This window comes from Lottia gigantea (assembly GCF_000327385.1).
Source record: "Lottia gigantea unplaced genomic scaffold LOTGIsca_137, whole genome shotgun sequence".
Taxonomy (NCBI): domain Eukaryota; kingdom Metazoa; phylum Mollusca; class Gastropoda; family Lottiidae; genus Lottia; species Lottia gigantea.
In genome coordinates this window covers 395,733-452,601 of record NW_008707563.1, presented here as the reverse complement: position 1 = coordinate 452,601, position 56,869 = coordinate 395,733, and the positions used below count along the sequence as shown (strand labels likewise).

At 32.6% G+C, this 56,869-nt stretch overlaps 1 protein-coding gene across 1 annotated transcript; it reads left to right on the top strand.

The window, feature by feature from the left end:
* Positions 1–18,793: 18,793 nt before the first annotated feature.
* On the top strand, positions 18,794–52,556 carry LOTGIDRAFT_91617 (hypothetical protein; the record flags this gene model as incomplete). The annotated part of the gene is made up of 8 exons (XM_009049501.1): positions 18,794–18,873; positions 28,503–28,663; positions 42,026–42,127; positions 49,918–50,027; positions 50,675–50,835; positions 51,193–51,310; positions 51,627–51,803; positions 52,410–52,556. Coding segments are annotated over 8 exons (1,056 nt in total), but the record flags the coding sequence as incomplete, so codon positions are not given.
* Positions 52,557–56,869: the final 4,313 nt, after the last annotated feature.

Genomic DNA, 56,869 nt, shown 5'->3' with positions numbered 1-56,869 from the left:
TAATAATTTAGAATCAGGAGGGCGCCTTGCCTCTTGAGACTGGGGTTAAAAATTGGCGGCAATGTGACTTGATGGCAGGACAACTTGCTGTCGAGGTTCAATTGGCGCCATTGGTGCAAACCTTCCATAGAGCGTTCGAGAGAGAAATTATTTTAAAAATTGAATTGATTTGGTGCATTCCGACACATATTTTGGGACAAAAGAGTCTCAAGAAATGGCGAGTCGTCATTTAAACTTTCAAACGCGGATAATTCTGGACACACATGGACAAAAAAATCCTGTTTCTGAGAATGTGGTACGATTGGTCAAACGAATAGCAAACTCGTCCCTTTAAAGACGTTAAAACATTACATTCTTTTACTGTGGATAAAATTCGTTTTAACTTTACTCTTTCAAAAAGTGAAACAGGCAATACTTAATCTACAGGTACAGCGAACTATTTTGACGACTATAGAGAACACTCATTTTGACGAGCATATCACTCAAAAATGTTTCAACATAGTTACCATAATAACTGAATTTGAATGGGATGTATAGAGCAGGAGGTCAATAGTGGGTCGATTTTCACATCAACTGATTCCATTGAAACTCTCCTTGCCCCCGGGCCTCCAATCTTAGCCGCCATTCATCCTACAATTTTCAACTTGGACGAAATTAAATAGAGTTTTCTATTATATCCTCAGGCGGTGAATAAAACTCCATTTATCTGAATATTGACACGGTAGTTCGTCTTCTATTCAGAAATTAAATGTAATAGAGTTTTACGTCGTTCCCTTTGAATGAAGAAACAGTGAATATGATTTTTAACAAGTCCGGAAAGAGATGTAGACACGAAAGTTCTTTTGGTTTTTTTTTTTAAAGTCAGAAATGAAATGTAGTTTTACTTCGCTTTATTTGAATGGGGGAATGATGAATATAATATTCTTGGAGTTTGAAATGTGAAGATGGGGGTATGTAATCGGCGCTAATATTCCGAGTTTTTGGGGGAGGGGGGGGGGGGGGGCAAATAGGGGGACAGACTGTCTTGATGGGAAGGGCGAGGAGCGAGGGCAGCTGTCAAGGTTAAAGTTTAAAATGCGACGCAGTTATGGAAGGGCCAAAGGGGAAGGATTCTCCTGAAACGTCAGAGAGGGTTCTTTCCCAAGAAAAGTTTTAAAAAATAGAATGGATGGTGCATTCTGACACTTTGCTTAGGCCAGAAATGATATTTCAAAATATGTTTGTAATGAATTTGGGGTACAATTGGGGATAAAAGCCATTTTTCTATTTAGATATGTTAACTCGTTCGTGGTATATATACTACTTTTTTAAACGACAAAGCAACGACACAAATATTCACGTTGGTTATGGATAAATGGCCAGCATAATAAATTGAATTATGGACCAATGAAAGAAAGAATCGGGAAAGAATACATGGTCCAAATGAAAAGAAAAACGAACGAACGAACGAATAAATGAATAAACGAACGAACGAACAGACGAACGAATGGATGGCTGTATTTTAAGTCACCGATCCAAGGGAAAAATGGACTCATGAAAGAATGAACCAAGAATAAATGCGCGAATAGATACATGGTTCTTAAATGAAAAGACAAACGAACGAAAGAACGAATGAATACACGAACGAACGAAAGAATGAATGAATGAATGGCTGCTTCAAGTAGTATTACCGATCTATAGAATACTTCAAAAGGAAAAAAGAAATGATTTTTCCGAGTTAACAAAGACTATAATGTTGAATAGTTAAAACGTGCTGATAAATAGATGGTATTGACTAATACCTCAATCAAAATGGAATACAAAAAATTCCCCTTAGAAGACTTTATACCATCGATCAACCAGTCTTTTATTGATAAATTGATTTTATATTAACCACTGAAGGCGCTTTTATCCAGTAAATCTGCTAAAAGTTCTGTTACATGAGTTAAGGTCCTTTCACATCGTTCAGGGTCGATATTAAAACCAAGCATTCGAGGATGTATAACCAAGGACGTACGATCCGACCACACCCCATTTTCCCCGATCTTCCAAATAAGTTTAAAAGCCGCTCCAAAATACTGCCGAGAGTCTTAGCTTGTCTCTGGGTTGTCGAAAATGTGTATTGATGAAGAAATTGTGAATTCACAAAAGAGAATTCTAAGACGAAATGTAGGTCCTTTTTACATTTATTTTTTGGAAAGAAACAGTGGCAGAAACGCTCCATGTGAAGCTAGGTTTTTGACTATGACACCTTCACAGAGTTGCAGCATTATGAATTCAACCTCGCAAGTTGTCCGCCTCCCCCCTATTGAGTCAGTCAGCCTCCTATTTGTACTCTTTTCTTGGGAAGATAGTGTCGCCACTAGAGGAAAGTGTGCTTATGTGAAGAGTTTTTATTTTTGTTAGTGATTTATACACTGGTGAAATTTAAAATTTTGGTGGTCTGTCTGTCCCTTGTAAGTGGCAGTGGAATAGCTTAGTCGGTAGTGAGTTGGATTGTCGTCTGTTGGGCTATTATGTGCCTTGGGTTCTAATCCTCCTCAAAGTAAGAAAAAATCTGATGCCTGTGTCAGTGCTTCCGAGAGTCTGCCTGTGTCGGCTCTCACCCCCTAATACCATATACTGAAGGTAACTGATTAGTCGGACCGTAGCTGTGTGAGAGGACCTTTAACTAAAAGTGTATTAAAGAATCTAACAGTAGTGGGCTATATTGACGGCCGTCACTAATAACGCACGGTCATTGCTGTTGTTTAACCGGTGTATCAGGAATATAGCCGATTGCAGGAATTTCTCTCCAAGACAGGTAGGGATTTTAACTTCTAGTTTATGTCTTGATTAGAGATAGTGATTTTTTGTGGAATAATTACTTCTATTACCCATTATTTTTGGTAAAGAGTTGAATGTTATATTGGACGAGCGTTCCATGATGACGAGAAGTGTCAACTATACCAGCATTTATAAGAATCGCTTCTGATGGACAAAACTATCGGCTCATAAACGGTGGCGGTACCAGTGGGAAAACCCTAGAAAAAGTGGTTTGTATCCACATTTTATTTCTAACCAAATCTGATTTTTATACGTTTCCTCCGAAATTGGGAGGCTGGTGCCACCACTACTAATAAAATATTTTAAAAGATAAATTGTGTATTCAAAAATTTTTATTCGGTGATTTTATGTCGAGTCAGAGATCCACTTAATAGAAGGCTTATACTGCTCTTTGATTATACATGTATACACAACGTTTCAACAATTTACAGTGTTATCAATATTTCATAGAATACTATACACTCTTGCGTTTTATTGCACCAAACCTTTCATTTACATACATTGTTGTAGGCTTCATAGGCCACAAAGTTTCTACAATTTACACCACTATTATAGTGTACTAATCTAGGGTTCTTTTTGTATGCAATGTTTCTACAATTTACATTGTTATCACAATTTCATTAAATACTGCTCCTGGGTTTTGTTGGGCAAAACCTTTTAATGATATACATTGTTGTAGGGTTAATAGGACAAAGTTTCTACAATTTACACCTTCACTCAGCCCTGCCGTAGGGTGGAGTCCGTGGGGGCTGGGCCCAGCAAGTAAGCCTCAGCTAAACCTTCTTCATATCAGCAGAGATTTATTCATTTACAGTGTTTTTGTACAAAATTAAAAAGATATAGATTTTGGTACTTTTGTAGCACCTCAAAATTGAAAGGAATGAGTTCTAGGGACCTTTAATTCTTTTGTTATTATTTTTTGTTATTATTTTTGTTATTATTTTTTGTTATTTATTTTTGTTATTGTAAATTATAACATCAGATTAAATCATATGAATCCAATGTTTATCATTGAAAACAGTTAATTTTTGGAAAATATTTCAAATTTTAGTGCCAAAGCTATGAAGAATTAGTGAGTGAGGGTACAATCTGATGATTTGTCAATCAAGCACGATTCTGTGCTACATCAGCTGACAGTGACAGTTGTCAGTCAGTCATGACATGTCATATCAGCTTAACCCTTTGATGTCGGAATAAACAGCATCATTAATGTTCTATAACTGTATTAATTAGTTAACTGACAACAGTTTCTAGTAGTTCTAGATAACTTTACACCATAAAAACATTGAACCTTTGTTTAAGGAGGGACGTACCTTTGGAAGCACTGTTTTTAAATCCTACTTTTCTGCACTATGTAGGCTAATGAAAGCGGGAAATGCCATGCAGGGCGCAATGAGGGAAATTTTGCCAGGACAGCAGCACTAGCCTGCTCTTTTTATATTTCCAACTGTCGAGGGATCCATATTACTTGGAAGCACTGGCCCAGGTCACAAAAAGAGAAAATCCATCACTTAAAGTATGAAAGATTGAATTGAATATATATATACAATATACATGTTAAAAAGAGAAATCATGATAATATTCTTATTAAATTGATGTATTCTAATGCTGTAATCCATAGTCTCTACTTGTGACCTTGGCCAGTGCTTTTATACGAGATTATAAAACCTTACACCAAATTATTTGATACAAATTTTTATCCATTTTCATTCAAATAAATTGATGTTGAAATGGTTATTTAAAAAACTGCACAAAAATGTAAATGAAAATGAAATGAATGGAGTTTTACGCCTTACTTTTCTGCACCATGTGGGCTCATGAAGACAGGCAACGCCATGTAGGGTGCAATGAGGGAAATTTTGCCAGGACAGCAGCATTAGCCTGCTCTTTTTCGATTTCCAACTGTCGAGGGATCTTTAACATGCACAGCCTGTAGCACATGGGGCCTCGGTTAATTGTCCCATCCGAACTAAGAGATGTTAATGCCCAGATGGTAAATATATATATCGGAGGTGAGGACAAGATTACAAAGGGCATTAAAAACTCATTTTGGACATGAATTTCATATTATAAATAATATAAACATTTTAAACAGTGAAAATATGTATATCTAAACAGTTTAAGGCACTGGTAATGTTTTTACAGCAAGTCATCAACATGAAAAATGAATTAAAATTTTTCTAGGATGGTTTAAAAATCATTTTTTGGTATATGATATACATTAGCTTTTGTGTTTGGAGTTTTTTTTTTTATTTTCATTGAAAGGAGCTCCTCTAATGCTGTCAACACAAGTTTTAATTCTCATCAGGATTACTAACTTCCAAAAAGGGAGTCAACTTTCAAAAATAAAACCCCTTTTAAATTACAAAATTTATTGGATGAATGTTATGTAATGTAAACAGTCAAGCATTCTGAGAACCATTCCAATTCTGGCCTACCTTGAGGTAGTGGCATCGGAATGGTTCTCAGAACGGAACAGATGAATGCTATGTAATGTAAACAGTCAAGCATTCTGAGAACCGTTCCAATTCTGGCCTACCTTGAGGTAGTGGCATCGGAACGGTTCTCAGAACGGAACAGATGAATGTTATGTAATGTACACGGTCAAGCATTCTGAGAACCGTTCCAATTCTGATCTACCTCGGGTTGTTGGTCTTGGAACGGTTCTCTGAACCAACTTGATAAATTAGTATAATGTTAACGGTAACTTATCGGAGAACGTTTGACTGCGCATCCCTTTTAAGCGACCTTCACCTTTACCCACACAATTTCATCATTATACAGTGCGCTTGTTGATTTGATCCACATGTCTTTGATTACATCAGAGTGACTACAAGGATTAATTTTAACTTCTTCAAGAAGAGTTTCACACCGTGCAGAAAACGCTTTGCATTTACACTACATCTGAAGATCACTTGAATTAACTGTAAATGGGCACATTTTAAGACAGTCTGGTCCAGACCAAGAACAAATTTTATCAAGGCCCAGTGTAAAACTGAGCTTAAAACTTCTGGCATGTACAAACTTACATAATAGATCAAGTTATGAACAATTTTCTAATTTTGAAAAGTTATTTGAAAGATAAAAAGTTTAAATTTGCAAGAAAAAAAGAATTTTTAAGTTTTAAGGGTTTGTAGAATCTAACAAATGCTGTTGGATGTATTTGGTACTAAAATAATTGTTTTCAAAACGTTGAAAAAAACCTATCAGAACAGGAGTGAGTATTCTAGCATATTGTCAGAATATTTAAAATCATTTTTTTTAGGAATCAAGGCATTTTATACCAAATCTTAAATAAAGTTCTTCGTCAAAGTATGTTTTAGAAATCAAAGCCAAAGTGTGTTCATTTCTTTATGTATTTAAACTAAACCAGATATTTGAAATTCTCTGATCAGGAGTGGGGAATCTAGCCAAGATCAAGATATTTTACACTCATTAGACCCATTTCTTTAATTCCCTGAGGCTTTGCATTTTTGAATAATTTGTTTATCTTATAAATCTCTCCAGAAATAGGTAACTTCTTATCAAATAGATGTATTCCAATGCTGAAATCCACAGTCCCTACTTGTGATCTTGGCCAGTGCTTCTATAAGAGAGTATCTCTTTTAACACCTTACATTAATTCTTTGTTAAGATTGATTTGTGTTTACTTGGAATCCAAAGACTCAGTGCAATGCTGAAATCCATAGTCTCTACTTGTAGCCAAGGCCAGTGCTTCTATAAGAGAGTATATCTTTTAACACCTTACATTAATTCTTGGTTAAGATTGATTTGTGTTTGTTTGGAAACCAAAACTCAGTGTGTTCTCAGTTCTCTCCTTTCATGAAGACCAAGAATTGAAAATCATTGGTGCGTAAATCTAAAGGTTAGTTTGTGAGTAAATAAAGAATTAGACTGAAGTTTTTCTTCTTTTCAGTGTGAGCAGACGACACCTGTTGGCTTTATGAGAATAAAGGGCAGGATTTGACAAGGTAACAATGGGTTGAAAACTATTCATTTCAGATAATAGGCCAACAATAATGTGAAAGTTATAAATATCAAAATTGAAGTTTTTCAAATTATATCAATTTATGCTTTTACTTTACTTTTTTATATGTATCAGGGACACTGATAGCATTAATTTGAACCATTCCAATTTTCAATCAGACGTCTGTGGTTCCTGTAATTCCACTAAAACTAAGTATTTGATGACTTGGTCACTAATAGCAAAGGGCCTTATGTGAAAAAGCATATTTTGTGATTAGTGACGTCATCCAACGTTTTAGTTAAATTAGCCACCACAGACTTCTGATTGAAAGTTAGAATGGTGCAAATTGATGCTATCCGTGTACCAGATACCCATAAAAAATTTCAGGAAACCTCTTTAAGTTCTAAATGAAATTTAAAAAACATTGATGTAGCAATGTAGAAAAAAATTCTGTTCATGAGGTTGTGAACTTTATTACACTTTATGAGAGTCCGCACACCTATTAGGCTTTCATTCTTGACCACTTTACACCAATTGAACCATAAAATGACAATAGCTGGTGTTCTTAAATAGCCATTAAATAGCTCATCAATTTGTCAGCAGACGACAGTCGGCTATTGGTCTAATGACAATACAATAGACACTTGAAGACTCGGTCAGAAATATACCTATTGTTAAGGTCAATTAGAGGATCATATAAGAGCCTAACAAAAATGAAGCCTTAAAGATGGGTTCCCTTATTTTCATTTATGAAAAGGAAAATGCTAATACTTATATGAATAGAAAGGAGAGGTGTTCTAATGACTAAATACAAGTTTGTCTCACATGTCAATAATTAATTCATAATGAGCAAAATAGGAAAAAAATTACCAGCAGAATTCTAATGAGTGACTGATCAAGAAATGTCAAAATGTCTTTTTCTGTTTATCCAGACTGTACATATATTGGCATTTATGATTGGTTAAAACTCTTAATTACATGCAATAATAACATAATGATATGATTAAGAATACATGATAATTCATTAGAAACACCAATAAATCAAATAGTTTGCTTCATTTGACTCTAAAAAATAAGGAAACCTATCTTTAACATGGTGAGCAATAACCACGCTTCAAATGAGAATTGTAAAGTAAAGCTTGCGCCAAACTGGAGCTGAAACTTATACATGCAGGTTTATAAATCTTAGCGTAAATTATTTCCGTTGATCGGCACATCTGGTACGGTTTAAATTTCACATGTTTTCTACATTCTGATTTTTCTTCTAATTAGAAATAAATAATTGGTGGAAAAACTCATGAAGGTCTTTCAGGTTAGCTTTTATTTGTTAGTTTTCTCTTCTGGCAGCATTTGGTCCTATTTATTTGCCGTTGATTTCTCATTCTTCCTTTTTTATCAAAGGCTAAAAATGTTGGAAACTGTAAGAAATAGTTAATTCAAAACATAACTAGAAATCTCATCTTTCAAAGTAACAGGAATTTTCAGACGAAATAACACAATTTTGATTTTTTATTCCTCGTTTGAAATAAAATTTATTTAAATTTGCTACAGTCTAGATCTGTAATAGTTTTAGGCAATTTTTTTTTGATGTTTGACAATTTTATCTTTTTTTCTGAAGAGTCAGTGGTTCTTTTTATCTTTGAAATAGAAGAGTTTTGAGTCATTGGTTTATATCTAACTCATTATTTCATGAAATGGATAAAATAAAAGGCAGACAAGAAACATGCAACCAATAGCTACTTGTTCTACTTTTTCAAGAATATCTGATGCCCTTCTGCAACTGGGCTTCTCAACTTTACATCCAATTTTGAGAGTTCACAAAGCTTATGATGTTTATTTGATAGTCAACTCAGCAAACAAGAGACCACATAGCTATTAAGGCAGTGGTTCCCAACCTATTTCAGCCTTCACACCCCTGGAGCAATAACATGGACATTTCACACCCCAAAAATTTGTTTCATCCACATTTTCAGCATGTGATGATGTGATGTGCTCTCTCAACTCAAAATAAATTCTTCTCCTACACCAGTTGGCCACACCCCTGACACCCTAGTCCCACACCCCCAGGGGTCGAAAACACCCCAGGTTGGGAACCAGGGTATTAAAGGAATTGTTTTTTTTAAATCATCACCCTTTCAGAGAGTCTACAAAGCTAATAATGTTAGTATCTTTCAACTCAGCACCTCTCCATGGTATTAAGATTTTAAACTCAGAAACTGAGTCTACAGTTTATTATGATGTTATGGAGTTTTTATCTTCAGAAATCTCAAATTTAATAGAAAAAGAAAATCTTATTTAAATAAACAAAAGTTTAGCTATAAGCAGGAAGTAAAAATATTGAAATCTGACCCCCTAGGGTTTCACTGAATACTGCTAATTTATATTAATTAGAAGCTTCCTTACGTTTCATACCATATGTTGATTTTTGGAGCAGGATTAGGGGCAACAAAACTTAATACATTAAGCTGAACAACTAAAATTAACTTAAATATTGTTAATTATCTTCATTAGGAAATTCGTTAATTTTTATACCATATGTTTTGTTAGTGTTCAGAGTTAGAGGCCACCACTGTTAAAAAAGCCCCCAATACATCAACTGTAGAGCGATATAGAAATACCACCGTTAAAATAGTACTCAATACACCAATTGTAGAGCGATATAGAAATACTACTGTTAAAATAGTGCTCAATACAACAATTGTAGAGCTATATATACCACTGTTCAAATAGCACCCAATACATCAATTGTAGAGCTATATAGAAATACCACCGTTAAAATAGTACTCAATACACCAATTGTAGAGCGATATAGAAATACTACTGTTAAAATAGTGCTCAATACAACAATTGTAGAGCTATATATACCACTGTTCAAATAGCACCCAATACATCAATTGTAGAGCTATATATACCACTGTTAAAATAGTGCTCAATACATCAATTGTAGAGCGATATAGAAATACTACTGTTAAAATAGTACTCAATACACCAATTGTAGAGCGATATAGAAATACTACTGTTAAAATAGTGTTCAATACATCAATTGTAGAGCTATATATACCACTGTTCAAATAGCACCCAATACATCAATTGTAGAGCTATATATACCACTGTTAAAATAGTGCTCAATACATCAAATGTAGAGCTGTATATATCACTGTTAAAATAGTGTTCAATACATCAATTGTAAAGCGATATAGAAATACCACTGTTAAAATAGTGCTCAATACATCAATTGTAGAGCTATATATATCACTGTTAAAATAGTGCTCAATACATCAATTGTAGAGCTATATACACCACTGTTAAAATATGCTCAATACATCAATTGTAGAGCGATATAGAAATACTACTGTTCAAATAGTGCTCAATACATCAATTGTAGAGAGATATAGAAATACCACTGTTAAAATAGCGCTCAATACATCAATTGTAGAGAGATATAGAATTACCACTGTTAAAATAGTGCTCAATACATCAATTGTAGAGCGATATAGAAATACTACTGTTCAAATAGTGCTCAATACATCAATTGTAGAGCGATATAGAAATACCACTGTTAAAATAGTGCTCAATACATCAATTGTAGAGAGATATAGATATACCACTGTTAAAATAGTTCTCAATGCATCAATTGTAGAGCGATATAGAAATACCACTGTTCAAATAGTGCTCAATACATCAATTGTAGAGCTATATAGAAATACTACTGTTAAAATAGTATTCAATACATCAATTGTAGAGAGATATAGAAATACTACTGTTAGAATAGTGCTCAATGCATCAATTGTAGAGAGATATAGATATACCACTGTTAAAATAGTGCTCAATGCATCAATTGTAGAGCGATATAGAAATACCACTGTTCAAATAGTGCTCAATACATCAATTGTAGAGCTATATAGAAATACCACTGTTCAAATAGTACTCAATACATCAATTGTAGAGCGATATAGAAATACCACTGTTAAAATATGCTCAATACATCAATTGTAGAGCTATATAGAAATACTACTGTTAAAATAGTGTTCAATACATCAATTGTAAAGCGATATAGAAATACCACTGTTAAAATAGTGCTCAATACATCAATTGTAGAGATATATATATCACTGTTAAAATAGTGCTCAATACAACAATTGTAGAGCTATATATACCACTGTTAAAATAGTGCTCAATACATCAATTGTAGAGCTATATATATTACTGTTAAAATAGTGCTCAATACAACAATTGTAGAGCTATATATACCACTGTTAAAATAGTGCTCAATACATCAATTGTAGAGCTATATAGAAATACTACTGTTAAAATAGGGCTCAATACATCAATTGTAGAGCGATATAGAAATACCACTGTTAAAATAGTGCTCAATACAGCAATTGTAAAGCAATATAGAAATACCACTGTTAAAATAGTGCTAAATACATCAATAGAGGGATATAGGAAATACCACTGTTAAAAAAGTGCTCAATACAACAATTGTAGAGTGATATAGAAATACCACTGTTAGAATAGTACTCAATACATCAATTGTAGAGCGATATAGAAATACCACTGTTAAAATAGTGTTCAATACATCAATTGTAGAGTGATATAGAAATACCACTGTTAAAATAGTGCTCAATACATCAATTGTAAAGCGATATAGAAATACCACTGTTAAAATAGTGCTCAATACATCAATAGAGGGATATATAGGAAATACCACTGTTAAAATAGTGCTCAATACAACAATTGTAGAGTGATATAGAATTATAGAATAGAACCATAGATTAACTTTCAATATAGCTAATTATTGTAATTACTCCCTTCGTTTAGTTTTATACCAGATTTGAGAAAAATGCTTAAATAAAGGAACTGTTATGGTTATGAATGTGATAAAACTTACAGTAAGATTATTTCATATCAGTCAATGATTAATTCTGTAGCCCACTCTATTGCTATGAATGGTTGTTGTATATTATATCATCAAAGCCTTCAAAATGTCCAAAAAAGTTCGGGATAATATTTGCATACAAAAAAGTCAAACAGTTAAAATTAGATTACAATTTCATTTTGTTTTTATTTTTTGTCCGTCTCCATTGTAATGTAACAAGATTTATACCAATGTTGTGTACTGTTTACGTTCATTTCGACCAATCACAACTTGTCATGCAGAATCTTGTCAAAATGTCGACTATGAATTGTGGGATAGCGAAACCCAGAGCATAGCGATATGACCAATGAGATTATGAGACTGCCGATACTCGTTGTAAAAGAAATTCTGATTGGCCGGAGAGTGGCGCATGATTGTCTGCTATAAATAGCTTGAAACGTCACTAGCACGTTACCTTTGGTATAAATCTTGTTAAAGTAAATAGAAACCGGACAAACAAAGTAATAACATAAAACAAGATTATAATCTAATCTTAAAGTTATATGGCTGTTGATATGAATGGTTGTCGGGTGTTAATTCATTTAGGTTTTCAGTCAAAACACTTATGAAGCTTTGCAAAATATTTTCATAGTACAGTCAGTGGTTAATGTTGTACTCTGTCATATAAATTAGTGTTCAGTGTTAATTCATTTAAGTGTTTCACACAGTCAAGGTGTTAGGGCATGAACATCTACAAGGCGTTAAATGAATCAAGGCTCTTAACACTCAGTTTACACAGACTTAAGATTAAAATTTTTGATAATCTGTTGCTTTCTTAAAGGGATTGTAAAAAGGTTATCTAAATTTTTATGTGTACTGGGGACACTGGAAGCATCAATTTACACCATTCCAATTTTCAATCAGAATATTTGCAATTAGTGACAACATCAAACACTTAGTTTTAGTGGAATTGCAGGAACCACAGACTGATAGAAAATTGGAATGGTGCAAATTTTTTTTCACAAAAAAGCTGATTTAATTTTATTTTTCCCTTTCAAATTTGCTGGTAATATTTTCGAAAAAGTGGGTCCCAGCCTTTGGTGAAGATTGATGCTATCTTGTAGCTGCCTGTAAGACCAGATGGAATGTTGGGTATCAATGTGATGTCAGTTGATGTTAATGGATGTAATCACTGTGTAATAGTTAGAAGAGTGTACCTTATCTCGTTAATGCCTAATTAATTAATTAATAATTAAGATATTAAGATACTAAGGATGCTATTATAACATGCCATGAATTAATTAGGGACCTAATTTGCCAATCAGAACCATCATTCCAAGTGTAGAAACATGAAAACAGTCTGCTAAAAATATGACTTTTCCAGTAGACTAAACCTTCATTATTAGGTATTATAATTAATTCAAATTAGATCAAATTTATGTTCTGTTTTTGAAGCTGTTATTTTTAATATGGCCACTTCAGTTAGGGTCTCAAGACGGGCCTCTTCAATAACCTTTTAACCTAACCTGATGACCTCTGCTTTAACCAATCAAATTCCTTCACCCTCTCACAAAATCCCAGCACTGGGGAGGGCAGAAATTTGATTGGCGCAGAGGTCATCAGGTTAGGTCAAAAGATTATTTTGATGAACGTTGAAAAGACCCGTCTTTAGACCCTAACTGAAGTGACTATATTAAAAATAAAAGCTAATAAAAAAAGGAATGAGCTTTTTTTGCAGGTGGAAAACATTTTTGTTAAATTTGGGAAAACTATACACCAAAATCTAGAGAAATGTGTCCCTTAAATTATCTGAAAGTTTTAACTAAAAAAATCCAAAAACTATTTAAAAACTTTATGTTTTAAGTTTGTTATAGAAGAGTTATTTTGAACCTAGGACATAAAAATAATAATTTTTGATTTTACTGTTTATTTTCTTTCAACAAGTAATTAAAAATCGGTCAAAATTTTCACCACTTGTAGATTGAAAATTTAAAACAGACAATATTTGCTTTATGTCTGTTAGTCTGGGTTTAATATTAATTTATAAAATAAACACCAGGCAGGGAAAACATATCATTATTAAACATAATATATAACATAAATTAAATAAATTCATTAAATTTTGACAATTTACATTAACATATTTTGTGAATTATGGTTTATTTCAAATTTTAATATATGAGATTGAAGTGAAGGACGGAGCTAGAAAAGGACAGGAATATCAGAGTTTAGGGGGAGATGATGATAGAGAGAGGTAGTATAGTTAGGTGATTTAATGCCTCAAAGGGATGGTGAAGAGGTTTTTTAAATTTTTATGTGTATCGGTGACACTGATAACAACAATTTGTACCATTTCAATTTTTAATCTAATACCGGTACTCAGTTTCAGTGGAATTTCAGGAACCACAGATGTCAGATTGAAAACTGGAATGGTGTAAATTGATGCTATCAGTGTCTCCTATACACATAAAAACTTAAGAAGAACTCTTTACAATCTGTTTAAGACCACAATCATAGGGTGTCACTTAAAATTAATCAAACATGACTGGCAAAAACATTAATATCAATACTCCTGACCTCTGAAAACTATTTAACTATTTTCCTTGGTTGTTTCAATATCTGAAATTTAGAAATGATATGAAATGAACTTTCATGTCCTACTTTTCTGCTTCAGTAAACGGTAAAGATGACAGGCAATTCCTTGCTGTGTGCAATGAGTAAATTTCACTATAAAAGTAGAAGTATCTGTAAAATAAAAGAACAAACTTCCCAAGGAAAGTTTTTAAGTAAGTGTTTATTGTGCCCATAAATTTTAGACTCGTACTCAGAGGTCAGATGAGAAAAAAGATGAAGAAAAGAGATGGAGATGGGATGTCAGATATCAATTAACACCTTTAATTAGTAATTACACCTGGCTGAAATATTGCGAAATTTGAACCCATCCTTATCATATCATCTGTAATTCTTCAATTACGTTCAACGACTTGGGTTTTATTTTCTTTAACACAACATTCATTAGAAACTCATTTAGATTAAATAAACAATTGAAGTTACAGGTAAAAAAATACCTGAACATTGTAAAAACAACATATTCACAGAGAATTTAGTTAAAATTTTACACCTCAGTGATGAAACATTCTGAACTATCAGCTACGTGGACTAGTTGACAAACCCAGTAGTAAAGTGGCATCAGGTGTTCTGAATTGTGGGAAAATATAAATACTGATTGATATATCATAGCAAGAACTGTTCATTATATTGGAATCAATATGGTTGAAGTCAACTAAAGCGGTCTTGGTGGGCGATTTTTGTTGCTGATTAGAGTCTTGTCAAAAGTTTCACCGACCAACTGTCAGCGCACAAGGACACAAAAAATCTCCAGTCAGTGCCGATCATGCGATTGAAAGGAAAATGAATCTGATTGGATGATGACGCTCCGTCTTGCAGCCAAAAAAACAATCAGCGATAAATCCTATCGTCAACGATTGTGATAATCTTGTCATGGGATTTTACCTAGGATTTGCGTCTGCACCAAAAATCGGCGTCAAAGGCAGCATTAGAAATCTCAGAGACCATTAAAGCACTTAAAAGTTAACTTGTCTTTGGCTTCAAGTAGATTCCAAGCTGTTTTAAACCAGGTTCTAAGCCACATTAAGGTGCCATTGCTATATACAGTATATTATATAACATGCAGTGTATATTTGTGTGTGTGTCTTTTCAACTAAAATCATACTAATGACTAACTAATTTTCACATATTTAATAAGCTTATCTATTGCTCTGTGACCTAGGCCAGTGCTTTCATTGAGACTCGTGTCAATACACCTTAACACTGAAGTATACTACAATACAGCATGTTTTGAGCTGTACCTCTTCATCATCTATTCATATAAATCAAACGTTCTAGCCAAATATTGTGTTTGTTTGGGTTCCAAAGATTAATATAAAAACAGATGTTTATGAACCCAAGCTTTTTTAACCAAGTCCAAAGTTACTGGGGTGAAAACAAACAAGTTTTGAAGACTAATTACAGAGCAAGGGAAAAATAAACAGAGATATCAAATTTCTATCTTAGAAACCTGAAAATTACAGATGATACAGTACATTCAATCAGGGTTGTTGATTTGAATGTATTTACCAGTCATGTCTGATTACAGGGTTAAAAATGACTGCAGACCAAAACAAAGGTTTTGTTGTTTAATTAAAGGGAAAGATTAGTGATTTTCCTTGGATGATATGAGTCTTGAATATATATATAAATAGTCTTCAGAAGTACTAGAAATGTATGAAAATCACATAATTCCTTCAAACATATCTCAAACTAGGAATTTCACTCTCTAGTTCTATATATTTTTCCTATATATCTCAGAGTCTCAAAAAAAAAAAGTAATCATTTTAACTTTCAAATGCAGATAATTCTGGACACACATGGATTTGGAGGCTCAAATTTCGACAGTGAGCTGTGAACACTATTACTGATTGGCTTAGCTAAAAAATTCCCATTTTTGAGACTATAGTTCGATTGGTCAAACAGTCAAACAGATGGCGAACCTGTCCCTTTAAGTAAATCAGTAATATAATCACATGAAACAACTTACAATATCTTTGATTTTTTTACAAAATCTTTGTATATAAGTAAGAAAAAAACCTAAAAATTTAATGAAAAAATTGAATTCGACTTCCGGCACTATAAATATTTCATGGTATTCTGCAATTCCATGGAGTTTAAATATCAGTTTCCGAACGGAATATAATATTTTTTTTCCCGAACTAACAAATTACTTGTCAGAAATGATCGATTATTTCATTGCATTTTTGTTTTTGTCAATAATTTTACTTTCAATTTCCTATTCTATGAAGTTAAATTTTTCCAATCCATTTAATTTACTTATATATAAGATGAATTGGTGGTTTACATCTGAACTTTTTGCTCTTTATAGTAATGAAATGAAAAGAGGCATGTCATTCAGTGTGCAATGAGGGAAATTTGTCAGTGCTACAGCATTAGGTCATTGCTTATTGCAGCATGAAGATGGGTAATACCATGAAGTGTGCAATGAGGGAAATTTTGTCAGAATTGCGGCATTAGACTACACTTTTTATGTTTCAAACTGTCAAGGGATCTTTTACATTCACAGTCTGTTGTGGGCTATGAGGGAAATTTTGCCAGAATTGGACATTAAACTACACTTTTTCGATTTCAAACTGTCAAGGGATCTTTTACATTCACAGTCTGTTGTGTGCAATGAGGGAAATTGTTTGCCAGGATTGCAGCATTGTCTATTCTCTTCAGATTTTAATTGCTAAGTTGTTGTCTGGTCGTTAATAAATAACTATGTGAGATTATTGCCCCTGTCTTATCACTGGGTAAATTGCTGAACAGTTGCAGTTCAGGAACCAAAAACCTCTCTTTTTGCGTTCAGCAATTTATTGAGAGCCAAATACATGCTATCTTAAAGCCGGCTTTCACTTTACACAGTATAAATTCACAATCCAACTTTCGGCAATATTAAACGGTAGTCTTGTACATCACAAGTTGTTAAAAATGTGCGACTTTATGATCAAGGCTTGTCATTCAGGAACCAGTAGGACTCAGTGTAAATACAACACGTTTCACAAAGAAGCTGGCTTTAAGCTAGCTTTACTTTACAATTCTTAGTGGAAACATGGTTCATATCTGTGATGTAGTGAAAAAAATTTTCCCAAGATAATATTTTATCAATGTAGGAATGTTGTATAGGGACTTGATAAGTGAGAAAACTAACAGGAAAAGGGATTAGTGAAGGATTAAGGTGTATTATCTAGCTAGATTTGAAAACATGCCAAATATTATAATACTTATCATATAATCATAAATATTCCACCATGAAAAGTGCAGCTAGCGCTCTGCAGCATATATTAAGGTATATAAAGAGACAAGTTTGCATTTTTGGGAGGTTAATTTTCTGAATATACTTATACTAATATAGTCTTCAGAAGTACTAGAAATTAACAAAAATTGTATTTTTTTCCTTCAAATATATCTCAAACTAGGAATTTCACTATATATATTAGTAATATGTCTTTTCTATTTCTATATATATGTCTTTTCTATTTCTATATATGTCTTTTCTATTTCTATATATGACTTTTCTATTTCTATATATGTCTTTTCTATATATGGCAGAGTCTCAAGAAACGAGTTGTCTATTTAACTTTCTAACGCACATAATTCTGGACACACATGGATTTGAAGGCTCAAATTTCCACAGTGGGCTGTTAACACTATTAGCTTAACTAAAATATTCCAGTTTCTGAGACTATGGCATGATTGGTGAAATCATAATTTGTTGTCCATTCTAGTATCTTTGCCAGTGGCAGTCGACAATTTGACTCTGATTTTGGTTAATGGTGAGAACTTGGTTTAATAATTTCAACCAAAATACCTTTTCTATTTCAGGAATTGAAGAGTTGAAAAGTGTTCAATGAGTGTGAAAACGAGTAAAAAATGTGAAACATGTGAAGCCTTTATATTTGGATTCTGATAATTTTTTAATTTGGCGTTAATGAATATAGGATTTGATGCCTAGACATTTTGTACAATGGAGTTGTGGTGTTTTACGAACAGTTCGCAAACAAAAATGTCTGCTCGGACTCTTTGGTCTTTTTCTGTTAGCGATGCAATTACTTGATGTGGTGCCCCCTATAGGTCGCGATTCTCCTTTCATGCCAAAATATATCTACCAACGAGACACAAGTGCCAATGACTTAAATGCATTCCCGTCCTTATTGGATACGGACACGTCACATGACTTAAACTCAGCCAATCATCATAGTCGACACATTCAAGGATTTTATCGAGGAATCTTGGAAAAGTTTGAATCGTATCTTCCAGAAAAACTTGAATCTTCCAAGGTGGACCCTGAAGTTATCCATCATGAATCATCCAATCAAAATCCAGACAATTCAGAAGTGACCAATCAAATTGTAAAGATTGGTACAGATTTGACCAATCAGATCAAACGAATTGAGAAAGTGACGTTACCTTCTGTGTTCATTCCGTCAAGTTTACGAGGTTTGCCTCATCGCGATAAAAATAATCCTGCTCAATTGGAGTTATTTGAACGATATTACGAAAAACATTTTAAATCCAAATCAGAACTTCTGGATTTAGAAAGACATGGATTTCTCCATTTTTCCTACAATGTAACAGCTAGTGACAAGATTCCTATCAATCGAGAGATTCCAGACACCAGGCCTGTTAGGTAAGTTCAGTTTTTTATGATTTTCAGGCAAGACCTATTTATTTTCTTGTTTTACTGATTTTTTGTGACCGAAATTTGTATGAATTTTTGACGACATCACAAATTGAAAAATATGCGTTATCACATAAGACGCTTCGCGATTAGTGACGTGATTAAACTCTTAGTTTTAGTGGAATTGCAGGAACCACAGATGTCTGATTAAAATTGGAATGGTGCAAATCGACGCAATGTCCCTGATACACATAAAAAATTAGAAAACATCTTTACAAACCCTTTAAGCATTAACTATATGAATGGTATAAGGCAATGGTAAATTTACATCTGAATTTCAATATAACGAAAATTTGACAATATTTTAGGAAATGAAATAAAACTCCATTTATCAAAACCCCATTAATATTAGTCATGAACAACTTTAAATTGTACAGGATTACAGAGCTTTATAATGTGTGTTTTGTGTAATCTTTGGCAGATGTTTTGGTTGCTACAGACGATTAAAAAACCAAACAGACTTAATTCTTTGTTTGTGATGGCGCTTTATTGACGTATTGATATTCAAATAGAAATATAATCTGAATTTTCTCTGAGTTAACTCTAGATGTATTTTATTCAGTCTAATTACAATTTGCTAAACTGTTCTTCCGTTTTTTCTTTAACTTTTATTTTTAATACAGCTGCTTCACTTAAGGTCTAAAGACAGCCCTCTTGATCGTTACTCAAATTGACCTAACTAACTGAATTATTTGTTTATCTTGTCAATCTCTCCAGAAGTAGATAATTTTCTATCAACTTGATGTATGCCAATGTTGAAATCCAGTCCCTACTTGTGACCTAGGCCAGTGCTTCCATCTCTTATAAAACATTATACCTTACCTGATTAACACCACATCATAAAATGTCAGCGCTGGAGAAGGTCGAAATTTGATTGGTTAAAGCAGATGTCAAAACTTGGGTCAAAAGGTTAATTTGACAAACATTTACAAGGGCTGTCGTTAGACCCTAACTGTAGTAGCTATATTTGAAATAAAAGCTAATAATAAAAAGGAACGAATTAAATTAAATTGAATGAAAATAAAACTTTTTTATTTATATTAAAATTTTTGGGCAATGATCCCTCAAGAAAATGATACATGAGCAAGTATTTTGAAAGAAAGCTGGCAACAGATTTTCCGGTTCTGTCAAAGATATTGCAAACTAATTCCTTTTTCTTGTGATTTCGCATAAATTTGTCAAAACATTGAAACACATGTGTTAAGTGTTACAATTAAGATAATGGTATTTGTGTATGTGGGCTGACTTAAAGGGACAGTTGCACCATTTTTGGGGAAATGATTTTAGTCTTGAATATATGTAGATAGTCTTCAGAAGTACTAGAAATGTAATTAATCCATTCAAAAATATCTCAAACTAGGTATTTTTTTTTTCCTATTTCTTTAGATGTTTTTCTATATGGCAGTGTCTCCAGGAAAAGATCACATGGATTTGAAGGCTCAAATTTTGACTGTGAACTGTGAACAATATTACTGACAACCTCAGCTAAAAAAAATTCCTGTTTCTGAGACTGGTCAGACGATTGGTCAAAAAATGGTGCATCTGTCCCTTTAATTGCATTACTTTTGTGTTTTGCATATGAATTGGTTGTTAAACTGCAGGTGAACCATGTTGCACAGTCAATTCAACGCTTGTTCACTAACTAGAAATAAGCCAAGATTATACCTTCAGATTTTTCACAAAAAAAAACTAAGCAAATGCAATGGCTCAAGGTCTCTAATTGCACACTGTAGGGGGTGTCTGTCTACATCAGATGTTTTCAACCTGGATGTAATTTTGGAATTTTTTTGATTTAATGAGGTGCTTTGTAACTGTAGTCTAGCATAAATGTTAGAGATTGCAGGGAAAAGAGGAAATTATGAAATAGTAGGGATTTGTGGGGGAAGGGGGTTGGGGTGAAAGGGGTAATACAAAGAAAACTACATAAAACCAAAAAGCGCTGGAGAAGTCCGTAAGACTCATTTAATTTCACATTATGACAATTCCATCTTAGAAAGTCATTTCTGAACAACAACAAAAAAAAACCTGACAGAAATATCGATCACGTCTGCTTATGAAATTCATTCCAAAATTATTTTTGTCAATTCGACCATTCGTATTCAAGGAGTGATTCATCAGGCCTCTTTCACGTGCATATCATTACACCACTCTAACTCTTTTTTACTGCCGTGTTATTACGCCATGCACGTCAAGTTATTATTATCACGTTATGCATGCTTCACGGAACTGTATTATCCCATTGTAGCCATTAGAGCCAATCAAATCAACTGGAATCTTGTAAAGACTTTTGCTTCAATAACTCACCTAGTCATCAAATTTGACATGAATGACGTGATCTCGGTATTTTATTTGATGAATGTGACGGTACTATTTAGTACAATCTCTCTATTGATGTCTTCAGTTCTTTTACTCTTTTGTTGTGAATAATCTAGTTTATTATTGACTAGGGACAAGAAGAAGAAAGGGGGTGGGGGGAGGGTGCTGGTGTGTGAGGCAGGCCATTAGCTACAGGGGGGGAGGAGAGGTGAAAAATGGATTGTCCCCCCATTGATGTCTTCAGTTCTTTTACTCTTTTGTTGCGAATAATCTAGTTTATTATTGACTAGGGACAAGAAGTAGAAAGGGGGGTGTGTGCTGGTGTGTGAGGCAGGCCATTAGCTACAGGGGGGAAGGGGAGGTGAAAAATGGATTGTCCCCCCATTGATGTCTTCAGTTCATTTATTCTTTTGTTGTGAATAATCTAGTTTATTATTGACTAGGGACAAGAAGAAGAAAGGGGGGTGTGTGCTGGTGTGTGAGGCAGGCCATTAGCTACAGGGGGGAAGGGGAGGTGAAAAATGGATTGTCCCCCCATTGATGTCTTCAGTTCATTTATTCTTTTGTTGTGAATAATCTAGTTTATTATTGACTAGGGACAAGAAGAAGAAAGGGGGTGGGGGGAGGGTGCTGGTGTGTGAGGCAGGCCATTAGCTACAGGGGGGAAGGAGAGGTGAAAAATGGATTGTCCCCCCATTGATGTCTTCAGTTCATTTTCTCTTTTGTTGTGAATAACCTAGTTTATTATTGACTAGGGACAAGAAGTAGAAAGGGGGGTAGGGGAGTTTGATGCTGGTGTGTGAGGTAGGCCATTAGCTAAAAGGGGGGAAGGGGAGGGGGAAAAATAGATTGCCCCAATGAAAAAATTCTGACAACCACCCAATTCCATTACTGCAACTAAACACCATACACCATCGCCCCTCCAGATATATTACTTGTATTCCCAAACTATCAAGTCTGGTCAAGGGCCTGGGGAGCGGGGTTTTGGGGTTAAGTATGAAAATTATCCATATAGGAACAATGGCTGAGGTAGAATTCACTGCACCATAAAGCACTTGAAATCAAAATGACCATCCTACTTTTCTGCAACTGAATAAGCACATTTGATTATGCCAAGAAAAATTTCTGAGTTTGAAAGAAAAATTCCAAAATTCTAGGGTGTTTTTTTTTTTGTTATTTGCAGATTTATTGTCAAAAACTCAGTTGGGCATTGTGAAATTTGAAAGCATCAATCTGAAAAACTCATCTCCCATCATGCATCTTGTGTTTCTGCTGTCTCTCAGCGGGAATAATTTATGGTAAAGAGATTAACTTGTGGGATGCCATTGTTTGCAATTTTAATCAAATTAGCGCGCAATAAAACTTGTACTAATGTCTCTACTCATTACATGATAATCAAATCTTTAGTCGCTAATGATCTAGTCTCTTAGGAATATGAATCATTTGCAATAAAACTTGTAATAATTACATATCTGTGATGATCTATTCTTGAGTCTTGAATGGTCCAGTCTCTCAGTCAAATATGATTTGGAATAAAACTTGTTCTTATTAAGTTCTACTCATTATGATAATCTAATCTATAGCCCCTTCTGATCCAGTCTCTTACAAAAATGATTTGGAATAAAACTTGTACTTATTACTCCACGCATTATATGATAATCTAATCTATAGCCCCTTCTGATCCAGTCTCTTACAAAATTATGATTTGGAATAAAACTTGTACTTATTACTCCACTCATAATGATAATCTAATCTATAGCCCCTTCTGATCCAGTCTCTTACAAAAATATGAGTCATTAGTGAGTGTTTTTAATTGCATTCATTGATCAGAAGACTAAAGTTTTAATTACATTATGAGGTCGTTAGGGGTCAAGATGAAAAGCCTGTTTTTAGCGAAAACTGTAAATTTTACACTAATTCAATAAACATGTTGCTTTTTGCCGCATTATTTAATTAAATTTTTCGGAAACTAAATCTGTAGTGTCAGAAAACATCCAGATTTTTACCATCAAAAATTATTTATGCTCTTTATTATAAAAGAGCTCGAACTTTTATTACGATGATCTTGATGGTGCCCACAGTGCGTGAACTGAACCGCAAATATTTTGATTTGAAACATTGTGAAAAGCTTTTTCAATTTGGAGCAAATTGCCAACAAGAACATTGCAATTCTGATATCAGATGATATTTCATCAAATTTTGATTACAAAAAAACACAACAAATTACAGTTACCAAGTTAAACAATGAATTTTTATTCGTCGTATTTCTTAAAGTTATGGATCTATTGGTAAAAGGTTTAAAATATTTTGGTCTTGGGTGTTATTATAAGTACTCTCCTATAGAAGCACTGGCCAAGGTCCCTAGGAGAGAACATACATCTTTTTTATCAATTATAAATTCCGGATAGACTGAAATTATACGATGCTTACAAATAATACCAAAAAATTCAAAAACACATAAAGCAAATGTTTCAGAGAGTTAAAGATGTGTTTCCTTATTTCCTTATGTCAAATTAAGCAAACTATTTGATTAATTGGTGTTTCTAATGAATTATCATGTATTCTTAATCATATCATTATGTTCTTATTGCATTTATTAAGAGTTTCAACCAATCATTAATGTCCATGTATGTACAGTCTGGATAAACCAAAAAAAGACTTTTTGACCTTTTTGATCGGTCACTCATTGAAATTCTGCTGGTAATTCTCTTCTAATTTAGCTAATTATGAATTAATTATGTTCATGTGAGACAAACTGGTATTTTTCCAAGTCATTAGAACACCTCTACTTTCTATTCATATAAGTATTAGCATTTTCATTTTCATAAATGAAAATAAGGGAACCCATCTTTAAAGAGATGGGGTCCAATTTACCATGGACAAACAAATTGTTTAGATTTTTATTTCTTTTAAAAGCAGTAACTAAATGAGTAGTGTAAATATTCAGAAATTGATTTTAAATCTTTTGTAATATCATTTGCTCAAATTTGTGAAAACTATACACCAAAATCTAGAGAAATGTGTCCCTTAAGGCATCTGAAAGTTAATTTTTTTAACGAGGAAACTATTTAAAAAGTTAACATATGTTTAATTAAGGGCTTAATTAACTATAAGTACGCTCCGTTTTCAAATTCAGTACATACACAGATTAAAATAGGATACTTTCAGATTTTCAGGTATAATTTACAACTTTTTGAAATTGCATACTGCCCCTTTAATTGTGGCAACATGTTATGAACATTACTATTTTATCTTCAAATCTTATTCCAGGGTGTATTGAAAAATCTGTATATTATCAAATTTCTATAAGTTTAGCAATTGAATAGATTTTACACCAGATAGCACAGTTTATTGAGTACAGCTTCAGTACGTTTTTATACAATTTTTTTCAGTTGAATATGTAAAATGAATACCCATGGTAGAAATTAGAAATTTGTTCAATAAAATAATTATCTAATCAAATTTTTAATGTGTTTAATAGTGTTCACAGTTTACATCAATTTTTCATCAGCTATTTATCAGAATTCAACAAATTTTCACATTGTTAACAGGTTTTCTAAATTTGTTAAGTATCGGGGACACTGATAACATCAATTTGCACCATTCCAATTTTCAATCAGACATCCGTGGTTCTGCAATTTGTCTAAAACTAAGCTTATTATAATATAATATCACTAATCGCAAAGGGTCTTATCTGATACAAACATATTTCAGTGACGTCACGAAACACTTAGTTTTAGTGGAATTGCAAGAACCACAGACGTCTGATTGAAAATGGAATGGTGCTTATTTATGATATCAATATCCCCGATACACATAAATATTCAGAAAACCTCTTTACAATCACTTTAAAGATGAGGTTTTATTTAAAGTTTTTAGACAGATATTTCCATCCCCTCCCCACTAAAAATTTTGCCTTCTTGAACAACTTTGTGTGAATTGTATGTTGTTATATATTGACTCTGTATTGAGTTCTGCTCTGTTTCCAATTCCTTAATTTTATCCTCTTAATAGTTTAATGAAAATAATGTACCATTTTATCTCATGAATTGCACAGGCCAATAAAAAACAAATTTAGAAGAAAAAAAAGTGTTGCCAGACCTGTGATAGCGTTCTAACAGTGTTGCCAGATCACCAGGCTTCCCGAGGTAATGGTGCATACAATCTGCATGGTCTGGTTCCATCTGCTTTTGTAATCAGCTGACCTTGATGTCAGTTTGACGTCTGCTAGAAATGATGAAGGGAAACAGAAGTTGAATTCCTCTCTGAAATTGAAAATACAGATATCATGATCAATATCTGATGGCAAATGAATTTAAATAGCATAAGTTTTTCTTTATTATCCAGGGATGTTTGTCTGCTGTATTTGCCAGTCATCTCGAAATGTCCAGAATAGATCTACCCCAATTTTAACTAAAATGAGAGGATATTTGATACCGTTGTGTAAATGAGTTTCTTGGGTCCATGTTTAGTTTAAAAGTTGGCGAACTGGTTAGCTTTAGAAATGTAAACTATGCTTGAAACCAAATTTGCAGCCAGGCATTCTTTTGTTTCAACCAGACTTGACTGGTTGACTTCCCATGTGGAAGCAGTAGGAGAAATGAAATGAATCAAAGTTTATCTTCAAACTTTTCTACACAACTCTGCTAAGACTGATAACCCCTTGCAGCTTGCAGTGAGGGAAATTCAGTCAAGATAACAACAATAACTTCTTTTTAATATCCAACCGTTGGATCATTAATGTGCACAGCTCGTAGTAAAAGAGGGTTCACACAGTTTTTTGTCCCATCCAAATGAAGGTATTATTTACCCTGCAACTTTCAGGTTAAACTGCAAGAATCTGAACTCACTGAGATACCTAGTTCCTAACAGATAAAGAAAAAACGATCAGGCTAGTCTTTGACTTGTCCATGAAGCGTAAAATGACCATAACAAGAAAGACAAATTATCTTAGATTATAAGTAACTGACCATTGGGATATGCTATGTTAATTAGGAAGAGTCACAACTTAAAGGGACATTCCACTTTTTTTGTTTGCTCTAATTTGTAACTATATACCAAAATCTAGAGAAATGAGCCCTTTAACGTAACTGAAAGTTTTAACTAAAAAATCCAGCCGTTAATTTTTAAATGCCAAAAAATATTTAAAAAACTTTACGTAAGATTTGTAAGTTCGTTATTTTTTTGGAAGCTGTTAGAAAACTAGTGTATGGATTTGAGTAAAATAAACGACTAATTGTAGAGAAATATGTCTCCTACGTATTCTAAAGATTTCAACTAAATATAACGAGGTATTATAAAGCCAAACACCAAAGTGGGTCAAACTATGTAATTAACAATTAGTACTTTTTGGGGAATACAGATTTTAAAAGGCAGTTGAAATCCAATTCGTAAATTCTGCAGTTTACAGAACTTTAAGAAATTGGAATCAGGCTTGGTAGGCAACTCGTAAAGTACATAATGTCTCGAAAAAAAAATGGCAATGATTTAATTTCAAAATATTTTCCTTCTCACCTGCTTAACTAATTATCAAGTTAAAACAGATGTACAAACTGATCCCAGATTTTTTTACCTGAATATTTCAAGATGTAGGATTAAAAAAAAGGTGTATGAACTCTAAACGACTCAGCAGTGATCTGTAAATTACATTTAAAATGATAAAAACGGAGGTAAAAAAGGGGAGATTGCCTGCTGGGTCAGACAGTAAGTATAAAAGTGAGTAGATATACAGAACCTCACACATGTTTACCTTTAATCAAATTTCAACACCTTCACTTTTTTTTGTTTTTCATTGCAGAAGTGAAATTCTCATTGAAGTTGTACTTGGTTTGATGTTATGTTCAGCTCTGTAATTTTTAGGGTCGTAGGCATAGGTCGTAGGACACCGGGGAGCAAATATTATCTTTTTGGGCAGTAACTGACAAAACCTCGGTCAGACGAATAGTGTTTTCACCTTCGATGCTCAGAGTCATCCTTCGCCCAACATCTCAACCCTTCAATATTTTCAGGAAAACCAGTCTGGACCCCCAACAATTTACAATCCTAGGGCCCTATTCTCGAAAACTTTACGAAGATAAAATCAATCTGATTGGATAATAAAACTAAACTTAAAATCAATTTTAGTGATTGGCCAATCAGATGACTAGAATCCTAAAATCATCTTAAGTTTTTGAGAATAAGGCCCAAGAGAAGGTTTTTTTTTAAAGGGAAAGGCTTGATGTCAAATTGAGTATGACTCGGTTAGTGCTTCTATGACGAATATGTTCTCAACAGTTTAATTAAAAGTAGACCAAATTATCATTCAATTTTTTTTAATTTTACCACTTCAGTTGGGGTCCAAAGACGGCCCTCTTGAACATTATTCCTCAGTTTAAGGATGCTACCAACCAATCAAATTTCTGCCCTAGCTATTGGAAGATAAGGATCTAGGTACACGATTTAAAACTCATGAAGATATGATTATTTATAAATGTGTAAAAGGAATGTCTGTCGGGTTCTTTATTTCTACTTAACTTCTTAAACATCAACACAGAAACCAGAAAACTTTCTCCCTTATTATTGAAAAACGCCAGCATATATGTGATTTTAGCAGAAGACGCCACTAAAACTGTGATTTTAGCATAAAAACTGATGTTTTCATAAGATATTTGGGTGCAAACAGCTGCACACATTTGGTTAATTGATCTCATAGCTGGGAGAATTGGCTATGAATATCAAGCATATTTTCATAAAAGTTGATTTTTTTTTTTGCACTACGAATTATTATCAGCTCTATTTGGTTGCATTTGACTGAATTTTGTTTTGATTTGACATAACAAATATATTTGTGTTTTTTGTGACATTTTTCATTCAGACTTTTCAGGAACACTGATAACATCAATTTGCACTATTCTAATTTTCAATCAGACATCTGTGGTTCCTGCAATTCCACTAAAAGTAAGTGTTTGATGTCACTAATTGCGAAATATGCTTGTATCACATAAGACCATTCGCCATTAGTGACAACATCAAATACTTAGTTTTAGTGAACTTGCAGGAACCACAGACATCTGAAAATTGGAATGGTGCAAATTGATGCTATCAGTGTTCCTGATACACATAAAATTTTTTAGAAAACATCTTTACAATTCCTTTAAGTATAGTTATAATTCTCTATCTGAAAATGTTTCAAGTGCTCATCTGGCCAATAGTTACTGTTATATGGAGGTTAATCATCCAAAAATTACTTCCCCAGTGCCCTTATATATTATTATTTTTTTCAGTTGCCCTGTGATAGATCCATCAGAAGTATTCAATGATACTGTTTCCATAGTGATAGCTGTTCACAATGAGGCTCGCTCCGTCCTAATTCGAACTTTAACCTCAATCCTGGTGAACACCAACGCTCAGTTACTAAGAGAGATCATCGTAGTTTTTGATAATGGTGAGTATCAATTCTTTTATGATTGATGGAAAAATAAATGAATGAATGAATTAAGTGAGTGAATGAATGAAAGAACATATATGTCATATCACAAGTTAATAATTCATTGACGTATTCTAACAACCCTTCCAAACAATTCCAATTAAAGGGATTGTAAAGAGGTTTTTTTATTTTGTCATATGTATAGGGGACACTGATAGCATCAATTTGCACCATTCCAATTTTCAATCAGACGTCTGTGGATCCTGCAATTCCACTTAAACTAAGTGATGATGTCACTATTTTGCAATTGGTGACGTTGTCAAACACTTAGTTTTTGTGGAATTGTAGGAACCACAGACATCCTATTGAAAATTGGAATGATGCAAATTGATGATATCAGTGTCCCAGATACACAAAAATAATTTAGAAAAACCACTTTACAATTCTATTTATGAGATAAAGATTGGCTGTGTGACCAGTTATCCCTAACTATCAGAGACTAGTTTCGTTCGTGTTTGAACTATTCAGTCGTGATCCCCTTTTAAAACTCGGAATTTAAAACCGCTGTGATAGAAGAAAATCCATCAGCTAAAAGAGTCTACCTTTCCACCAACCAAGTCTGCCAAAGCTAATGCTAAAGAAGTGAACCTTCCCAAGAGAGACACATCTGTCGCCTCTCACTTCCATTTACTGAGACACTCTGACAAATCTAAACTTTGTTTTACAATTCCTTTAATGTCAAATATCAAGCACTGCAAACACCTATTACTAAGTTTTGTCAGATGATTTTAAATTAAATTAAAGAGGTGTGTTTAAACTTAAACTTTTTGATTCAATGAATTCTATTACAACATTTTATCTTCAACAATCAATTTGTTGATCAATCCAGACTCTTTTGAACTTCGTCAATTTTCATCGACCTCTATCATGAATAATTAACCAGCCAATCAAAACTATTGCCGAGCAGAAATGAAAAACGTGATGTTTTTAAATCCCCTGTAAAATATTCATGTTTATTTCCTCCTTTGACGATTTTCATTTTGTTGAACACGAAGTAAGGTTGGTTCATCATGCTGCCTCTTCTTTAACAGTTTTTCATCAAAGGTTAAAGGGACATTAAAGGGGTTTTCTAAAATTTGTATGTGTATCGGGGACACTGATAGTATCAAATTGCATCATTTCAATTTTCAATCAGACATCTGTGGTTCCTGAAATTACACTAAAACTAATTGTTTGATGACGTCACTCATCGCAAAGGGCCTTCTGTGATAAAGCATATTTTTGCAATTAGTGACACTTAGTTTTAGTGGAATTACAGGAACGACAGACGTCTGATTGAAAATTTGAATGATGCAAACTGATGATATCAGTATCCCGATACACTTAGCAGATATAGAAAACCTCTTTACAATCCCTTTAGAGGGACGACTAAAAATTTGTTTTTTTAATGTTGAGTTGAATGATAGGTCATCGGTTGTTAATTTTTTTATTTTTGTGGCCTGGAAAAATAATAGCTGATCCAAAGAATTGTTACATTAATCACGTAAAATATGAAAGATCTAAAAAGATTGCTACTAGGTATTAAGACCCACTATCAGGTGGTATACACGATCCTGAGATCCAAAGTGATAGAAAGGATATTTCATTTACGAAACTATGTATGGTTCTACACAGATATAACATACACAGCTTTTTCTCTACCGCGACTTAAGACAAATTTATTAAAAAGGTTATAATATTTCAACAAAGTCTTCAAATCACATTTCAGGTTTAGAAATAGTTTTAAATGTGTTTTTAGGGCTTTATTGAAACAATGTAGCCTTCATAAAAATTAGAAGAAGTGATTCAAAATGGTTGTAAACTACATTTGTGTGTGTTATTTCTATATAAGAACCATACGTATTTTTGTATGGATATATCACAGTGACAATAAAATAGATATTGCTATTTCTCAATAAGAGAGCAAGCACCTAATCAAATAGTCCTGGGAATTAAAGGGAGTTAACTGTTAATTATTGCTCGTTAGTTGCCAAAGGGGACATTACTGCTAATTACTTTACTTACTAATTATTCACCAGGGAATAAGAACTTGATATATTCATATAAATAGTCAGTGCTGTTGTTGTGTCTGTTTTTACCAGTCATGTTTGACTAGAGGTTTGACTAGACCACTAGATTGTTGATTTGATTTACTTGCCAGTCATGTTTGACTATAACTTTGAACTGCTATTTTGACTTTATTTACCAGGGCTGATTAGTATTTGCCAGTCATGTTTGACTACAGTTTTAAGCTGCTAATTTGACTTTATTTACCAGTGCTGATTAGATTGTATTTGCCAGTCGTGTTTGACTACAGCTTTAAGCAGCTAATTTGACTTTATATACCAGGGTTGTTGATTAGATTGTATTTGCCAGTCATGTTAATTTGGTTCTAAAAACTGTAGAATATTCCCCTGTCATGAATGACCGGAACTCAAATTGACAGTAATATTGTATTTAACGAGTTATATTACCAAAGAATTAGTCAACAATCTCCCTTTAATAACCAAATATTTGAAGTTCATTGGGTAAAAGATAAAGTGAAAGTTTGAGATCATGTTAATAATGCTATCATCACTAGAAGAGAATCTGACATCTTTAGTTGATATCTATAATAAACACATCAGGTTTTATATAAACTCTCAAGTGTTCATTATATTGGTCTGGAAACTTGGTCTAATGTCTGAAAGTAGTACACTTTGATAAAGCTTATAACAGAGCGTTCAGATGACTAATATTGGGGCAGCTTAACTATTCTTCCAGCCAGTTTTTTGGAAATGTGGACGTATATTTGCTGTCGCTCCGTTGATCTGTCAACATTTCTTTTGAACACAATATAGACTACAGTTTTTATATCATTTAAATGAAATTTGGTGTGATCATTTATATTGATGAGATCTTGGACTTAGACGCTTGAAGGTCTTGGGTTCAATCCTATCATAGGTCGAGATAATACCTTCAGATTTTTCAACCTGGTTTCCCCCTGTCAGTGATGTAGGTACTTAAGAGAGGCTGACATGGAAAAGGTCTAGTTGTTCGGATGGGACAGTAAACCGAGGCCCCATGTGCTACAGGCTGTGCACGTTAAAGATCCCTCGACAGTTGAAATCGAAAAAGAACAGGCTAATGCCGCTGTCCTGGCAAAATTTCTCTAATTGCACCCTGCATGGCATTGCGCGTCTTCATTTGCCCATCTGGTGCAGAAAAGTAGGACGTAAAACTCCATTCATTTCATTTAACTTTAGTCGTCTGAACGCACTATTAGTGATTAAAAAGATCTCTGCATGGTATCACATCTTCATTTCCCCAATATACTTCTTCAGTTCATTAGACCAATAAGATACATAACAGTAGGATGTAAAACCCTATTTCATTAACCAAATAAGGTGTTAGTAAGAAATTAAGATATAAAACTCCATTTCAGGGAATGTTATAAATATATCATTTCAAACTAGGACATCAAGAATCTTTTTCAGAAATTGAAGCCAAATTAAAATCAGAAATGAAAGATGTCTTCAATCAAATGTTTCAAGTATTAATTTCCGTTTGAATGCGAGCAGACGGTAGAATGTTAACAAGTGGCAATTATTACACACCTTTAGGTGGTTTACAATTCTTAATTGGGTTTTAAAGAAGCAATGTGCAAAACTTTCATTATCAAAAACGTCGTAAATTATACCTGAAAATATTTCTTAAGTATGGTATTTATATCTATGTATTTTCTTGATCAAACTGCTTTTTTTTTAAAACGTTGTTAAAGGGGCATTCTGCTTTATTTGTAAAACATTTGCATTATCAAAAAAGTCGTAAATTACACCTGAAAGTATTTCTAAAGTATGCTATTTACATCAATGTGCCTACTTGATCAAACTGGGTTTTTTTAAACGTTGTTATAGGGGCATTCTGCTTTATTTGTAAAACATTTGCATTATCAAAAAAGTCGTAAATTACACCTGAAAATATTTCTAAAGTATGCTATTTACATCAATGTGCCTACTTGATCAAACTAGGTTTTTTTAAACGTTGTTAAAGGGGCATTCTGCTTTTTTTGTAAATAATTTTCATTATGAAAAACATCGTAAATTATACCTGAAAATATTTCTATAATATGCTATATATATCGATATATCTACTTGATCAAACTGAATTCATTGTAAAAGGGTTAATTGAAAACGGAGGATACTAATTGTTAATTAAGCAGTTTGATCTAGTTTGGCTTTATAATAGCTCAATATTATTAATTGAAACCTTCAGAATATGTAGGAGACATATTTCTCTATTACTAGAATCATTTTGCTCAAATCAGTACAGTAGTTTTCTTACAGCTTCCAAAAAACCATAAAGATCTTAAAAAGTTTATGTGATTATCAAGTTCAGTCAAAAGGTTAATTTGATGAATGTTCAAGAAGGCTGTCGTAAGATCCTAACTGAAGTGGCTATATTAAAAATAAAAGTTTATAAAATAACAGGTAGACTGCCCTTTTTCTATGCTGCTCTAATATTCTCTACAGTAAAGCAAGGAGCTGTATTAAGAGAGGAAAGTAATATTATGTAAACAAATCATTAGGACATTGTTGTAATGAGAATGTTAACAACATAATTAGGTTGTTTATATTAGTTATATATCTCACTATAACTCTCTTTTAATGATTGACAACCCTGTCTGTAACTCTAGTAATGATAAATTAATGCCACACACAACATTGTCAAAATATCTTTAGAAAAATAACTGATCTAGTAGCTTGCTAGACATGATAACACAAGCACACATTGTCAAAATATCTTTAGAAAAATAACTGATCTAGTAGCTTGCTAGACATGATAACACAAGCACACATTGTCAAAATATCTTTAGAAAAATAACTGTTCTAGTAGCTTGCTAGACATGATAACACAAGCACACATTGTCAAAATATCTTTAGAAAAATAACTGATCTAGTAGCTTGCTAGACAAGATAACACAAGCACACATTGTCAAAATATCTTTAGAAAAATAACTGTTCTAGTAGCTTGCTAGACATGATAACACAAGCACACATTGTCAAAATATCTTTAGAAAAATAACTGTTCTAGTAGCTTGCTAGACATGATAACACAAGCTCACATTGTCAAAATATCTTTAGAAAAATAACTTTTCCTGGTAGCTAGACAAGATAACACAAGCACAAATTGTCAAAATATCTTTAGAAAAATAACTTTTCCTGGTAGCTAGACAAGGTAACACAAGCTAACATTGTCAAAATATCTTTAGAAAAATAACTTTTCCTGGTAGCTAGACAAGGTAACACAAGCTAACATTGTCAAAATATCTTTAGAAAAATAACTTTTCCTGGTAGCTAGACAAGATAACACAAGCTAACATTGTCAAAATATCTTCAGAAAAATATTGTTCGTGATAGTTTGCAGTACAAAACAAAATAAACATTTTTTGTAAAAAATGGCATCCCTGATCACATGCTAGACATGGTAACACAAGCTAACACAACACTGTCAAAATATCTTCAGAAAAATAACTTTTCTGATAGCTTGCTGAACATGGTTACACAAGCTAACACAACATTGTCAAAATATCTTTAGAAAAATAACTTTTCCTGGTAGCTAGACAAGGTAACACAAGCTAACATTGTCAAAATATCTTTAGAAAAATAATTTTTCCTGGTAGCTAGACGAGGTAACACAAGCTAACATTGTCAAAATATCTTTAGAAAAATAACTTTTCATGGTAGCTAGACAAGATAACACAAGCTCACATTGTCAAAATATCTTTAGAAAAATAACTTTTCATGGTAGCGAGACAAGATAACACAAGCACACATTGTCAAAATATCTTTAGAAAAAAAACTTTTCCTGGTAGCTAGACAAGATAACACAAGCACACATTGTCAAAATATCTTTAGAAAAATAACTTTTCCTGGTAGCTAGACAAGATAACACAAGCTAACATTGTCAAAATATCTTCAGAAAAATATTGTTCGTGATAGCTAGACAAGATAACACAAGCACAAATTGTCAAAATATCTTTAGAAAAATAACTTTTCCTGGTAGCTAGACAAGATAACACAAGCTAACATTGTCAAAATATCTTCAGAAAAATATTGTTCGTGATAACTTGCAGTACAAAACAAAATAAACATTTTTTTGTAAAAAATGGCATCCCTGATCACTTGCTAGACATGGTAACACAAGCTAACACAACACTGTCAAAATATCTTCAGAAAAATAACTTTTCTGATAGCTTGCTGAACATGGTTACACAAGCTAACACAACATTGTCAAAATATCTTCAGAAAAATAACTTTTCTGATAGCTTGCTTGACATGGTAACACAAGCTCACACAACATTGTCAAAATATCTTCAGAAAAAAAGCTTTCCTGATAGCTTGCTGGACAAGCTAAAAATAGAAATAGAAAGTGATATTCCTAGTTTGCAGTATTTGTGAAGGATATGCAATTGCGTAGATATTTAGTACTTCTTAAGACTATTTAGGTATGTTGAAGACACAAACCCTGAAGATGGCAAACCTGTCCCTTTAAAGTCAATGAGGCCAAATAGTCTGTTAGGCTGAAAGTTATGGTACATTCAAGGCATCAAGCTAGTTGAGGGAAACCCATTCACAAATCTAAATCAGCAATAGAAATGTTTACTCTCATTAAAAGCTTCTTACAATGAGATATGACTTTGGAAAGATGAAGAATTTCTGTGAAGAAAGGCTAAATGATTCAACAGGCTATGAAAACATGTAGAATTCCATGATGGAATCTGTAATTCCATACAGCAATCACCCATGTATTTTTACAGGTGGCGCTGTTAATAATTGATGACAGCGCCATCTGTCATTCTGTCTGTTGCTGAGGTGTTATGTATGGTGTATGGCTTCTTGTCTATCAATGTGAAACCTTTACAATCCAGACAGCCCCAATGTTAGAATAGGATCCCTGGGGGCTGGGTGCCAGCAAGTGAAAATTCCGCCCCAGCAGTTCAGCAGAGATTAATTAATTTGTAGTGTCTTTGTACAAAATCAAAGAGACTTGGGGTACATATAGGAGGTAGACTGACTCATTGGAGGTACTGGAGTCATGATTGAATAAAAAATGCAGCAACTCTGTGCAGGCTTCAAATGATATTTTTGAATTTGTTAAAATGAAAGTGGAGGTACAATTAGGGGGATTACAATTTTTCTAGTGGAGCATTGCCCCCCTGTACCCCTACTTGCACTAGCCCCTGAGGCTTAATGCCATCAAAAAAATGTGCAAGCTATGGTAAATGTTATTTACTTTTAAACGATGAACAGAAAGAGCAAGCCTTTACAAATATTTCTAGAAAAATCATCAGCCATATATATTTTTGGATGATCAAAAGAATGAGCAAGCCATAGTAAATATTTGCGAAGTTGTAAGAGATTAAAAATGGTCTGTTTACATTGAAATCAATCTGATTAAAACTATGTTTGTAAACCCAGGAATAATTCCAGTAGAGTTCCAACAATAACAATCCCAGAATTAAATTGGTTTCGTATTTTTCACACAGAATTCCGCAACTCTTCAGTTGTTGAAGGTAAATATAATCTGATATGTTTGATCTGTAGATACTATGGAGGTGATGGTCCCATATACTGTACTTAATCACAAGAACTAGTGTACTAATTAGTGTAAAAGACCAGGGCCAATGCTTTTGGAGACATTTGTTTTGTCTATTTTGTCATTGATATCGTCATCTTGAATGAACCAGGATGGCTAATGTATCACACTTTTAATGTGAATGTTGGTTTGCCCATCTTCACATGTCAAAATTCTTCTTATACCTTGACTATAATAGCCACCTTTCTTGTGTCACAGAAATTTGTACAAGCAGCAATTTCATTGGATTGTACACTAAATACAATGAAATAAATGGAGTTTTATGTCCTACTTTTCTGCACCATGTGGGAGATTTTGCCAGGACAGCAGCATTAGCCTGATCTTTTTAGATTTCTAACTGTCGAGGGATTCTTTACTTACACAGAGCCTCAGTTTATTGTCGGTTTATTGTCCCATCTGATCAGTCCCTCTTACCTACAACACTGACAGGGGGAAACTGGGAGTGATACAAGACAGGAAACTATTGCAGTCAAGTTAGCTTGACATTATGAAGATATGCCTAATGATGATATAGCTTGAACAGACCTCCACAACATTAATAGGTAGTTTTTAAGCATGAAATCAGAACCACAAAGAAGAGCAACTATCTCACTTTACACACAAAAAAATGAATGATGGATTGAGCTCCATGTTTAGTTCGGTGCATGGTAAGAATTTTGAACCACTGCCAATGATATGGAAAAATCCAAAATTATGCAACGCTTACTCAGAAGTGGTACTGAGTCGAACTTTGAAGAAGAACACGCCTGTTGTTTGATGGGAATTTAATGATAGTACAAAGCGCCCCCTAGAGTACCGATATTGTTACAGCGTAATATTTAATCTGTTGATACAGGTGGGAATGATGGGATAGGTCACATGGTTATGGTTGTTTAATGTAACGTGATATTGCTGATTTTTGTCAGTCTCAAGAAACCTGCTAACGTTTTAGAAGACAGATGTAAAGGGGAAGTGTTAAAAATATTAGAACGTTTTTGCCTTTAATATTATATGAATCATCAGATTTTCTGCAGTCCAGATGACAAATTAGTTTTAAAGGTACACTTCCTCTTAGAATGGATATACAATTTAAAGTCTCAAACTTGGTCAATAAGTGTATATATTCATCAGTTGGACTTACCAGGTGTCATGACTAAAGAATAGAATTTCAAAATAACACAATATATCCATAAATCTAATTTAGGCGCCCCTTCAGAAATTTTTGGACCCCCCTCCCCTTTGAAAAATTGAGATGATTTGAATGTGTTGTTGGGTCACATAGTTGAGGGGCCCCTTGAAAGATTTTGGCCCCCCTGAAAACCCTTATCTAGCTTAGGCCTGGTCATTGCGGGTTTTTTTTTTATCCTAGAGTTATTTTGATAAAATGAAAGTTTGGATACATTTTGTTGATGTTATTTATATATTATTGACAGAAGACATGGATATCAAGACTTATCATTAAATCAGATAATGTAATAGTTTGTTTAGATAGATCACTGGATGATAAAGACTACAACCACAACATCCAGTAACACCCAATTGTTCTGTATCTGCTTGGGCTAATGATGACAGGCAACACCATGCAGTGTGCAATTAAAAATAGTTTGCAGTTTTGTGATTTCTAACTGACAAGGGACCTGATAAGGAGAAAAACAAGAGTTTAGTTTGTTCAAGAGATTTGGGCAAGTTTTCGTGTTTGATGAACTCAAGCTAATTTTAAACAGATTTTAGTGTTTAACAGATGGTCAGGCAAATAAACATCATTGGTGTCAATTTTCATTTCATTATCCAAGCTGTTGGCTATAAGATGAGAGAGACTGACTGAATGAATACATAAATGATTGAATGAATTAATATGAAAACGATTGAATGAATGAATTATAGAGACAAATAAATTAATTATTAAATAAAAGAATTAATTACTAAATAAATGAATTATATACTAAATAAACGTAAAGAAAAATAAATGATTAATTAGTAAATAAAAGTAAAGAAAAATAAATTTATTAATTACTAAATAAATATAAAGAAAAATAAATGAATTAATTACTCAATAAAAGTAAGAAAAATAAATTTATTAATTACTAAATAAAAGTTAAGAAAAATAAATGAATTAATTAATAAATAAAAGTTAAGAAAAATATATGAATTAATTACTAAATAAAAGCAAAGAAAAATAAAGAAAAATAAATTTATTAATTACTAAAGAAAAGTAAAGAAAAATAAATGAATTAATTACTCAATAAACCTAGAGAAAAATAAATTAATTAATTACTAAATGAACGTAAAGACAAATAAATTTATTAATTTCTAAATAAACATAAAGAAAAATAAATTAATCAATTAATAAATAAACGTAAAGAAAAATAAATGAATTAATTACTAAATAAACGTAAAGAAAAATAAATGAATTAATTCCCAAATAAAAGTATAGAAAAATAAATGAATTAATTAATAAATAAAAGTAAAGAAAAATAAATGAATTAATTACTAAATAAACGTAAAGAAAAATAAATGAATTAATTACCAAATAAAAGTTGAGAAAAATAAATGAATTAATTCCTAGATAAAAGTTAAGAAAAATAAATGAATTAATTCCTAAATAAAAGTTAAGAAAAATAAATGAATTAATTCCTAAATAAAAGTTAAGAAAAATAAATGAATTAATTACTAAGTAAAAGTATAGAATGAAAATTAAAAAATTACTAAATAAACATACAGAAAAATAAATGGATTAATTACTAAATAAAAGTATAGAAAAATAAATGAAGTAATTGATAAATAAAAGTAAAGAAAATAAATGAATTAATTACTGAATAAACCTAAAGAAAAATAAATGAATTAATTACTCAATAAACATAAGAAAAATAAATGAATTAATTATTAAATAAACGTAAAGAAAAATAAATGAATTAATTACTAAATAAACGTAAAGAAAAATAAATGAATTAATTCCTAAATAAAAGTTAAGAAAAATAAATGAATTAATTTCTAAATAAAAGTTCAGAAAAATAAATTTATTACTTACTAAATAAACATAAAGAAAAATAAATTTATTAATTACTAAATAAAATTTAAGAAAAATATATGAATTAATTACTCAATAAATATAAAGAAAAATATATGAATTAATTACTAAATAAATATAAAGAAAAATTAATGAATTAATTATTAAATAAACGTAAAGAAAAATAAATGAATTAATTACTACATAAACTTAAAGAAAAATAAATGAATTAATGACTAAATGAATATAAAAAAAAATGAATTAATGACTAAATGAATATAAAGATAAATAAATGAATTAATTATTAAATAAACATGAAGAAAAATAAATGAATATATTACTAAATAAACGTAAAGAAAAATAAATGAATTAATTACTAAATAAACGTAAAGAAAAATAAATTAATTATTTACTTAAGAAAAATAAATGAATTATATACTAAATAAACGTAAAGAAAAATAAATGAATTAATTACTAAATAAACGTAAAGAAAAATGAATGAATTATTTACTAAATAAACGTAAAGAAAAATAAATGAATAAATTACTAAATGAATGAATGAATTACTAAATGAATAAATTAATTACTAAATAAATGAATTAATTACTAAATGAATGAAAAGAAAAATAAATGAATGAAAGATTGATCAAATGAGTGAATAAATGAACCAATGAATGAATGAATGAATGAATATGTTTAAACCGGTATCTCTCAAAACATTTCTCTAAGAAACAATGAACAATATAAAAATGTTATGAATGAATGTGAGTTGTTGTGGCACGTATCCCTTGAGATTTCTGATCTGAATTAACTTTTTCTTGAAAATATTTATTTTTGATTGACTTCAGTGGAATCCCTTCCTGTGGGATTACCAACTCTGTCAATTGGGAATTATATTAGTTGTTTTCTTTAATTGGATTATTTTCCTTCCTAACAAGGCATCTGGTCACTTTTTTCTGATCATTTATTTGATGTTGTTTGCTTGTTTTTGCAAGAAGTGAGTTTGGTGATTTTGTTCATTTGACTAAAGTTCATTATTGGAAGATAACAATTTATTCACATAATGGCTGTCCTGATGAGGATGTGTATATCCAGAGCACAAAACAAAAATCAAATATATCTTTCTTGACTAAAACAAATTTCAGTTTTTACCAAAAAAAATTTAAAGATGAGATCCCTTATTTTCATTTATGAAAATGAAAATGCTAATACTTATATGAATAGAAAGTAGAGGTGTTCTAATGACTTGGAAAAATACCAGTTTGTCTCACATGTTCATGATTAATTCATAATTAGCTAAATTTGAAGAGAATTACCAGCAGAATTCCAATGAGTGACTGATCAAGAAAGGACAAAAAGTCATTTTTTTTTAATTTATCCAGACTGTACATTTATGATTGGTAAAACTATTAATTATATGCAACAAGAACATAATGATATGATTAAGAATACATGATAATTCATTAGAAACACCAATAAATCAAATAGTTTGCTTAATTTGACATTAAAAATAAGGAAACCCATCTTTAACTCTCTGAAACATTTATGATTGGTTAAAACTCTTATTTATATGCAATAAGAAAATAATGATATCATTAAGAATACATGATAATTCATTAGTAACACCAATTAATGAAATAGTTTGCTTAATTTGACACTAAAAAACAAGGAAACCCATCTTTAAAATAGTCATGACAAAAAAAAAAAAGAGTTATTTTTGCTGAAAACTAAAACAAATCTGATGACAAAAATCAGACTTTTATTGACAAAAAATATATCCAGCCATCAAAGACACTTCAAGTAATTATTCCATGGTATTTAATAACCCAGCATTGTCTGATACACATGTAACATTTCATGATGTCATCACTCAGTAGGGGGCGCCATTATTTCATGAAACTTGACCTTGTCAATGCAATTACTCTATAATTTGACCTTGACGAAGTCTTTTTATTTCTCCGCGGGATACAAAGCCTCCATTTGGCATCTGCTTGATGACATTGTTCGAGCGTCTCTCACCCTGAGGCTTTCTTCCCATTGCATTGTGGGAATCTAATTATGACCAATTTGTCGAAATTTGATGAAATTTTATAAAATGTTTGCCTGGGAGGCAGAATTCAATCAAGCCTGTCTGTCTGATTTTGTCATTTTACTTCAAATTTTGTCTCATTTCAACCATTGTTAAAATATTTAGGAATATTTCAGGCCCAAGATTTTTAATAAATTAATGGTCTTGATTGAAATATTAAAATTTCAATTTTCTAGATTTCTATTTTAGATAATTAATGTTTCTGATTTTAATCCTGAAATATTTTCATTAAAAATATCATGGTAGAGCTTTTAAAGGGACAGGTTCACTCTTTGGGAGTTGATTTGGGTCTTGAATATATGTAAATAGTCTTCAGAAGTACTAGAAATGTACAAAAAAAAAAAATCGCAAAATTCCTTCAAAAATACCTCAAACTATGAATTTCACTTTCTATTTCTATTTGCTATGTCTCAAAAAAAGACAAGTCGTTATTTTAACTTTCAAACACGAATAATTCTGGACACACATGGATTTGAAGGCTAAACTGTCAACGGTGAGCTGTGAACACTATTACTAATTGGCTTAATTAAAAAATTTCTCGTTTCTGAAACTAAAGTAGAATTGTCCCTTTAAAGAAAAGGATGCAAAATTGTCTTGATTGTATGTTTTTTTTTTTTTTAAATTTCAGAATCAGACACTCAGTATGTTGAAGATTATTTCAAATCAGACGACAAATTTGTCTTTCTTCATACTAAACAACGAGAGGGTCTGGTACGATCAAGACTACAGGGTAAGTGTTTTTTCCATATTTGTCTTTCTGGTCCATGGGGGGGATGGTGCATTCACAACCCTAGAAAAATGGTAAATTGCCCCAAAGCGGGTATAATGAATGATTTGATTGGCTGAAACTTTACCAGAAAAATTTCAGGGCTAATTTTGATTGGGCAATATTTATCAATGAATACGTAATTTCCCTGACTTGTTTTACCACAACCTATGAGGAAGTATGACAAATAGGGTTGTGGTTTTGACACAATGCAAATCCCCTAATGCCACAAATAGTTGCAGAAAAGTAGCACACAAAACTCCATTTCATTTCAACGAAAAACTCAGCTCAGTATGAAAGTCTATTTTTAACAATTTTCTGAAGATTCCATGAAAGAAAAACCAATCATCCGGATTCCATAGAAAAACTCCGAAGAGATGATGGCATTATTGACTCTGTTTAAAAACTACTAACATCTCTAATATTTACTGAAGTGACTAAAAGTGTCTTTTCTATTGAAAACCTCACATCAATATTTCGTTCAATCAATGATTGAGTAGTTGTAATAGAAACGGTTCAACGTGGGTCAAGTGATAAATTCTGGTTGTTCAGTCGGTTGACGAGATCAAGGCTGATCAAGGCTGTATTATCGTGTATTTTTCTTGTAATCTCTTGGAAATTTCTATGGGAGCCACAGTGGTTCAGTTAAGACACTTGCTCGCTAACATAAAGGTCCTGGCCCAGTATTCTCGAAATGATCTTAGCGCTAGGATGTCCTAGAATCAACGTTAGAAGATAAGAACCTATCCTAGCACTAAGTTCGTTTCGAGAATACAGGGCCAAGGTTCAATCCTAGGATAGGTCGAGATAATACCTTCAGATTTTTCAACCTGGTTTCCCCTGTCAGTGATGCAGGTTGGAAGAGCTGATAGGAAAAAAGTGTCTAGTTGATCGAATGGAGCAATAGGTCTCTCGTGCTACTGGCTGTGCACATTAAAAGATCCCTCGACAGTATTAGTCAAAGAGTAGGATAATGCAGCTGTTTGTGCAAAAATTTTCCTCACTGCACACTGCAAGCTATGAATAACTATTTTTTTGACGATTTCAATAGGTTTGTGTGTTATCATATTAGAAGCCATCTTCATCTTCAAATAATCTCCTCCAACACTAACCCCCCCCTCCCCCCATCATCATTTTGTTTCATTTCTCAAGAGCTTCAACATGTTTCATGGTCCATTAAAATGATGATATGAATAACAGTAACGTATTTATTGCTAGTAATATTGATAGTTTTAGATAGTAGAGTAGTTATCATGATCAATAACAAGAATTCAGCTGATATAAATCATAGCTACCATGTATCATTGGTGGATCAAACATTACCATCTACGACAGAGAGAATACCACAAACTTTGACACTAAGACTGTCAAACTGTCAATCATTGTTGGCGTAGGAATAACTGAACTCATATCTTTACAAACAATAATCGATTATTGTTTAAAGATGGGTTCCCTCATTTTCATTTATGAAAATGCTAATACTTATATGAATAGAAAGTAGAGGTATTCTAATGACTTGAAAAAATACCAGTTTGTCTCAAATGTCCATAATTAATTCATAATTAGCTAAATTGGAAGAGAATTACCCGCAGAATTCCAATGAGTGTCCAATCAAGAATGGTCAAAAGTCTTTTTTTGTTTATCCAGACTGTACATACATGGACATTTATGATTGGTTTAAACTCTTTACTATATGCAATAAGAACATAATGATATGATTAAGAATGCATGTTAATTCATTAGAAACACCAGTTAATCGAATAGTTTGCTTAATTTGACACTAAAAAAATAAGGAAACCCATCTTTAAGTACTAACTGGTATCTAGTAACAATCTTGTATCATTCTTTGTGGCCCTGTTACACCAGAAAGGCGTTCTTACTGCACTGCTACGTCGAAGGAAAATTGGCCCAGAGCATGTTAAGGTTGTCATAAGCATGGTAAAAGCGTGTAGGACATCATGCAATTGTCGCCATAGTTACCACTATTCACCGAGTCACGTTAATTTTGGACATTTTTTGAGCGGTATAATTGCAGTATAGACACAAGAAAGAAAAAGAAAGAAACAACTATATTTTACAAGGATAACTTAGGTTCACAGTTAAGGATCCTGGCTACCAGCTGGTTCTTGGCCAAACCTCCTGGCATTGATCTTTCTCGGATTATCCGTACCCATTTACAGCATTGCGACTGGATTTATGAGTGAAGATGACTTATTCAAGGTCATTGGAGTATCACACGCTGAATGAGATCGGAAACCCACAGCTGCCATTAGCTCGATGTAACCAAGCAAATGACATCATGTTAAGAACCTCACTAAACCATGTGGAAAAGACGCTGCAAAAACACAATATATTCGTATCACTCAGGGTTAGAGGTCAATTATTTTTAAGTTTGTATTTTTGTAGGGACTATTTCTCTAGTTTCCTTCATTTTTGACAGTAACTAGTACATTTCACATCGCTGAAGACTAAAACGTAGTATTTTCAGATTTTATCATATTTATACTAATTGTTCACTAATATAGAGACATATAGAAACATTCTAATATTCAAAAATCAGATGACTGAAAACCAGGGTTCAATTTAGATTGAAAACTTTGATGAGTATCAAATTGTAGATTTGGCTAATCAAGTTAAATTTTCATCTCTAAGTGACATTTAGAAGTAGATAAAACTTTAAATAAATAAGAACGTTTCAATTCACACCTACTTGTTGTTCTGTTGTGTATCATTGTTATTTTGTGCTTGATAAAGATTCCTGTATGTGAATTGAAACGTTGCAAAAATTAAAGGAAGTAGTAGTACATCCATAATAGTGATCTTATTTATTAAAAGTTAAATATAAATTCACATTTCTTAGAAATTCGGTAGCAATTTAAAATATTTCAGTAGTAAACCTTCAAAAAGATTTTTCCAATGGCATTGGTTCCTTGAGGTTATAGAGTTGCTGTATATTTCTAGATTTGGCAAAAAAATGAATGAAGACACTATTTTTTTAATGGGTATCGCATTTAGAGAGTCCACATAGCTATGGTAATACATTGAAGAAATCACAAGCCATTAATTGACAATGAAATCAAGACATAACATTCATTAAGACGCCAAAATCTAAGACAAAAGATTTGTGGATAACGTCTTGAGGGCTAAATGTGTCAGAAAGTTAACATTCAGATCGGAAACCCAATAAAACGCTTGTCAATCAACTTGTCCAGTTTATCTCAAAACTCTATCTTAGCTTGTCAAACTCTGATCTGTGTTTGTCAAAATTTAAACTTTGCTTGTCAAACTCGTGATTTCGTTGTGTCCAAAGCTGATATCGTGCGAGCATAAGCCATAATTATTAAGATGAAGAAAGACAACCATTTTATTACACGTATTACAAACTTGGGATCACAAGATCCTCTCTAACATAAAAATCCCCACTTTTTATGGATTCAAGTATCGAAATATGATACATCTATTCACTGATAAGGTGCCAGTACTAGAAGCAATTTTGCAAAATGAAAGATGTGGGCAGGGCAGTGGTGGTGCCAGCCTCCTGAGATTGGGGGTACAAATAAGGGGCAGACTGACTCAATGGGGGAACAACCGTCAAGACTGAATTCAAAATGAGGCAACTCTGTGGAGATGTCATAAACGCAAACCTCTCAAGGATAATAACTTGAGTTCACAAGGATCTTATCTAACAGCTGGTACTTTGCAAAATATTTGAATTATCTGTCATAATTGATGATATCACTAAAAGCAAAATATGCTTGTATCACATTCGGCCCTTTACGCTAAGTGACATCAACAAAAACACTAGGGGCCGTATGCAGCGCTCTTACCTTGACTAAAGTTGAACTTTGGCTAAAGTCGAACTTTACAAAGTTAGAATTAAGGCTTTCATTTTCTACATTTGATAATCAAATTTAAGCACGACTTTCGTAAAGATCGACCGGTGCATACCTAAAGTCTAACTTTAGTCAAAGTTTAGGTAAAGTACGAGCGCTGTATATGGCCCTTAGTTGCACTTGATGTCTGATTGAAAATTAAAAGGTGCACATTGATGCTATAAGTGTCCCCCATACACATTCAATTTTTTGAAAACCTCCTTAGAATCCCTTTAAGATGGATATCAGTTCCCCTAAAAGTCAGAAAATAGGGGGCCATGGTCAGAGATTTCTCGAATTAGATCAATTGCATCTTTCATACCATTAAGCAAAATTAAACTAAAGGAATGCATAATTAATTTGACGTCTGCTGAAAGAACAATAATTCAAAATGGCTGCCACTGAATAATTATAAATGATAATTAAAGATGAATCAATAAAATAAACATTCCAATCTGATTGAATCATTCTAATCCTTCATTATTCCCAACTCGGCCATTAAAATTACATGCACTGGTACAATCAATATGAAGTTGCAGAGTATTAGAAATGGGAGGAAACAAGGGTTGTTGAATTATCTGCATTTGATAGTCATGTCTGATAAGAGCTCCAAAATGTCTGGCTGTAATTATGATCAATAGGACATTTTCTATGCACATAATTTTCAAGATTTTTCTTGAATTAGCTATGAAAATTGGTACAAATATTTAAATTTATAATAAATTGTTAAAATATCCGGTTGTAATTTCTAAAATCAACAGCCCTGTAGGAAACTTTAAATAAGTGAAAAAAAATGAGGGCCATTCACTTTTTTTTTTTTTTTTAATTTTCAAGTCAGTATGTTGAATTTTCAAGTTAGTATGTTGAATTTTCAAGCTAGTATGTTGAATTTTCAAGGTAGTATGTTGTTAGTATGTTGAATTTTCAAACTAGTATGATGAAGTTTCATGTTAGTATGTTGAATTTTCAAGCTAGTATGTTGAATTTTCAAGCTAGTATGTTGAATTTTCAAGTTAGTATGTTGTTAGTATGTTGAATTTTCAAGCTAGTATGTTGAATTTTCAAGTTAGTATGTTACTAACTTGAAAATTCCAAAAAAAAAAAAAAAATGAATGGCCCTAATACGCTTCCGTACAAAAGGGGTAATAGAAATAAAAGTGCTATAAATGTTAAAAAATCGCATAATTCAAATATACCTCAAACTAAGAATATCACCTTCTATTTCGATATAAATTTCTTTTCTATATATGACACAAGTCTCAAAAAAAGACAATCAAACACAGATAGTTCTAGACATACATGGATTTGAAAGCTCACATTTCGACAGTGAGATGTTAACACTATTACTGATTAGCTTAGATAAAATAAATTCATATTTCTGAGACTAAGGAATGATGGCCACACTGTCCCTTTAAAATGAGTTTTGTGAAAATAAAATTTTATCTGTGCATCTCAAGGACAATTTATTGATGAAATTCCATCAGTGATGCTATCTGTATCACATCCACTAACTGACTAACGAGCTTTCCTGCTTAATGACTGTTTTATCGACATCGTTACAGATCAGATAAACCAGCGTAAAATCTCTAGTGACGTTTCTGACAGGCAACTGACCGTTCAGAATATTGATTGATGATTGCCTGTCAGCTCTCATTTGTAGTTAGGGTGTAAAAATGACTGGTTACTACCGAGCGATGACAAATCACACCACTTGTTCATTAATTCTTGGAATTCGACTCAAATTGTGTCAGAAATTCCACCATCCATTTTGTAGAATTTCTTGTCCTTTGTGTGTTATTTTAAGTTGACAATTCTAGAATTCTCAGTAAGGCCACCAGTGGCCAAGTAAGGTAGACATTTTGATTCACATTTCTTAAAAATCTGGTAGTTTTTTAAAATATTCCAGTAGTAAACCTTCAAACATACAATTTAATTTGATTCGCAGAACGTCGTGATAAATTTGAATTTTTGCAAATCATCCGAAATATTGGAGCGCAAAAAGGGTAATTTGAAATTGCAAACTGTGATGCGATATGGCTGAAATTGATCCCTGGCTCAATCCTGACATAGGTCGTGGATGCAGTTGTCTGTGATTTAGGATAAGGAATTGTTGATTCGGAAAATGTCAAGTCATTCAGATTGAACAGTAAATTGAGGCCTCATGATATTATTACATAGTTTAAGCTAGACCAAAATCGTGTTTAAAATATTAAGAAAAAATTTAAATGCTTGGACTGAAATTGAGCTATGTCAAGTTATTCAGATCGGACAGTAAATTGAGGCCATGTTATTATTACATGGTTTAAGCTAGACCAAAATCGTGTTTAAAATATTAAGAAAAAATTTAAATGCTTGGACTGAAATTGAGCTTTGTCAAGTCAATCAGATCGGACAGTAAATTGAGGGAGGCCTCATGTTATTATTATATAGTTTAAGCTAGACCAAAATCGTGTTCAAAATATTAAGAAAAAATTTAAATGCTGTAGATTGAAATTGAGCTCTTTCAAGTCAATCAGATCGGCCAGTAAATTGAGTTAAAGTTATTATTACATGGATTAAGCTAGGCCAAAATCGTGTTCAAAATATTCAGAAAAAATGTAAATGCTTGGACTGAAATTGAGCTTTATCAGCCAGTAAAATCAGATAATGATCCTTCATGCATTTTTTCCATATGTTGTGTAAATAGACATATGAGAAATTCAAGATAAAGAATATTGGTTATCAAATTTCTATAGATATTCCCCAAATAAATATAAATGTCAAATCCAATTTAGAGTTTTGTGTAATTTTGGGGAAAATGACAGATCTTATGAATATATTTTGCTGTACAATTGCAAGTTTGTGAAAGCTGTCCTCCACAATTTATATAATTTGAAATGACTTGTCTTAGACTTGATCGAACTTCAGATAGCTTATTAGATAGATGTTGGTTCAGCTACAGACAGAAATATAGAAAAATAAGCCTCTTATTTGGAGGATTTTAAACAAGGCCCATAATCCTATTATCAGATATTCTATATCTATTTTGTTAACTTTCATTTTATGGTCAATTTATTCCATATTCCAGGGCTCACAAAAGGGACTGATTGAGGGTGTTGGAGTTCTCATACGAAACTATGTATTGTTCTTTCATGGACACACAAATTTAGTACACAACCATTTTGAATCACTTCTTGGACTTAATTAGTCAAATTTCTAAAAAGGCTATAATATTTCAATCAATCCTTTAAATCGCATTTAAAGATGGGTTCCCTTATTTTCATTTATGAAAATTGACCATTTATGAAAATGAAAATGTTAATACTTATATGAATAGAAAGGTGTTCCAATGACTTGAAAAAATACCGTTTAACTGTTTAACATAATTAATTCATAATTAGCTAAATAAGAAGAGAATTACCAGCAGAATTTCAATTAGTGACCGATCAAGAAAAGCATTTATGATTGGTTAAAACTCTTTATTATATGCAATGAAAACATAATGATGTGATTAAGAATACATAGTAATTCATTAGAAACACCAATTAATCAAATAGTTTGCTTAATTTGATACTAAAATATAAGGAAACCCATCTTTAAATGTGATTTTAAGGCTTAGTTGAAATATCATTGCCTTTTAAAAATTTGACTTATTAATTCGAGGAAGAAATTCAAAATGGCTGTGAAATACGTTCATGTGTGTTATTTCCATGTAATAACCATACGTTGTTTCATATGTTGAAGCACTTTTCCAGTTCTTCATTGACCAAACCTCTTGGCACAAAACTTTCCCAGATTATCTGTACCCATTCAAAAGTTTTCAAGATAAGATTTTCATGCACACTTTCTTGGATTGCTGATAATCAATACTGGTACCATAATAATAATTTTTCTATGTTGCAGGAGCCAAAAATGCCAATGGTACCATTTTAGTTTTTCTTGACTCACATTGTGAATGTAACCAGCAATGGTTGGAACCTCTGGTTTACTCAATAGCTCAAAATAGACACAAGGTAAGCTTGCTTCTTTTTAAATGAAGCTATAAAGTTTGTTTCATTTAAGCCCAGAATCCTTTTGTCTGTAGCTGCGCAATCATGGTATGTATCTGTTAGCATGAAAAAATTGCTCCTTCAAATTTTATTTAAAACAACTCCATTTAGCCACGATCCGAATTGCACATACTCAAAAGTCTTCACATACCACAGACTGACAGAAAATTGAGAGATTTTTTTGTGCTCACAGATACTGTACGGATCTTGAATTAGCAAAAATGACATCAGGGTACTTATTATTTCCTGACAGTCATTGGCTGGATTATGTCTTTACGCATGGTTAATTACATATGTAGTTGGTATGTTGCAACTTACCAATTTCGCACATGCATATAGATACATACGCCTGTGCATAGCAGACAAAACAAGTCTGGGCTTAATAGTCTCGTCCTATTTCACTCATTTAGGTTCAGTAAGCCATCAGTCTAAGACCAAACATTTTTATTAGCTTTTATTTTTAATATAGCCACTGTAGTTAAAGTCTATTGACGGCCCTCTTGCTTATTATCCCAATAACCAATAACCTTTTGACCTGACCTGATGTTATATTCGAAAATTTGGATAAATTTTTTGACCAGGGACATTTATTATTTTCTTTATCATTCCAGATCGTGAGCCCTTACATCGATTCTGTCAGACCTGATACATTTGAATATGTAGAGGCACCAGCCAATCTTCAAGGTGGTTTTAACTGGAATCTGGAGTTCATCTGGCAGCCTATACCTTTCAATAAATACCAGCTACGAATCTCACCTCATCAACCTATCAGGTAAATTCTAGATTTCAATGCACACAATACACTGTACTGATCACAAGCTTGTTATCAGAAACACCACTTCCTGAGAACCAAATTCATTCTGTTTTTCATTTAAATAAGCTTTTATTTTTTATATAGCCAATTCAGTTAAGGTCCTAAGACTGACATCTTGAACGTTCCTCACTCTAAACTTTTGACCTAATCTGATGACCTCTGCTTTAACCAATCAAATTTCTGCCCTCTCCAGGTCTGGGATTTTGTGAGAGAGTACTATTTTGTGACCACACAACCTAGCCATCCCTTTCAGAGTGTTCACACAGCTAATTTTGTTTGTTTCACATTTTCATTCATTCAAATGTTTGATTCTAGTACCCCAACTATAAGTGGAGGATTGTTTGCTGTAGACAGAGAGTATTTTTACCAGCTTGGAGCCTATGATGATAAAATGGATATCTGGGGTGGCGAAAATCTCGAACTCAGCTTCAGGGTAAGGCTAAAGCAAATTGGGACAATTTTCTCGATGGGTTCAGAGTTTTCAGTAATGCTTATCAGAGGGACTTATTGCTTCATGCTTAAATTAAATCAAAAATGCAAGTTGGCGTAACTGTCCTGGCAAAATTTCCCTCATTGCACACTACATTAGCAAAGTTAGGTGCAGAAGAGAAGGATGAAAAACTCCATTCATTTCATTTTTACTACTGATTTGATAGCATTGTATATTTGAGTTATAACATAACGTAGTTGTTTTTATTTTGATCTGAATGATATACATGGATATACTACATTGTTATTGTTTTTTCCAGACCTGGATGTGTGGCGGTCAGCTAGAGATTTTACCATGTTGTCGTGTAGGACATGTCTTCAGGAGTATTTTACCCCATAGCTTTCCCGAAGGTGGACAGCAGACAGTCTCTAGGAATCTAGCACGAGTAGCTGAAGTTTGGATGGATGATTATAATCATATTTTCTATAACACTCTTGTAAGAAATTCTTTTTGCTTTGATCTTATTCCATAAATTTATTTAGTGATATTAAAATTTATAAAAACGTTCATTCCGTTTATAGCAGCTTTTATTTTTAATTCAGCCACTTCAGTTAGGGTCTAAAGACGGGCCTCTTGAACATTTGTCAGTTTGAGGATACCACCAGCCAATCAGATTTCCTGTATTCTCGAACACCAGGAATTTGCTTCTAGGAATACATCTTTTGTTCGTGTCACAAAATTCCAGGGTTGGAGAAAGCAGAAATTCGATTGGCTGGCTGTATCATCAAAGAGAAAAATATGCAAGAGGGATGTCTTTAGACCCTAACTGAAGTGGCTATATTAAAAATAAAAGTGAAAGTTTGGTCTTATTGTAATTAGACTGATTTTTGAAGGTTATATCTGCTTATATGCATAATATTTTTTTAGCAAGCAATTTCTTTTGATGGACAGTACAATTAAGAAATCCTGGGCTTCTATGTGAAACCATTTGTATATCATTCTGTTATCAGTCCTTTAGAGGTTGTGCGACAACTGAGTCTACAATTAAACTAGTCTAGATTTATCAAGTCCAATAAGTCAATATTTTCCAAATTTGTTACAGAATTTAACAAACAATACAGAAGATGTAACAGAGAGAAAAAAGTTACGAGAAAAGTTACAATGTCAAAGTTTCTCGTGGTATTTAAATAATATCATTCCAGAGTTATCTGTCCCTGAATACTCTAGTCAAGCTTTTGGAGAGGTAAGATATATTTAATTTTCGATCTTTTTGGACTCCTTATGAATATTGCGCTATCTTTAACGGGCCATTCTGGTTTTTCTTTGGTGGGTCAAAAATCCAGCCATTAATTTAACTTTTAAAGTTTGTTATGCTTTTTCAAAGGTGTAAAAAAAACTACTGTAGCAAAATTTGAGCTAAATAAACGCATATAATAGAGAATTTTGTCTCCTACGTATTCTAAAGGTTTAAACTAATCATATCAGCCATTATAAAGCCAAACACCAAAACTACTTAATTAACAAATGGTGTGCTCCATTTTTAATTAACCCTTTAAAACAAATTCACTTTGATCAAGTAGATGCATAGATGTCAATAGCATATTTAAGAAATATTTCCAGGTATAATTTACAATATTTTTGATAATGAAGATTTTATGTACTGCCTCTTTAATAAGCAATTGGCCATGCCTCCTAAAAAAAAATTAAGCCAGTGGGAAATTATGACAAGCATGCTCACCAAGCAAAAAAAAACCCTCATGGTCAAAGGATTCAGTTTAGTTCAATAAAAGGCGCTAGTTTATGTGACTTGACAAAGCAATCGTCAAAAACTATACCATAGGTGTACAAAGAGGAATAAGAAAATACAAGTATACATACAAATATAGAGTTGATTACTATATTCAGCATCCAATGAATTATTTGAAAATATCTCCAATTGTAGTAAAATTTGTGTTTCATAATCCATTATCACACTTCATAAGATATAATTTCTCACTATAGAAATCCTTTTTCTCTTTTGGTGTTAAGAGTGAAGAAGTTCCTAAAAACTTCTATGTAAAGAATTGGCCAAGGTCACAAATAAAGAGATAAATGTTCAATACAAGATAAGATGAAGTTAGCATAGTTAGTATTAAGTTCAAAAAACACCCACGAGTAATCTACAATAAACAAAAGTCTATAGTATGAAAGTTTTCTTGTTACCAGTCGAGTGACACTCAAGTAGGTCTACTTGTCATAATCTGAACTCATTTACCAGTAACTTTTAATCAGTCTGTGAGTTGTGTTGATCACATTTGATTTAAGTTAGTTGGGGTATTATTTAAAGGGATTATGAAGAGGTTTTTAAAATTTTTTATGTGCATCTGGGACACTGATAGCATCAATTTGCACCATTTCAATTTTCAGTCAAATGTCAGTGGTTCCTGAAATTCCACTAAAACTAAGTGTTTATGAAGTGACCTATCGCAAAATATGCTTTATCATATATGGATTAGTGATGTCATCAAACAGTTAGTTTTAGTGGAATAACAGGAACCACAGACGTCTGATTGAAAATTGGAATGGTGTAAATTGATACTATCAGATATATAAAATACATCATCAACACACACCAATTTAATTTACAGTTTGTCAGGAATTACCCATACAATTACCCATATAATTTATTTTTCAGTTCCGTCATCAGAAGTCCCTTAGGTGCCTTACCGTCCAATCAAATGGTAGAATTATATTAGCTGCCTGTCAAGGTCAAAATAATGCTCAGGTAGGTCAGGGAGAAAAAAGCAATACTCTCAGTACCCGGTACTATACATTGTACCAATGCTGCTATCTTGACACACAATGCCTTATTGGGACATAATATTCATTTTAAAGGGACATGTTTGGATTTTTAGTGGTTGATTTTGGTTTTGAATATTTCTAAATAGTCTTCATAAGTACTAGAAATGTATGAAAATTGTATAATTCCTTAAAAAATAGAATATAATTTTCTATCCCTTTACATATATAACAGTGTCTCAAGAAACTATCGAACACAGATTATTCTGGACACACTTAAGGATTTGAAGGCTCAAATATAGAAAGAGCTATGAACACTATTACTGATTAGCTTAGCTTTAAAAATTCTGTTTCTGAGAATAAGGATGGCTAATTTTTTAATTTGTCTTTTCTTTCAGCAGATGTTCAGTTTAAGTTTCCATGGTGATTTAAAACTGAATCAAAATAAATCAGGAAGGGACAGTTCTGAAGACTGTATAGTTAGTACAGAAGAGGACATCCATTTTGGATCTTGTGGTCAACAGCTCTGGAAACTTCAGGTAATAAAAAGCATTACAATTTCGCTTCATTATTTTTTTTTTATCGGTCTTCATTGAAATCTAACAAGATTTATACCAAGTCACATACTGTTGACATTTCAAGCCACTCTCCAGCCAATGAGAATCACTTTTACAAGTGAGTATTGGCAGTCTGTTAATCTGATTGGTCATATTGCTCTACTTTGGGTGTTGCTTTCCCATAGTTCATAGTGGATATTTAGACACAGATTCAGCATGACGTGCTGTGATTGATTGAAATGAACATCCAAGTATAGATTTGATAAAAATTGTCAACGTCCACTGTCTTATAAATAGTTACCAACAGTCAGTCAAAGCAATGAGAAAAATTTGTAATTCCATTTGCAAACTTTAAATAAAATTATTATTTCTACTTTAGGGAAGACAGATCCAGGTAGAAGGAAGTAAGATGTGCCTGGGTTCCGAAGATTATGAACTGCCTGTGTTAGTTTCATGTGATCAACGAAAAGACACACTATGGGATATAAGTTACAGATTTAATAAGCCTTGGAAACATATTCACTGAAATCTTATTGGATAAGCTTATATATGTAAAATATCATTTGGTGCCATAAGATCTGAAACAAGAATTTTGAATGTTGTCAGAAAGATTTTTTAAGTGATGAACAAACAATTCAAAAGCAGAGCAACTATAAAAGCCAGTGGGTAGCTCGATTAGTGACTTCTGCACAATCAAAGTTCATGAAATCAACCGGACGTTCAATAAAACAAGTTGAAACAGAGTTCAGAACGCGTTCAATATGAGCTGAAAATATACTACCGGTAGGTGCAGACAGAATTCAAAATAGCGGAGAAAGAAGTAGATGGGAAAATTTTGAATGTGACATACCATTCGATTGGGGGCAGAATTGGAACAAATGGAGCCTGTTCAGAACTCTCCAATCAACCCCTTAGTATGGTTTGAAACTATCTAGAGTTACTGCCCTTGATAGATAAAATATCAAGATAAATATAAGACTTCCAAGAGACTATTGTATGAAAATTTATTTGAGTTGGATTTCTACTAAGAGAAAATACATGAGGGTCTGTTGTGAACTTTGGTTGACTTTCATGTAAGTGCAAAAACGCTATATTCATGTAGGCTTCAAGAATTCAAAGACTCTACTGTATCCATTTTGAAATCTTGTCCTTTTAAAGATGGGTTCCCTTATTTTTATTTACAAAAATGAAAATGCTAATACTTATATGAATAGAAAGTACAGGTGTTCTAATTTCCATAATTATTTCATAATTAGCGAAATTAGAAGAGAATTACCAGCAGAATTCCAATGCGTGACTGATTAAGAAAGGTCAAAAAGTCATTTTTGTTTATCCAGACTGTACACACATGGACATTTATGATTGGTTAAAACTCTTAATTATATGCAATAAGAACATAATGGTTTGATTAAGAATACATGATAATTCAGTAGAAACACCAATGAATCAAACAGTTTGCTTAATTTGATACTGAAATATAAGGAAACCCATCTTTAACAAGAGCTCAACTCATGCTTCAGGCAACTTCTTATGGAAATGAGGGTTTATCTTTCAATTTAAGACTTGTAAGCTTTAATATACAGAGCAATAATTGGGCTATTGAATTATCAGCTGTCCAGTGAAGTCATTGAACAGAAGAGAGAAGTCAAAAACACGAATATTCTAGACTCACTGTGAAAGCTAATCATAAGAGCTCACTGTCACATGATTTTTTGTGTTAAATATTAAACAGGGTAAATTTTGTAATTTTTTTATAATTTATATGTAAATATTTCATCTATTTTCATTTGATCATTCATTTGTTTGTATCTTCCCATCATCATTATGTGACCATATTTGTTATTTTGTTTTTGTTTATTTATATTTGTGTAGATTTTTTTTTTTTAAAGATAAAACAATGTAAAAATAAGTTTTAGTTTCAATGGCAGATAAATTGAATGGCCAGAGCCTAACACTCTTTGCTTGTTACATCACAACTCATTGGCAAATTTGGGATGGTTATTGGCTTCAGATGAAGCAATGATGATTTTTCTCACTGTTTGTGAACTTTGGCAACCCTGCGAGGCCTTTGACTTTGTCAAATTTTCAAAGGCCCATTTCATTTAGAGATGGTCAACAAAAAAAGGAAGGCATAATGATTTGATTGTCACATTTTTACAAATTTAATTCGGGATCAATTTAATCGAGAAAATTGACATTGATGACAACTTCAAATTTCAATGGCAGC